At 46.4% G+C, this 56,534-nt stretch overlaps 4 protein-coding genes across 4 annotated transcripts; 3 read left to right on the forward strand and 1 right to left on the reverse strand.

The window, feature by feature from the left end:
• Positions 1-277: 277 nt before the first annotated feature.
• On the forward strand, positions 278-2,775 carry LOC142185214 (heat shock 70 kDa protein-like). Its single transcript, XM_075260498.1, has one exon. It carries the CDS (start codon positions 634-636, stop codon positions 2,563-2,565), a length of 1,932 nt encoding a protein of 643 aa, XP_075116599.1. The 5' UTR covers positions 278-633; the 3' UTR covers positions 2,566-2,775.
• A 15,695-nt stretch (positions 2,776-18,470) lies between these two features.
• Positions 18,471-21,551, forward strand: LSM2 (LSM2 homolog, U6 small nuclear RNA and mRNA degradation associated). Its single transcript, XM_075260781.1, has 5 exons — positions 18,471-18,587; positions 18,943-19,010; positions 19,689-19,719; positions 20,471-20,530; positions 20,679-21,551. The coding sequence occupies exons 1-5, from the start codon at positions 18,585-18,587 to the stop codon at positions 20,802-20,804; spliced, it is 288 nt and encodes a 95-aa protein (XP_075116882.1). The 5' UTR covers positions 18,471-18,584; the 3' UTR covers positions 20,805-21,551.
• A 580-nt stretch (positions 21,552-22,131) lies between these two features.
• LOC142185557 (fucolectin-like) lies at positions 22,132-26,974 on the reverse strand. The gene is made up of 7 exons (XM_075260986.1): positions 26,932-26,974; positions 25,949-25,981; positions 24,425-24,719; positions 24,186-24,334; positions 23,121-23,203; positions 22,976-23,042; positions 22,132-22,200 (listed from the first exon to the last, which is right to left on the reverse strand). Exons 1-7 carry the CDS (start codon positions 26,972-26,974, stop codon positions 22,172-22,174), a joined length of 699 nt encoding a protein of 232 aa, XP_075117087.1. The 3' UTR covers positions 22,132-22,171.
• A 9,918-nt stretch (positions 26,975-36,892) lies between these two features.
• VARS1 (valyl-tRNA synthetase 1) lies at positions 36,893-53,984 on the forward strand. The gene is made up of 30 exons (XM_075260228.1): positions 36,893-37,002; positions 38,142-38,478; positions 38,567-38,710; positions 38,851-38,965; positions 39,890-40,050; positions 40,141-40,326; positions 40,889-41,016; positions 41,173-41,337; positions 41,427-41,508; positions 41,591-41,710; positions 42,564-42,672; positions 42,761-42,849; positions 42,930-43,020; positions 43,107-43,231; positions 43,346-43,449; positions 43,650-43,808; positions 43,989-44,079; positions 44,491-44,596; positions 44,747-44,817; positions 45,273-45,398; positions 45,972-46,076; positions 46,179-46,247; positions 46,350-46,428; positions 47,034-47,161; positions 47,858-48,013; positions 48,106-48,312; positions 49,489-49,600; positions 50,550-50,725; positions 50,869-51,018; positions 53,779-53,984. The coding sequence occupies exons 2-30, from the start codon at positions 38,164-38,166 to the stop codon at positions 53,845-53,847; spliced, it is 3,738 nt and encodes a 1,245-aa protein (XP_075116329.1). The 5' UTR covers positions 36,893-37,002; positions 38,142-38,163; the 3' UTR covers positions 53,848-53,984.
• Positions 53,985-56,534: the final 2,550 nt, after the last annotated feature.

Consider the following 56,534-nt stretch of genomic DNA (forward strand, 5'->3'; position numbering starts at 1 on the left):
CAGTCAGGACGGAATTACCGGAGCCGTCCTCCCCGTACACATCACGTGACACCGCAGCCAGAACCTTCCAGATCACATCCCTGACTGATTCCTGTCACACAAGCTCCGGAGCCGCCACTTTCTAGACTCTTCCTGAGGTCTCTCGCACGCCCCGCCCCCTCCTCCTCGCGCTGATGGGCGGGGCAGTTCTCTGACTGACAGCTCTGACTAGAACTCTCGGGAATGTTCCCGCGGAGCTGTGACGTCACCGACAGCCGCCGCCGCTGATTGGAGCAGTGTCAGCCCGGCTAGAAGGCTCGCGAATCTTCCCGCCGTGTAGCAGTGACGCTGCGCTGTGATTGGCCGGCTCTGCAGGGAACACTCGGGAAACTTCGGGAGAGTTGCTAAGCGATGCGGGGAGCGTGGTGAGGAGCGCGCTGTGATTGGTTAGGAGGCAGGTGACGTCACTAGAGTGTAGCCAGATATATAGCCGCCGTGCAGCCCGGAGGAGCAGTGACTGAGAACACTCGCTGATACCAGAGCTGTAAAGCACAAGCTCAGGAGAAGATCTTCCCGGCTGAGCCCTCACCAAGAAGCTGCTCCGTGACCTGCACTCATTCCTCTGACTCTTCACCACACTCGTCCTGACACAAGATGGCACCTACTGGAGTGGCCATTGGCATTGACCTGGGCACCACCTACTCCTGTGTGGGGGTCTTCCAGCATGGCAAGGTGGAGATCATCGCCAACGACCAGGGCAACCGCACCACCCCCAGCTACGTGGCCTTCACCGACACCGAGAGACTGATCGGAGACGCTGCCAAGAACCAGGTGGCCCTCAACCCCCAGAACACGGTGTTTGATGCCAAGAGACTGATCGGTAGAAGGTTTGATGATGCCGTGGTGCAGTCTGACATGAAGCACTGGCCCTTCCAGGTGGTAAGCGATGGAGGAAAGCCCAAGGTGAAGGTGGAGTATAAAGGCGAGCAGAAGACCTTCTCCCCTGAGGAGATCTCCTCTATGGTGCTGCTGAAGATGAAAGAGACGGCAGAGGCTTATCTGGGTCATCAAATCACCAATGCCGTCATCACCGTGCCAGCCTACTTCAACGACTCCCAGCGCCAGGCCACCAAAGATGCCGGTGTCATTGCCGGACTCAATGTGCTGAGAATCATCAATGAGCCAACAGCAGCCGCCATCGCATACGGCCTGGACAAGGGATCTCGTGGGGAGCGCAACGTCCTCATCTTTGACCTGGGAGGTGGCACCTTTGACGTCTCCATCCTCACCATTGATGAGGGCATTTTTGAGGTAAAGGCCACAGCGGGTGACACTCATCTGGGTGGCGAGGACTTTGATAACAGAATGGTTAACCACTTTGTGGAGGAATTCAAGAGGAAACATAAAAAGGACATTACCCAAAACAAGAGGGCCCTGAGGAGACTGAGGACAGCCTGTGAGAGAGCCAAGCGTACCCTGTCCTCCAGCACCCAGGCAAGCATCGAGATCGACTCCCTGTATGAGGGCATTGACTTCTACACCTCCATCACTAGAGCCCGCTTTGAGGAACTGTGTTCTGACCTCTTCCGTGGTACCCTGGAGCCTGTGGAGAAAGCCCTGCGAGATGCCAAGCTAGACAAATCACAGATCCATGAAATTGTCCTAGTGGGAGGCTCCACCCGTATCCCCAAGGTGCAGAAGCTGCTGCAGGACTTCTTCAATGGACGAGAGCTGAACAAGAGCATCAATCCAGATGAAGCTGTGGCTTATGGGGCAGCGGTCCAGGCTGCCATCCTCATGGGAGACAAGTCTGAGAATGTGCAGGACCTTCTCCTACTAGATGTGGCTCCTCTCTCTATGGGTCTGGAGACAGCTGGAGGCGTTATGACCGTCCTCATCAAACGCAACACGACCATCCCCACCAAGCAGACCCAAGTGTTCTCTACCTACTCTGACAACCAGCCGGGTGTCCTCATTCAGGTGTATGAGGGGGAGAGAGCCATGACCAAGGACAACAACCTGCTGGGTAAATTTGAACTGGCTGGAATCCCCCCAGCTCCTCGTGGTGTACCCCAAATTGAGGTGACCTTTGATATAGATGCCAATGGTATCCTGAATGTGTCTGCTGTGGACAAGAGCTCCGGCAAACAGAACAAGATCACAATTACAAACGACAAAGGCCGACTGAGCAAAGAGGAGATCGAGAAGATGGTGCAAGAGGCCGAGAAATACAAAGCGGACGATGATGTGCAGAGAGAGAAAATTGCTGCCAAAAACTCCCTGGAGTCCTATGCCTTCAACATAAAGAGCATGGTGGAAGACGAGAACGTGAAGGGGAAGATCAGTGATGAAGATAAAAGGATCATCTCAGACAAGTGTAAGGAGACCATCTCCTGGCTGGAGAACAACCAACTGGCTGAGAAAGAGGAGTATACCCATAAGCAGAAGGAGCTGGAGAAGGTGTGCCAACCTGTCATCACCAAGATGTACCAGGGAGGTATGCCAGGAGGTATGCCCGACTCCAGCTGTGGTCAGCAGGCCAGACAAGGTAGCGGCTCTGGGCCCACCATTGAGGAGGTGGATTAAGGACTGTTATATGAGATTCCACCTATACACAGAATGGACATGGACTTGCTCCTGAGCTGTTGTCCAGACTGACTGTAGACTGATTTTTGCCTCCTGTTCTTCCTCACCCTGGATCTGATATTTGTGTTATTACTAAGAGACTGCAGAGAGAGTCATATTCTGTAATCCACACTCTGAGATTCATGGCTACAAAAACTTTTCATTTTTTTTTTCTACATTTCTTATGTTGGATTTTTTTTTTTTGTTATTTAATAAAGGTTTATTTTCCTAAATCTGTTTGTAGTTTATTCTCTGTAGGGATATTAGATGTCTACTGATTATATGAGCAAACAAGGAACCACCTCTCCATAGTGTCTGAGAAATGTTACAGACATGAAGGGTTAAAGGGGATATTGCAGCTTCTCACTGTATTGTGATGATAGATTCGCTATTGATGACCTGTTCTATAGATAAATCATCAATATCAGATCGATGCGGGTCCAACAAAGGTGTTTTTCAGCCCCTAATACAGAAAATGGAGCTGGCAGCAGACAGCGCTGTTCTGTATAGTGGTCAGAGAGCTGATTTGCAGTACCTGGTCTGACCACTACATAGAAAGAGGCGCTGTCTACTTCCTGCACCAGTCCCTGAGTATCAGCTGCTGATCAGTGGGGGTGCTTGGTGTTGGACCCTTATTAATCTGAGATTGCTGACCTATCCATAGTCAATCCAGAAAACACCTTAATGATGAGACACACAGAGGACAGAACACACAATAGGCTGTAAGTCTTTATAGTATATTCATCTGGTTTTGAAATACGGAATAAAATACTTATCTACATGGTCTTGGGGCCCCTTCACACGGAGGATACGCTGGCTGATTTTGAACGTGTAAACGTTCCGAATCAGCAGTGTTTAAAACAGGTCCCATTGCTTTCTATGGGAGCCGGCATACGTGCGCTCCCCATAGAAATGAATGGGCTGCTTTTTCCCATTCATTTGGGGATTTGTGCCCCAGGTGAAGAGCTATCGGTGCGGTACCGTAGCTTTTCACCGTCAGAAGGGCGTTCCTGACAGTCTGTCAGGAACATCCTTCTTCACAGCAGCGCCTATAGCGCTGCACAGTGTGAGCGGGGAGGAACGTCCCCTCCCTCTGCTCACAGTACTTGTCCATAGATGAATATTATCAGGAGGGGAGGGGGTGTTCCTTCCCGCTCACACAGCACAGCACTATAGGCGCTGCTGTGGAGAAGGACATTCCTGACTGACTGTCACTAACACCCTTCTGACTGTAAAGAGCTACGGTACCGGCACCGATAGCTCTTTACCCGGAACATAGATCGGGAAAGTTGACAGTGCACAAAATTCAGTGCACTTTCGGCTTTCCAGTGGTATATAAAACCGCCTATGCCCCAAACCATGAAAGGTCCTCTTTAAGATGACATAATGTCATTATAAAAAAATAACATGATGTCATGATCATGTGAGACTTTGTTATAATTTCAGATTATGGGATAATGAGTTATGATGATGTCATGAAGTGACATCACAATAATAACTAATTATGTTAATGATTTGAGATATCATCTTACCTTTATAACTTCATAATATTTCAAATCGTTGTCATAATCGTATCATTATTGTGATCTCAGTTCCCATTGTCATGACATCATCATTTAACATTATGACATGGTCTACACCTTTATGACACCATCTCATATCTTAATATTGTGACATCATTCAAAACCATAGTCATGATGACATCATCTTAGGCCTGGTTCACATCTGTGTTCGGTATTCCGTTCGGGGAGTCTGCTTGGGGGATCCCCACCCCGAATGGAATATCAAATGCATTAAAAAGCGGTTAGTTAAGAACCCACACGGACCCCATAGAATGTAATGGGTCCTTATTAGAGATGAGCGAGTACTATTCGAAACTCCAGTTTCAAATAGCACGCACCCATAGGAATGAAAGGATACAGCCGGCAAAGTCTGCGTGCCGACCGCTTCCATTCATTTCTATGAGTGCATGCTATTTGAAATGGCCATTTCGAATAGTACTTGCTCATCTCTAGTCCTTATGTTTTCCGTGCAGTGTCCGCACGAATCATGCAGAGATAAAAGCAGCACTTTTCTCGCCGCATGCCTCGTGCGGAAATAAGATGATCTGAGAGGATGTTACAATGACACAACACAATAATAATGTGAGATTGTCATAATGAAGTGATGTGTGATGTCATAATAATGCCAAAAAAAATGTTTAAGGTTTTTCCCCCGGACACACTGATGGCATTTCCTTACGATATGTCAATATGTGATTTACAACTGGGAACCCAGATAATCAGGCTTTTGATGCGGCATTTGTGTCTGGGATCGGAGACCCCCTCTGATCACCGGTACTTAACCCTAAAATGTATATAAAAATAAACACATAAGGTATCTCGACATCTATAAATTCATGAAAATATGTATCCCATACATTGAACACAGTTCCTGTAAAAAAAACAAAAGAAGCCAAAATTCACTCTACTAAACAAATAAATCAATAATATTGAATATTAACAATGGATATTGCCCCCGATCACTGGGGTCTTCCAATGATCAGTAGGATGGGGAACCCAAAGTCCCCCTAAACCCTCCTTGTCAATGGAGTTCTAGGTCGCTTGCGTGACCAGTGCTCCATTCACTTCTATGGAAGTGAATGAAGTGCCTGCGCACTGGTGCTCTATTCACAAGGAGGTTTTAGGGGGACTTTTGGTTCTTCTGATCACTGAGAGCCTTGACATTTGGGTACCCAATGATCAGACACTGATCCCTTATCCCGTGGATAGGGAACAAATGTCCACAATAGCATTGACATATAGGAACATTTAGGAAACTTGCCACACGGCAACTTTGGCTACGACTCCTGTCACCTCACCAAAGATCATCGTGTTGTCCTGTGATTTTACTCATGAGAAAGGAGTCTCATTGTGACTCCCAGAGGGTGCCATGACTGCTCCAAAAAGTCAATTAGTGTTCAACTATGATCCGTGGTTGCAGCATCTTTGGGGTCACACTGCACTAACGTGAGTGAAGGAGTCGCAGGTTGATACGGTGATCTTTAGTCGCAATCAAAGTCACTGTGTGGCCGTAGCCTTAATGTTTATTGGATAGTAAAGTTGGTTAAAAAAAAAAAAAAAAAAGAAGGTTGGGTTCACACCTGCGCCCAACCTCCGCTTTGCAGGTTTCTGTCTTCTGCCTGAGAAACTGGACAGGAGACGGAAACCTGGCAGGCAGTTTTCAAAACCGTTCATTTGAATGGATTTACAAAGTGTCCACCCGTGAGCGTCTTCTTCCTCTCCACGGTGAAACATTTTTTTTTAACCGGACACAAAGTCGGACATGCAGGACTTTGTGTCTGGTTAAAAAAAAAAGGTTTTGCCGAGACCAGAAGACGCTCACGGGCACCAGGTTTCCATCTCCTGTCCAGTTTCTCGAGCAGAAGACGGAAACCCACAAAGCGGAGACCGGGCGCAGGTGTGAACCCACCCTAAGAAAAAGGCGCAAATGCAGTTGGCAATTTTACTTTGTTCCAATTTTTCTTCCAGCTTCCCAGTACGTTGTATGTAGCATAGTAAATGGTACCATTGAGGCCTAGTTCATACGGAGTTTTTTGGTCAGGGTTTTGAGGCCGTAAACGCCTCAAAACCCGGACCAAAAAGACGGCTCCCATTGAAATCAATGGGAGCTGCGCAGGAGCTTTTTCCGGGAGCCGTTTCTTCCGCCTCCCGGAAAAAAGAAGCGAGGTGTTCATTCTTCAGCCGAGTAGCCTCGCGAGTCAGCCTGAAGACACACCCTCTTCCGGACTCAGCCCATTCATTGAGCCTGATCCGGAGGCGGGTGCGCAGCTAGAAGCTGGTGCCGTGCACCGGCTTTCCGTTCCGCAACACGTTTTATGGATCGGAACCTGAGGCAGCCTCCGCCTCAGGTTCCGATCCAAAAAACTCAGTGTGAACTAGGCCTCAGAAGTAAAATTTGCCCGGCAAAAATAAAGCCCCACCTGAATGCAAAAAAGAAAACTGTAATGGATTCTGGACGGCAGGGAATAAAAAATGAGAATGCAGAAATGAAAGCTGTGGTAGGAAGGGGTTAATGGCATATTTTTAGGGCTGCCCAGGTGGATGACAGCACCCACCACTTTAGCTGGGCATCTTCTTCTACATGAACTCCAGAATTGCGGGCTCTATCTAGAAAGAAGCCTGGTGGTCCGTATCCTGTGCGCTACACGGAGCTCACTGACTGACTGACTGACTCCTGAGCGCTCACCTGCCTCTATTCCCGCGCACGCTAAGCCAGCCAATCACAGCACAGTCACTAAGCGCCTTCACGTCCCATAGCAACCAACCCAAGAGTTTCAGCCAATCGCCGGGCAGCTTTTTTCGGAGCCGTTGGGAGAGGATTCGCGCGGTTTGGAGCTTGCGGCAGATCTGCTCCATTAGCGGGCTGGGCACTAGGGGGCGCCACTCACAGAATAAACTCAGCAATGAGCGGCTGAGCCGGAGGGAGCCGTCCTAGACCAGTCAGACAGTGCGGAGCTGCGATAGTCGCATGTGTGTACTGACCAGACAAGATGGTGACTGACTGAAGGAGCCCCGTGCACGGACCTGAAGTGATGATTGTCCTTTCTCTGTATAGTATTGCATGGTAATATCATACACACGATGATTGCTATGGTGACTAATATGTTATAATGGTGCTGGTGAAGGGGTTGCCCCATGTTCACATTACCCATGCATAGGACAGTCTGGTCACGAGAACACGAGCGTTGTGACCACAGTTATAATGGCGCAATGGCCACGTGTGCCCACAATTATCATAGCTACCCGCGAGCGTGCTAGTCTACGGGACTGACTGACACGACTAAGTACAGCGCTCCGCCATCGTTCCCATATACTTAGTCCCACAGGACTGCTGCCTATCAGTCCATTCACATGGGTATTTCATGGTCAGTTGGGGTCCCAGTTGTGGGACAAAATCTTTAAGGCCGGGGCCACACTTTGTGAGGTTGCAGTACGTTAGTGTAAATTAGTAAGGGCGGGTTCACACCTGCGCCCGGTCTCCGCTTTGTGGGGTTCCAACTTCTGCCAACAGGAGACGGATACCCGGCAGTCCGTGAGCGTCCTCTGGTCTCTGCAGCAAAAGTTTTTTGTTTTTTTTTTAACCGGACACAGAGTCCTGCATGTTAAAAAAAAACAAAAAAAAAACGGTTCCGCTGCAGAGACCAGAAGACACTCACGAACGGACACTTTGCAAACACATTCAAATGAAAAATGACAGCCGGGTTTCCATCTCCTGTCCAGTTTCTCAGGCAGAAGGCGGAGATCGGGCGCAGGTGTGAACCCGCCCTCAATTGGTGTTCACACGTAAGAGGCCCAAAAATCCACCTGGAATCTGCCTCTCATTCATTTCTACAGGAAGCAGTATCTGATTTGTACCTGTTAGGGCTCGTTCACATCTGCGTTGTGCTCTCCGTTCTGCAGGTTTCCGTTTCCTGCACAAAACAGAGGCAGGAGACGGACAGAGAAGGACTCTTTCATACCCATTCATTTGAATGGGTTTGAAAGATGTGCGGCGGTGAGCGTTTTATGCCCTCCGCCGCGAAACCGTTTTTTTAAAATCGGACACAGTGTCGGACATGCAGTACTCTGTGTCTGATTTTAAAAAAAACGGTTTCGCAGCGGAGAGCATAAAACGCTCACCACCGCTCACGGCCGGACCCGATCTGACAGGTTTCCGTCTTCTGCATTCAGAAGATGGAAACCACAAAATGGAGACCCGAACGCTAGTGTGAACCTAGCTCAGCAGAATAAAATAAGCGTTCTGCTAGTTTTTCAGGTGGATTCCCTCAGAAAATGGGAGGAGCAAAATACACCTTTTCAGTTTCAAAATCCGCTCACACAATTTGGAATTTAGCCATGACCAATAAGGACACTTTGCTTCAAATTCAGCATCAAAATCTGGTTCGATTTTATGATGAAAAATTTCTTGAAGCAGAAATTTTTATGCTTGACCAAATCAGTGCAAATAGTCCTACATGTGAACACCGTGTTAGGGTTAGTTCACACGTAAATAACGTGTGGCTTATTTTGGCGCCGGAAAAAAAAGTTTCCTAATTAGGAAGCTTTTTTTGAACCTTGCCAAGCTTTTTTTGGAGCTTTTTTTTTTTTTTTTTGTAAAAACAGCTTTAAAAAAAAGCCAGGCTGTTTTCCCCTCCTGTAAAGTGAATGGGCTGAAATAACCATGTCACGTTTTTTTGCGCGTTTTTTTTTTTTTTAAAGCGTCACTTATTTTTGCAAAAAAACGCGAGGTTTTTGACTCCCATTTACTTCTATTGCATTCTTCAGGCGGAAAACGCCTGAAGAAAGGTCATGTCGCTTCTTTTCTGCTAGCAGGGAAAAAAAAGCTAGCAGTCTACATAGACTAACATTGTATAGAGGAGGATTATGACGTGGGTTCCGCTGTCAAAATCCTCCTCCATGTCCCTGTGTGAACTAACCCTTAGGAAAGTAGTTCATGAAGTACTTTTCTCTCCAAATGTTCGTGTGGACACTGCATGGAAAACACATGGACCCCATTATAGTCTATGGGGTCCGTGTGTTTTGTAAGCTCTCCGCTTGTCAATGCGTTCGGTATTCCGTTTGGATTCCCCAAACGGAAGACCAAACGCAGATGTGAACCAGGCCTTAGGCTAAAGCCCCATATTGCAGAAATGCAGCTTTTTTATGCAGATTTTGTTGTAGTTTTTTCAGCCAAAACCAGGAGTGGATGGAGCAAAAGGTAGAATATGAGAACTTTCTCTTTGAGCTTTGCCTCATAAAAATTGCAACAAAAAAAAGCTGCGTTTCCTCAACGTGGGACCTTACTTTAGCCTAAAGGTAAGTTGTGTTTTGGGGGGTTTTTTAACATAGAGGGGAAAAAAAGAAACTTCATGACATATATTCAGTCAGATCAAAATGATGGCTGAGCTGGAAGTGAAGCAGTTCAGTTGACAAATGTGGCCAGTCACTGACCTTGAACTTTAGTTGGCAGATGCTTTACTCCAGGTCTGGGAGGAGATCCCTCAGGAGACCATCCACAACCTCATCAGGAGCATGCCCAGACGTAGTAGGGAGGTCATACAGGCATGTGGAGGCCACACACACTACTCAGCCTCATTGTGACATGTTTTAAGGACATTACATCAAAGTTGGATCAGCCTGTAGTGGGTTTTTCCTCTTTAATTTGATCCAGTCTAATCAAATCAAATTTGATTTTGATTGATGATTTTTGTGTGATTTTGTTGTCATCGCATTCTACTTTGTACAGAACAAAGTATTCAATGAGAAGATTTCATTCAGATCTAGGAGGTGTTATTGGAGGGGTCCCTTTATTTTTTTGAGCAGTATATATATACCATATATACTCGAGTATAATCCGAATTTTTCAGCACAGTTTTTGTGCTGAAAAAGCCCCCCTCGGCTTATACTCGAGTCAAGCAAAAAAAAAAAAATTATTATTTTTTATTTTTTTTTTTTTGGGGGGGGGGGGTGTCTATGACCAGCTGCAATAGTAATGTATAGAATCTCCCATAAAATAGTGAAAAAAAAGAAGCTTTAAAAAAAATAAAGTAAATAAAAGTTGTAATTCCCTCCTTTCCCTAGAATACATATAAAAGTAGAAAATGACTGTGAGACAGAAACACATTAGGTATCCCTGTGTCTGAAAGTGCCCGGTCTACTGAATATAGGGGATCTGCAGTGTTCCTGTTCCGTCGGGAAGGGGTTAATAGGAGCTCTGCAGATACCCTATATTCAGCCAGGCAATAAGTTTTCCCAGTTTTTTGTGGTAAAATTAGAGGCCTCGGCTTATATTCGGGTCGGCTTATACTCGAGTATATACGGTATATATAGAGAGAGATACAGTGGTGCGTTCTCGCCTTTTTGCTGTAGACTGAGTTCATAATTTATATGTTATCATTTTTGTTAGTCATGTAAACAGATGTCACTTGTGTTTTACAGAAGCCAATACAACCAACATCTGGTTATTTGGGAAGGAGTGTTGCAGTAATGTCACTAAACCAGAAAGCAAGGGAATTAAAGAAAAGAGAGAGACCTGGAGAAATTAAGCACGGCCAATGTGAAATTCAACCTGTTCCTCAAGCAAACATGTGCAGTTTACAAGACATTGAGTTATCCAGCATTTATTCCCTGTGTAATAATAACAAACACAGTAATTCATCTGCAGTAGCAGTATATCATGGGAGTGAACAGGTCCCACTGGTGAAAAAACCTACAGATCCAAATGACTATAAGCCACTAAATGAATTAGACCTGGAATGTATCTCTATAGAAGATGATGTTGTGTCTATATCCTCAAATGAGTCTTCTGATATTATGGAAGTGGGTGCATGGATCCCCAAAAATGTTCAATCAACGAAAAACAGCAAAGGCAAAAATCACTATAATCCTTCTAGCGCCTTGACCGATAAATGTGGTGTATCTGACAAACCAAAGCTATATGTCTCTCAAACAGTATCCTCTCCACTGTCCAAATTAGAAACGCCAACAATTTGTGTTAAAACCACTGCAAAAGTAGATTGTGTGAACACTCATCCCCTTTGTACAGCAGAAGCTGCATTGTCACCACCTAATAAGACAAGAAGAGTATTAGATGTGACACAGACACTCAGTACCTCGAGCAGTCGTCGGAACAATGGTGTGGAAACCATCATTCATTTTCAACAGGACAAGTTACCAAAGGCCAAGACAAGCTCTATTGATGATCCCAAAAAGACAAGGATAGAAATATCCTCCAGAAATGCTGATTTACAGACAAAGTCTAGTTCTTCAGTTGGTGACAGTGAGGTACCATCAGATATCCAAACAGAGCAAAAACCTTTAGAAAATGTAGGAAGTAAGTCTTCCCCGAAAAAATTCTGTTGTGCACCCAGTTGGTTAGCCTCAATGTATGGTGAACAGTTTAAGTGCTCATGCACATTTGCAGCAGGGCCATCTTCTTCAGTAAGTCAGCCTGGTCTAGAAGGGGAATCCTACAAAGATGATGTCACTTTACTAAAAAATCTTGATAATGTTGAAAAAGCGACCACTTCAACAAGTGGAGCAAAGCCAGCTGATAAAATAGAAAAGGCACCAAATGTAGAACAAAGCCATAGGACCTTAAACTGTCTTAAGAATGATAGGCAGAAAAATTCTATTCCGTCTGAACAAAACAAATTGACGATGAACAAGGAAAAAGATCCTTTTGAACATCCAAAACAGCTCGGTACACTTACCACAGAATCCACTGTGCATGCAAAATGCAGTTCTTCTGTCTGTTACCAAGATACAGGACCAGAACCTTCCAAAATAAGTTTCTTATACATAGATAAGATCAGGGATAGCATACGTACGGACTGCCTATTTGCCACATCCGGTGATGAAGTAATACAAGATAACGAAATAGAATATAATACGCAACATCCTGAAAACAAGTTTGGTTCAAATGATAATGAATGTCTAACAAAGTCAGAAGATGGAGGTCTACAAGGTTTCAATGACATTATTCCAGAGGTTAGGGAAGAACATTCATTCACCTCAGTTATTGAGGTCGGCAACACTGAACAACGAAGCCAGATTCAACCCCCCTGTGACCAAGAATATCATTGTAGTTGGACAGATCAGTTGTCAGAAATAATAACGCATTTTCCATCAGGCATGCTTGATAAAAATACAATTAGGGCTTCCAAAGCAAGGGAGAGTGCGGAAGTAAACCAGGAACACTATAGTAAGAAAGTTATTGACAAATGTCTTGACAATTTTGAAGATCTGGTCAAACAGTTTGAGGAATACGACAGTGTGCTCTCCAACGACCGTCACAATCCTGTTCTTCACAGTGTAATGCCGTCGGGTAATCCGTCAAGTGACAAGATTCCAGAAAAGATAGACAATAATACATCCAGCAAAGAATTCTGTTGTTTGTTAAATTGGTCAGCCAGTATTTGTGGAGAACAATGTAAATGTTCATGTACATTTGGGCCAAATACTACAAAACCTGGAGGGGATGAAATAATGTGCTCTTATATAAGTCAGCAGTCTGGCAATAAGTTCCCTGTGACTAAAGGTACAAAGAGAAGTACTGTCAAAAAAGGTATAAGGTCAGATGATCGGCCATCGAGGCCACAGATGAAAACCCAAGGCCAACCTATGCAGAAAGTAAGTATTAATTCAGGAGAAAAATGTGAGTCGGCTTCAGGATTAAATAATTCACCAAATAAAGGCAGCAGAAAGAGGAAAACCCAACCAACAGATAGGCTACAGTTTCAAGAAGGAATAGTAAAATCGTCATCATTGGAAATGGGGGATAACACTCAGGGACTGGTGCGCTGCAATGGTAGTTTGCTCTATGAAAGTAACACTGCTGCTGGAAATAAACAGGAGACAAAAAAGAAAAAGGGCTCAGATATATTTACAAAAAAGGCAACGACGACATTGACAAAAGAAGCTCGTCTAGATCTGCAAACAAGGTTTTTACCAACGGATAACCAGATGGGTAGAGCCACGGGACAATGCCATTGGGCTAGTCGGCATAACTCAAAGAGCAAACAAGACCGCAATAACCAGCTGTCGAGAAAGAGTAAACCAAATGAGACTCACCAGTCAAAAAGTCAATCAGCTGCTAAGCCACAATCTTCAAAAAACGCAGGTGACAGAGCAATGGATGATGACAAGGTGTCTACTGTAAAAAAGTCAGGAAAGAAACCACTAAAAGATTGTGAGCAACATAAAAGCAAAAATACTCAGAATAAAATACAACATGTGCGGCCAGACAGACCCAAGCTGGAGTCTTCCAAAGAGGCAACACAAACCTTTGCATCCCCAAATTTAGATGTGAATAGAAGGCAAATTGGTAGAAATACAAGAACAAGAAAAAACAGTTTAACATACAAGGACATTGAACAATTACACCCCAAAAAGGTAGAACAAAGCCCTGAAATACAACGGAGCAGGAACATAATTGTGAAGAAGGGTGGAAAGGATAAAGATGTCTCTCAAAAGAAGAAACTTTCATTCACACTTACAACAGATTCGGGCCTGGCTATACAGTCAAAGATGGCACTTTATAAGAGTGGCAGCTCTTCACTTAAAAATGATAATTTCGGAAGCTCTTTATCTAAACCAGACAATAAAGCTGCTGGTCAGATGTCAAAAAAAGTCTCACGCTTGCACCCCGAAAATCAACATGTTATAGCTAATTACGTGACAAGGCCCAAAAGGTCGAAGGAATCATTTGTTCCTGGGCACAAAGCCACAAGACTAGTTGAAGCCAAATCTAACCGTGCCCTTGTAGAGAACATTTCGGAACAGACTATTTCATCTAAAAAGGCATTAGAAAAATGTTCATCTCCATTAGCAAAAGTGAAAGATCTATCAACGTGTAACATAAATAAATCAGACCGCGAGATACGTCCTCAGGATATTCAGCACTTAGACATTCACAGCAACGAAGTACAAAAAAATCAAGCCATGAATGATACCCAAAATACACAGGTGACCCCCAAGAAGTCAGTCAGCTTTGACACCTTAGAAAATAAGGTTAATAAAAAGACAACCAGCATTATTAAACGGAATAGTAAAGATTTTAATTTACTACCAAAAGTCCGGAAATCAGCTCAAGAAACCTATCAAGAGATCATCCCCAAGGATCTTGATTCAAAGTCAAAGAAACACACACAAAACAAAAACCAGCGGATTCCAACTGAAGGTATAAAGACATGTTCTGTGTCCAAGACGAAGCCACATAGTCCTGTAGTAGGTACACAGAATATTTCCTCTGTCGAAACTACAGAAGCACCGCAGCCCTCAGTGCACAAGCTGAAGAGCTCGATAATGTGTGATAGAATAAAGGTGAGATCTGAACAGGACAAGAAAAACAAAGATCATTTTAAAAAAGACCAAGTGGTAAAAACTTTCCAAAATGCATTTGTGCAGGAGGGAAGTTTCTGTATTCTTCCTGAAAAGATACCTTCTAGAGGAACTCCTCTAGATCTAGAAAAAGAGAGTGTTTCTCCCGTTGTTCAGACCAGCGCTCAGCAATCAAAACAGAAATGCGGTGCTGAGATCACTACTGTTGTGCAAGAGACTGAATACTGCCAGAAGCTTGAGAATAAACACAGCTCATATCATGAAGGTAAAAACCAGACACCAGGACAAAGGAAGAGAAAAGCAAATAATCCCGGGTCAGAAAGAGGTTCAAGAAGAAGGAAATATAGACGGCTCAATCAAAACACCTCATGTGCGGAAATGGAATCAACCAGCACCAAGGAATCTAACCAGGATCTAGAACAAACCTCGGGATGTCAACTTGGTCACGTAGTTGGTGTTGATGTGTCCCCGAAAAGTGGCAGTTCAGTAGTTAGGGAGAAAGCAAGCTCTTCACATCTAGAAAGCCAGAAATCCTCATACCTTAACAATAAACCTAACTTACACTCGACGAAGCAAAGAACAGAAACAAATGTTACGAGGGACAAATCAACATGTTCAGACAGAAATCAAAGCTTCTTGATTCCATCAGACAAAATGAAAGAATCTTCATCCAAAAAAGTAGGCATTGAAGAGAGTCTAAAATCTGTTGATAATTCACAGGAATATCTAGAAAAAATGGCTTCACCAACATTGGATACAGGGATAAAGAGTCTGGAGACTTCGTATTCTGGAAGACCAATAGGTCAGTCACATCCTAAAGAGAAGACCATCGCCAGAGAGTGCGTTCTTAAACTTTTCAGGTTGCCTCTTCCATTAGAACGGTTTCTGGTGGATAATGCTAAATCACCAAGAAAAGTAGACGGGAAAGCTGAGGCTGAGCAAAGAGAAAAATAACCTACAAGGAACTGCACATGAAGAAGGAAGAATAGACAGAAGTTTTACAAGTAGTGTTGGACCAAAAATCTAGAAAATGTCACTGTTTTTATATACAATTGACAGGAAAACATCTGAATGTATTTAAGGCTTAGGGCTACACAGCAGTTTTATCTGAGCACTGCTCCGTATTCACTAATGGACTCCCCTTGCGACCCTCAAGGATATTGCGACTAGTTGGAAAATATTTGAGCAGTGTGACACGTTTGGTCTTAAGACAGAAGTCCCAGCCAAAAGTGCTGTGTAGTCCGTGCCTTAGTATAGGTCCTGGAAAGCAGGAGTGGTGGTCAAGGGTAAGTCCGGCTGCTTGACTAGGAACTCCTGCACTTGATACACCAGTCCTACATTGAAGAAGAATTCGCCATCGTTACTTAAAGGGAGACTTCTCTTCTATGACAACTTGTTTTCTACGTTCTTGATATTCTGTTGGCCAGTGGTTGCCCTGCCCCCTCCTACTGAAATTCACTTGTCTTGTCAAAAGAAGAATGAGCTGTAAAAAGTTTTATATTTTAGCACCAAAAATAGTGAATTTTATACATTGAAAACTTATTTTAGTAAATTCCCCTCCAGGTTCTTTCATTTCTAAAGTCTGTGGCCAGAGATCCTTGGGTTGTAATATGGGCAGATTTTGAGGTTTGTATTACAGTCACTAAGCCAGGCTAAGGCCAGTGTCAGACAGGGATCGGGAACCATATATTGTTGTTGTGCGCCCAATGGAGAAGTTCAGGTTTTAAGTCCTTTTTTTATCGAAGAGATTGCCATTGTTTATGCATTGTTCGGAACTGATTGGTAAGGTTACCAGGTGTCAGACCTCACTGATTTGACATTGGTGAATTATCCAGAGAATAGGCATGAATGTCATAACTAGTGTTGAGCGAATAGTATTCGAAACTATTCGTTGAATACCTTGCTCCCATAGGAATGCGTGGAAGCGGCCGAACACCAAGGGGTTAAGCGCAGTGATTATTTGACGGCTGCTAACATGCATTCCTATGGGAGCGAGTTATTCGATGAATATTATTTGCTCAACACTAGTCATAGCCTTAGAAAACCCCTTTAACAAGGACTGGGTGGAACAGCTAGTGCCGCGGGGGATTTATCAGGTGATTAATAGTTATTTTATTCCATTCCATTACTTAAGGCCTTTTTTTTAAATTTGTTGATGACCCCTTTCAAAGGCTGGCTCTATGAAGGCGCTTATTCCCTATCTACAAGACTGCTGGGAGTTGGACCCCCAAGACCTAAAGGCCCCCTCCTTATCTCACTGCTATGCCAGGACTATGTGTTTAGGGGATGTGTCCCTAATGGTACAATCCCTTTAATGGAATCCTATCATTCAGATGACATTTTTTCTAAGTGCCACGTCGGAATAGCCTTAAGAAAGGCTATTTGTCTCCTACCTTTCGTCTTCTTCTCCCCGCCACCGTTTGCCTACAATCCCGGTTTCTCTCTGTATGCAAATTAGCTCTCTCACAGCACTAGGGGCGGGCCCCAGCGCTCAGACAGCACTGGGGGTGGCCCCAATGCTGCGAGAGAACTCTCTCCAGCGCCGCCTCCATCTTCATCAGGAACGGCCTCTTCATTCTCTTCTTCCGGCGATTTCTTCTTACTTCTAGGCCTCGGGCAGAGCAGACTGCGTATGCCCACAGGCCCCGAGAAAATGGCTGCTTACAATACTATTCAAGCGGCCATTTTCTCATGGCCTATGGGCATGCGCAGTCTGTTCTGCCCAAGGCCGGAGGCCTTAGAACTTACAAGCCACCGCCGGAAGAAGAAACTGAAGATTCTGCTGAAGAAAAGGAGGCGGCGCTGGAGAGTTCTCTCGCAGCATTGGGGACGCGCCCAGTGCTGTCTGAGCGCTGGGACCCGCTCCCAGTGCTGCGAGAGAGGTAATTTACATACCGACAAGAACTAGGATTGTAGGCGAATGGCGGCGCGGAGAAGACGACGAAAGGTAGGAGATGAATAGCTTTTCTTAAGGCTATTCTGAAGTGGTTCTTAGAAAAAATGTCGTCTGAATGATAGGATCCCTTTAAGTTTCCTCTTTCACATTATTTGTTGCGTTCAGTTCTTTTACTTTCTCCTGTTTATTGGGATTTATTTGGTTACTACTCACATTATTAATTGTTAGTTTGTAATTAATTGAATACAAAGATTAAATTTTGGGTTTAACCTTTGGATCGTCTCTGGAATCTTTTATATAATTTGCGCTGCAGCGTATGATAGCGATATACAAGTGCGGCTAGTTTGACACCTTGCACCGTGGTTTCCGTTACTTGTATCCACCGTGGGACTGGAACGACGGGGAGCCTGTGATTACTCGCGGACCCCATAAACTATAATAGGGTCGGCCGGGCGGAGAGATATATCCTCCTCCGTGTAGGACTTTTCGCTCCGCCGATTTTCAGCGGAATCCACGACAGAGTCTCTTGATGTAGGTGTGAATGAAACCGAAGAGAACTAATCATGGTGGTGACACAGGCCATCACCCAGCTTTCCACAGGCCAATGTATCAGATAAGCGGCTGAAGAGAATATTCTAGCAGTCTGACAAGTGACGGATGACTCCGGGACATTCTGGGTTTTGAATGCAGTTGTGGATTATAAATGGCAGGAGGGAATACTCAGCTTACTGGTTCTGGCTTCAAAACTGAGCGTGTGAATGACATCCTACAAACAGAGTGACAAAAAAAAAAAACCTCGTCAGAATGACCCGGCAGAGCCCTGTGCACACTCTATAACATGGCTTGGAAGTCTGTCTTGAAGTCCTATTGGATCATTCACACTAAGTTTTTTGGCGCTGATTTTGACGCTGAATCCGCCTCACGCGTCAAAATCAGCGCCAAAAACCTCCTTGAGCATGGTTAGTGCTGGTCTTCAGTAACATGGCCGCCACTTCCATGGTGACTTACCTCACGTTTGCGCTCTATCATTTCTCCTTGCCGTGAAGCCGACGATCTGATTGGCCGCCGTGTTCTCGCGAGATCTCGTGCCCGGCATTAAACAAACGTGAGGCGCTCGTCGGGCTCAGCTTTCCGGTTCTCCGCGGTGGATCGTCTTTCAGATTCAGCCCCGGAACATCGTGTCGTGAGTGCCTGGTGACAACATGGTGAGAGCCGAGTGACCCTAGAGCGCGCTGTCTGCCCCCGGGCAGGTTCTACTATAGGCCAATGACTTCATAGAGACTGCTGGGACTTGTAGTTCCACAACCTCAATGTACATGGTACAGACTTGGCTGGAATCCTCTGCAGGCCTGAGAGCTGTGGATTGACTTCCTGCCCTGATGTTTTGCTGCAATGTGTCAGTGCCGGCAGTTCTGTCTCATCCCTTTAGCTGGCAGAGACTTGATGCAATTGTAGCAAACCCTCAGCTGTCTGTGGTGTTGGGTTTGTAGTCTCTGATAGTGGAGATCCTGGACATGTTGGTGGTTTCGCTCACGTGTGTTCTTGTTTTGCTCTTCGCAGCTCTTCTATTCCTTCTTCAAGTCTCTGGTGGGGAAGGATGTGGTGGTGGAGCTGAAGAACGACCTAAGGTAAGTGACGTACTGCTCCTAGGCTCACATGAGTGTCATGGCCTCTGTCCTTAAAGGGGTTCTCTGGCTCCCAATAAAATTTTCATACTGATGACCGATCCAAAGGAGAGGACACCATTGTGTGATCTGTGGGTTCTGACACCCGTCCCTGCACAGATCAGCTGTTCTAGCAGCCTCAGGGTCGCGGTTGTCACTAGAGGACGAGCGGTGACTGCAGGCCAGTCCTATACAAGTGATCTGAGCAATGCTGCAATTCACTGGAACCACCGCCATACAGTGCGCCGCTCCTATTACTTGTTACAGGCTGCTAGAAGAAGCTGATCTGCGCAGGCTCCGGGTGCCAGACCCCCACAGATCACATACTGGTGACCTATTCTGTGTCCTGTGGATAGGCCATCAGAACAAAACTTTGACTTGGGGCCGGAAAGCATCTTATAAAGATGATGCATATTGATGACTTCTCCTTGGGATAGATCATCATGATTGGAGTGGTCCCGAGACCCCCACTGATCAGCTGTTAGGAGATGACACGACACTCGCATGGTGCAGCAGCCGCTCAGCCCCAGTCAAGTGAATGGGACTAAGCTGCAGTGCACTTTAGTATTCAGTGAAGAATGTGCGGCTGCACGTACTCGCCATCTTGTTGCTGTACTGATGACGGTTATTTTTCTCTTGCAGCATTTGCGGGACTCTGCATTCTGTAGATCAGGTAAGAGCCACAATGTGCAGGGAGAAGCGACAGAAAATAGTGTGAACGTGCCCGAAGGCTTTTGCTACTGATTTTGAGGGGTTTTACGTGACAAATGGGATCAAAGTGTCCTGCTCTGACTTTGAAAACCGACATTGGAGCCCAAAATCAGTCAGTAATCCACCACTGTGTGACAGCACCATAGACAGACCTAAGATAGAGAATCTGGGCCGGGCTCCACCCCTGATCCATACACAGTCCTCTTCCGGTCCCCTGTATACAGCGTGCAAAATCTAGTACGTGCATCAACCCGAGTGAAGGGGCCCAGACTCCAAACAGCAAGGTGTATATGCTGGTATATAGTACAGGGCGCATGGACTCCTGATATCCTAGATCACTGTGATGCTTGGAGTTTGGGCTGATGTACCGGAGACCTCACTGTGGTTGTGCAGGATGGATGGGGGGGTCTGGGACCCATGTTATACTTTATTCTGCCTCCCTACCCCAGTGTCATGGGGCACATAGTGATCAGACAATGTCCATTGTGGGAAAAGCCCTATAAGGTTACAATATGACGGCAGCGCCATCACAAACACAAGTAATACTGGAGGAATATTCTATGTACCAGGACAGTGGTGACGCCAACCCTCAGTATCCATTTACTTATTGATTGCTGAGTTATCAGCACCGGGATCCGAGATTTCAGGCAGGACTTTTATAGGCCTTGAATAAATTTGCACCAACGTTAACGTTACGTTTTTTTTGTTTCCAGTACCTGAATATCAAACTAACAGACATCAGTGTGACTGACCCTGAGAAATATCCGCACATGGTGAGTCCTCGTGTTTGCGCTGTGGTTCGGCGGTGCAGGTTTTGGGGTGGAATTTGCAATGTGTACATATTGGGAGTTGTCTCATTGGCTGTAGATCCTTGAACTGAATGTGTCCGGCTGTAATACTGATGGCTTTCTCTTTGGGCAGCTCTCTGTGAAGAACTGCTTCATCCGCGGCTCCGTGGTGCGATACGTCCAGCTCCCTGCCGATGAGGTGGACACACAGCTGCTGCAAGATGCTGCAAGGAAGGAGGCCGTGCAACAGAAACAGTGAGGAGTCCAGCGGCTTACGTCTGTGCCATCTCTCCTACCTGGTGGCTGCACATCACACTTGGACTGTTAAAATGTAAAGGAAAAATTACGCAGCTCTCCTGCCGAGGAGTTTTTGGTTTTTTTGTCTTTACCCTCAGGATGTAATACTTTGTTTTTCCTACAGGTGTCAGTGTTGACCTCAGTTTTTGTAACGCCCACCTCCCTGAGCTGGACAGGAGGGCAGTATATAGGCAGAGTTGCATATTTTTGGAGATATTCATAGTCAGACCTACCACAGGATTCCCTGGCTTGGCAAACTTGGAGGCAGGAAGACGTGATGGAGCTCCCTAAACTTAGTACTGATCCCCCTACACAATCCTATGCCTGGACAGGATCCTACTAGGGTGCACCCTTCATATGATTTCTAACCTGATAAGGCTTGATTTGGGAATATAAAATATAAAGGGGTACATGACATTTGTGTTCCTCACCCCTGAAACAGCGCCACTCTTGTGCACAGGCTGTACCTGGAATTGCAGACTTCTCTGCAGTACTAGACGTGGCCTGTGGACAAGAGTGAAGCTGTTTTGGAAAAGCAACCAGCAGATTGTGGGATTCCTAAAAGGAACCCCATTATTTAGATCAGTAGACCCAGTGTAATGTACATGGTAGGGAGGTTTTGTTTGTTTGGTTTTTTTTTTTGGCCCTGTTTTTGCCTCCATTTATGGAGTAAAGGGATTTGGTTGTATTTTTATGTTTATAAATAAAGTTCTCTGGGTCATGTGAGACCCCAAATGTAACCGCTGACTGGATTGTGTTTGTATAGTCACTACTAACCATTTAAAGGGACACAAAGTAACCGAAAGGCAATGTATACAAAGACCCGTCCTGATGACGCCGTGGTTGATTCATCCGTGGCAAGATGGGGCAGCTCGCTTCTTTTTTCTACTACTAATTAGGGGAAAAAAAGAAGCGAACGGCTGCCGTTGAAGTCAATGGAATCCGTTTTTGGCAGCAGATTTGATTGTGTCAAAATCCGCTGCCAAAAAACTGTGTGAACACCGCCTTAGTGTTCCCACAAAGTACAGCTACATGATCTATCCTTAAAATAGGTCATCAATATGTGATTGCCTGCAGTCAGAATCCCAGGAAACCCCTTCCCCCCCCCCCCCCCCATAGATCTGGCAGAAGCAGCCTCTTCACTGAATACAAAGGACAGTGCTGTACGTCATATAGTGGCTGTGCTCGGTATTGCAGCTCAGCCCTAGTCACCTGAATACATCTGAGCCTCTTTTGTGCCGGGTGACTAATGAACATTTTATTGCCTTATTATTGAAGGGTAATACTCCGCATGTAAGTAGATGGTACAGGAGGTGGCGGAGGACAGCGTCACTTCATGGGGATACAGGTGTGGTTATCTGCAGAGAAAAGGGTAGGTGTCAGTTCACATTGTGATGTGTACAGCAATCGGTGTGAGCAGTCAAGAGGCCATGTAAGTAAATGCTGACAGGGAGATGACCCTTCTATGCCCAACTCTCCCAATTCCCTTCTAGGGGGTCCTAGTGCTGCTAGTCACCCGGGGTCCTGTGTATAGATGCATTGTTCGGCCGGGACCTGAACGCAGGGGTGAACCTGCCCCTTTCGCCGCCCGAGGCGAACTACAGAAAGCCGCCCCCCCCCCCCCAGGAGGGGGCGGAGCAAATTGCAGGGGGCGGGGCTTAGCGCCGTTCGCCGGCAGAGAGCAGGCACGGAGAGGACCTGCTCTCTGCCTGAGCGTGGGGGGAGGCTGCTGGAGCAGCGCTGCTCCAGTGGCCTCCCCAATCCACCGCTCGGTGCTAAGCTAGTCCAGAACAGCTTGTCCTGGACTGACTTAGGTAACCAAAAATGCCGCCCTCCCTGAGGTCCTGGCATAGCGCCGCCTGAAGCGCTCGCTTCAGGTCGCCTCATGGGAGGTGTGGCGCTGCCTGAACCCCAAATCCATCAGCTGATGTGGATGCCATAAACCAAGTGGTACCCAAAATCTTCAGGCCTGGGCAGCCCACATAAGGCTGTGGTCACATTTGTATATAGTGGCTTTAGTTTATAACCGAGCCAATCCTGCAGGGCCTGACTTATAACGTGTCATGTGAATACAACCCAATATGGAGACACCAATTGTAATCTTAACAGCAGGTAAGTTATTATGTGCCGCACCTCGCTGTAGGACGTTGTCTATCCCCCACGTCAGGATCCCGATGTCCATCTTCACCTTCGGCCTGAGCTGATAAGGATATAAAGGAGATTATAGGTCGCCAGATATACATGAGGGGCAGCTCAGTGTGGGGGAGGGGACACTCACCAGTTTGATGATGGTTTTGGTGTTCTGTTGGAGGTTTGCTGCAGACGTGGACTCTCCTCTTACAGCTAATCTGATCTTCTGGTCTGTACAGAGATCGATAGCGCTGGTTAGTCCAGTACAAGGGGAATTGACCACAAAAAAAAACCATGATGTGCGATTTGTAGAAAGATCTGATCTAACGTCTGACCTCTAACGGGCCTAGACTCATTCTCTAATATATAAGCCTTAAAGGGGTTGTCCCATCACAAGGATCCTATCTATACTGCTTGTTAATGTGGATGTAAGACTTTTCCTAAATACACTGCTGCAGTAAAACTGCTTTGTTTCTCCACTATCTTACTTTATTCACTTCATTGTTGACACAGCCCTTGACTTATCTGCTCAAAAGTCAAGTGATGTATCTGCTGCTCTGAGGGGGGAGGGAGGAGGGGCTAAGGGGAGCGAGCCTGTGTATCTAGCTATTCCTGTGTCTACACCACGTGACCGAACTTCCTGCTTTCAGATAGAGGAGAGGAGCTGCTTTCATTTCTTCTGTTCTCCCAGTTATCAGGCTAGCTAATACAATTGTGTCCATTATGGCAGAGACAGGCAGTCTCTGTATGTAACACAGAATGGAGTTGCTGCTGCCTGTACTTCATAGTCCAAAGTGGCGGGTTACATGTGAAACCCCGCCCACCAAATGATGCAAGAAACAAGGAAGAAAGAAGATTTTACAGCAGTGAAGACTGGTGAGTATGCGACGTGGGAATACTTCTTTTTAATGGGATTTTCAAGCCACAAATTCAGTTTTTAGACTGATGACCTGTCAACAAGATAAGTGACCTGTGGGGGTCTGACGTCTGGAGCCTGCACATATGAGCGGCTGCAGCCACCTCTGAGGGGTCGGGAGATTCTCGTGGACAGAGAGTGTTGCTTGTATTCAAGTAGTAGGATCAGTGTCCACTGTATAGAAACTGATATGACTGGTAACTTGACTGCAGAAAATAACGTCCTAAGGTGCGCAGTGCTACAGGGTGCCACTATAGTGTCTCCTACAGATGTAGGACTTGCCATGGACATGATTACCTGGTATATCAAGGGCCGCCACTTGAACCTCACACAGGGTCAGACTATCGATGCGGTTTGGTATGACCACCGTGACGTAGCGTCCAATAATGCCGCCACATGGAAAGGTAACTGTTGTCCCAGGTTTCATGGAGGAGATGACCGAGCAGCTGGAAGAAGATGCAAGTTAGTAATCCGCATATACCTCTCCAATATCGTATGATCGGTATGGCAATACGTGTCAGTCTTTGTCTGCTCACCTTGGGTTAGATACTCCATAGTTTTCAAGACTTTCACCCACGTGGATCTCAGCCCAAGGTATCTGATTGCTCAGACTACTGGTAGTGACCAGCTGACTGGTAATGGTGACATTGGCTACGACATAACCGCGTCTCAGGTCCACCGTCCACCATGGCTGGTACTCGCTGGTTGTCTGACTGCAGGAACCTTTCAGGAAGTCGGTATTGGTGTTACCGTCTATTGCCAGGTGAGCTTCTCCCTGCCCTGGGATGGAGCTGGACTGAAAGGCGAGACACTGCAGGGGCAGATTCACTGCTGGAAGAGAGGACCAATGTGTTACCTGTAAAGACTGGACGCGAGACCCCCGCTATTATCGGCGTCCTATCTATCACTAGCTATGTCTGGGTCATGATGGACCTATAACAGGCCAACGCACCGCCATTACATCCTATAAACCTGCCCTGACCATGCAAGTCTATGGGAGGACGGACTATAAATGAAGTTAAGGTGGTAGTATTAAAATTCCCACAGCTGCCTCTAGGTGGCGCTTACTGGATACACATTGTTATGACTCCCGTTGCATCTTTGATACTCAGTAGTGATCTGATGGAATCCAACACCCAGAGCCTGCGCAGACCAGCCAGTGCAAGAAGCTACAGCAGTAAATGGGGCGGATGTGCAGCCCCTTACCTTGTGCAGCGGTGGTGCCAGGTATTGCAGTGCCGCTCTTATTACTTGAATAGGGGCAGAGCCACTTCCCCTCTCCATCTATTGCTATAGCTTCTGGCCGTATCAGCTGATCTGTGTGGGGCCTAGGTGTCAGATATCCACAGATAAGATACTGATGGCTTAGCCTATGGATTGGTCATCAGTGTATAAAACCACCCTGGGGAGGAACCCTGGTCCTAATTTTGCTCCTAACTCATGGCCTCATAGACAAGGCCTTGAAGATACAAAAAACACTTATACTTACATGGATCCTGTGCAGTTCTTTAGTGAAGCCAGAGGAGTATACTGCAGCTTCAGGGCGCATGCGCAGAGGAGTATACTGCAGCTTCAGGGCGCATGCGCAGAGGAGTATACTGCAGCTTCAGGGCGCATGCGCAGAGGAATTTACTGCAGCTTCAGGGCGCATGCGCAGAGTAATTTACTGCAGCTTCAGGGCGCATGCGCAGAGGAGCATACTGCAGCTTCAGGGCACATGCGCAGAGGAGTATACTGCAGCTTCAGGGCACATGCGCAGAGGAGTATACTGTAGCTTCAGGGCGCATGCGCAGGATTACGGGCGCATGCGCGGTGAAGTCGAGGTGCAGGTCCCTGACTTCACATCAGGTGTATGCACTGTGAGGTGAGGTGTACATGCCAAATAACTAAACTGGACCCCCAGAATCATCTGACAGTGAGGGGGAACCATTCCGGTGTTGGGATCCTAATCTGTATACATGACCTATTGGTGGTTTAGGGGCCCCATGTAAGTCAAGTATGAAAATGATATACAGAGATGACAATATCCACATTGTTTAATAATCTAGCACTTCACTTACCCAAAGATTCCACATATACGTCATACTTCAAGCCTGTAAAGACACAACATGATATATGTCCCATATGGATACATTGTATACAGTACATTCTATAGACTATTATCAAATTAACCCAAAAAAAGTGCCGTAACCACGAGCGGACAAAAAGGAGAAAATCCTTAATGGACTTGATCCACACATACACAGCATAGGCCGTGAGCTGGTAAACCGGTGCACAGGGGGACGCTATGGGGGTCAAAGGGTTCCCTAAAAGTAGTAGTATAGTAATAGTGTCTCCATTTACTTTATCTTGAATTTATGGACTTCATTTACTCACATGACAAATTCAATACAGTATCACAACATACAATACAATACATTAAAACCATGACAGGCTGCAATTCACATTACTACCACTGGGCGGCCACAAGTAGACATCTCAGGACAGAGTATCACAAAATCACGAATATTCTCAAAGCTGGTCGTCTTATACCACACATCGCAGGATGTGAATAGACAAGAGGTAAAGAAGGAAATCTACATATCTGATAGCTATCACCTGTATCTTCACCTAAAGTTTGCATGCTCAATCTGGTTGGTACATATTGCTTGTGCTCTTCAGGATTGAAGATGTGAATTCACCCCCTTTAAGAAGCCACAGACCCCTAAGTTCACTTTCCCCCTCTTGTGGTTGCGGTCATCCATTGCAGCGCTCCTCAGGCCTACCTACATTGCAATATTGGGTGGGGAATGAAGCTGAGGAAGCGCCAGACCAACCGATTGGGGTACAGATGGGGTAATGTGAACCCTTCTTGTGCCCCATAAGCTGATCACAAATTGTTCCATTGCAGGGAATCCCAACAATGAGTTGCAATGTGTCTGGGAGCAAAGCTCAGCAGCGCCACCACAGGAGAAGTGAAGGATTACATGGCTTTCATTGAAGCCAATGCACTAGTGATATGCTTTGTAGATTTCGCAGAAAGGAGGTAAAGTCCATCACTCACCTCCAAGCACAAGCAGTCTGAGTATTCCCAGATAAGTCCTCATGTCTCCCCAATGTCCGGATAAGAACCTTCCTTACTTTCTGTGTCTCTCCGTCAGGCTGTTATTTTGCATGGCAAATCAGGACTGTGTCAGTAAATGGAGATCATGGCGGGCCCGACCACAAAGCCTAAAGCAAACAGTATATACATAGAGAGGCGGCAAACACTCACACCTATGTATGTAAATGTATCTGAGCACTGGGGGTACCAAGTGACGGGCAAGGAGATTTCTGGACTTCTGGTCAGTCACCCCATTGAAGAACAGTATAGTCAACCTGTCACCCTGAAACTGCATCATGCATCTTAGCAGTAGCTGAGCTATGAGGTTCTGCAGCAGCTGAGGTGTGTATTATGATGTTCTGAAGCAGCTGAACCTGATAGATGATCTCCAAGGAAGATACAATCAGAAATACTGAATTTCAAAGCCAGATCCTTTTAGGGGAAGTTCGCACTAAAGTTATAAATGTCCATTGCTCTTATCTGTCATTATAGGATTCCAGACAGAGGGGGTTCTTTCTGCAGTGGGCATTCTGGGGCTGTTAGACCGAGTGAGCAGTCCAAGGGTGTTCGCGTTACATTTAGATCAGACCCTATAAGGAACGTCAGAAGTCCCTTGGACTGTACCCTCGGTCGTGTGCATGATCTGTTGCTCTCATCCTATGATGGATATGATCAATGGACATTAACCTTGGCCTTGGTAATGTGAACCTACCCTTATCTTCAAGGGATTAGCCACCACCATAGATATCCAGCATCAGATTACTCCCTTCACCTATTCAGAACACATGCATGCTCGTCCTCATAGGAATTATGAAAAGTTACGAAGCCACCAAGAAGTGATCTGCATGTGCTCAGCCTGCCGCTGGTATATAAAGGTGATTTATCTCAGCATGAACACAGTAAAATGAGTCAGGACAATGAGAATTGTATTCAAAGTATATATATATATCTAGGCATTCCCCATTGCTTCCTGGTATATAGGATCCTCCAGTAACACCGTGTAGTCACCCGTCCACTCATCTGAAGGGCTTGAGGATGATGATGGGTGCGTGAGAGCGTATTAGTGACCTCACTCTATAATGTCAAATCACTATGGAAAGACGCAGTAAAATGTGTATTTATAGTATTACAGGGATCACTAAGGTCAAGGGGGAAATAGTAATGATGCGCTGAACAGGAAGACAAAGAGTTAATAGACGATAACCACCAATTATGGGTATTTATAGGGAGCCCAAATGACCTGTAAACCACTTACATATCTCGGCATTGCCCCACTGGGGTACTGCTAAATCCCCCAGTGGTCACCGCACCTTAAGGGAGTTTGGCCCCCTTCCTGCTGCTATTTTAATAGGGGTTGTTCACCCCCAAATATAATTTTTATAGTGCTGACTAGAGTTGATTCGAATAGTATTCGAAACATAGTTTCAAATACCTTGCTCCCATAGGAATGAATGGGAGCGGGAGAACAGCAAGGGGTTAAGCGCCGACAGCCAGCCGCTTCCATTCATTCCTATGGAGCAAGGTATTCGAAACTGTAGTTTCGAATACTATTCGCTCATCTCCAGTGCTGACTTATCCACAGGGCCTATCCAATCACTTGATGCTGCCCGCTCATGCACTAGCAGCTCACGGGACCCCAAGTCGCAGTGTCTGGGTGTCGTCCACAAACCGATGGCCTATCCTGTGCAGTATGAATATTCAATTCAGGGCTAGAACCCCTTTAACTGCTGGATTGCTCCAACCATTAACAGCTGCTTTTCATGCACCGATCCCTGCCCACTGCCTCCTCAATTTCCATCCTTTAGCCTCCAGGGGGCCCTGTGTAGCACAAATCAGGTCACAGCACTTAGCAGCATCATGATGTGCGTCGTACAGGGCCCTCTGGAGGCTTAAGGGGATGCAGAGGAGGCCACGGGAAGAAGTGGGGATAGATAAGTGACTAGCGGCCATTACATGTTGGAATAATCCAGAAGGGAGCAGCCTAAAGTCATTGTATGGGGGGCACTTACTGAATGGGAGCCACACTGCATGGGGGGCTAGTAAAGGGGGCTTTATACTGTGTAGGGGCCAGGAAAGGGTTTGATACCGTGTGGGGCCAGTAAAGGTCTGATCAGCAGGTGAAGCTTTGCTTTGGCTTTCCACCGTGGGGAGATTCAGAGAAGAGGAATCGGAGGCAGAAGTCCAGCTCAATTCCTCTTCATTTTCTGCCATCTAAACAAGTCCATACACTTCCCTTACCCCCTGAGAACTACAACTCCCAGCAGCCCCAGATCCTCAGAAGAGTTGTAGCTCTATTCTTGGCACCCACCGTACCATTATGCTGCAGTGATGGCGCCTGCTCTGTCGGGTCTTCTATATGGCTCCTGCTCTGTCGGGTCTTCTATATGGCGCCTGCTCAGAAGCAGACCGCCACCATAACCTTCACATCTCTGATCATGGGTGTTATCTCTTTCGGAGGTCTCCATACGCCTCTACATTTAGGACTTCTGACGCCGTTTTAGGTCACAGTTTATACTTTTAAGCCCCCCTGTAGATAGACTTAGCTAGGCATGTAGTTAGCGTGAGATATATTATACAATGTGTATAGGGTGGATTTACATAAACCTTGGCAGTTTTATGACATGACGTAATGGTTACTGACAGATTTTATTGGGGAGGTGGGTGACGGATTTAAAGGAAGGATCTTGGCTTACAACACTTCTTAGGAGAGTCTGTGACTTGAAGGACGCATCATGTGAGAAGCATGGTGGACCTGGACATCTGATTCATTCTTTCTGTTTATGTTTGTCTTCATCCTATATGGAGCAGTCGCCTTATACAGACGGGAAAATGAAATACCTCAAGACTTGGGAAAGGTACGTGGAGATAATTAGACGCGGGGCAGGATTACTCGGGTGATGAAAAGTAGACGGAGAGCCTTGGTGTTAATATGTTGTAATTAGACATGATGGCTTCCTTCTCGGCTCATGTAGGTGGCGGGGCATTACCCAACATATCATTAATAGAGATGAGCAAATAGTATTCGAAACTGCAGTTTCGAATACCTCACTCCCATAGGAATGAATGGGAGCCGGCGAACAGCAAGGAGTTAAGCGCCGGCTGCTCCCATTCATTCCTATGGAGCGAGGTATTCGAAAGGTCCTGTTCATTGACCTAGACTTGTGTGTAAATACCCCAGGCCAAGGCGAAGTGGCTTGTTGACACCCCTCTTGCACCTAGCACACATGACCCCTCAGCGTCATCCGTGGCACAAGGGACCAATGGGGAAACCCAATGCATAATGCAAAATTTTGTTGGTCCATGTCACCCAACATTTCATGTACTCTGGAATGGAAGCATGGGTGGGGTATGGCCTTCAGTTTAGTACTTGTTGTATTGTAAAGGCCTATACAGTTTCCTAGTGTCTATAGGGATAGGTGTTCATCTTTAAAGGCCCCATATTGACATTTCTTAAAGTTCCTGGGCTCCAATGCAAAATCAGGGCCCCTAAATTATTCCAAAGGGGTAAAATACCCCAATATAATCGATCCTTGCCCTAAAACTTGCCCAGATATAGTACTGTGAAAAACATAAGTCCACCACAAAAAGTCCACCCTCATTGAAGTCTCTGGCTTTACGTATCAGAGCATAATACAAAAATATCTGGTCCTTAGTAGGTCTTAAAGGGAACCTGTCGGTTCGGTGTGGGACACTAAACCATAAACCTGGGGGTTCAGTGTCCCAGCAGCATTGGTTTCTCTAAATTCATTGCTGATGTCTTTCCTCCTCAGTATGATAGCTGAATGGTCCAGACCAGCAGACTGCCTAAACTTCTGCTTTTGTAGAGGTTGACTGGTCACGCTTGCTGATTATTAATTAATCAAGGGCATTTGATTAGCAGAAGCTGTCAGATCTTAATTAGTCATTGGTTACTTTGGGCAACTGCTCTATGATTTTATATAGATAGATATTCCCAACTTAGAGTCCTTTATGGCATATGCAAAGGATAGTTGAGACTCCCAACACGCCTGACTCCTGAATAGGTTTTTCCTAAGAGAAATGGGCCCGTGTACATCTATCGATTCTCCTCCTGAACGCGGCGACCTCTTTAGGCAGGATTGGGATTGGTGGACCCCTGTTCTGGAGATAGGAACTCCATCTATCAGATCTATCAGACATTTATGGTATATCCGGTGGTTGTAGATACATTTCTAACCTTGGAATACCTCTTTAATATCCTTCTATTGGCGAGGCTCCTCTAATTCTGGGGCTCCAAAATTTACGTAAATCATGGTTGTACGCAGAGGATTTCTTTTAGGCTTTGCGAGAAGACGATAGCCGTGATAGACGCGTCATCTGAGCAATGCTCGTAAATATATGGGAGGATTCATAGGTGGTCTTTATGATCTGTCTTATGGCGGTGCAGAACATTAATAACCATCTTGTTAAGCGTTAGGAAGCAGTCGGCTCCTCTTGTATAACGATGACGGGTTTATGACTACGTCTGGTGTCTTCTAAGACTCAATGACAAATCCACTCAGGAATGTTTCAAGATGGCCGCCCCGGAGACCGATCGCTCCTGTCTGCCGTGTCGTCACTTATCGTTCCTACCTGCCAGCTCGAGAGATCATACAGGTTTATTGGGATTAGTACATGGATATGTTACGGATTTTCTCGAGTGTATTATGAACCTCCTAGTACAATCATTTGGGGATTATGTGGCGTTTCGCTGTGGCAGGCAGTGGTTACGTGGCGAGTATAACTGTCTGCGCAGATAATGTCCTCTCCATAGTAGACACAGAAGGTGCAATGAATCGCTATATGCCAGGTCACGAATGAGTAAGTCTGAATTTTTTACCCCTATATTTGTATCGCTTTTTGCTTAAATGGCGACAACATATTCAATAGCATTGTACACGTAGTATCATCAGGGCACGGCGTGGTGGACGCATGTGAATGACCAGCATTATACCGTAAAGGGGTTTTCATACTGATGACCTATCTACTATACAGTGCACGGAGCAGCCGTCCTGTCCACTGTATAGCGGTCACTGCTGGTCACAGTGGTCGGAGCTGGGACTGGACCAAGAGGTCGGGGGCCCCACAGGTCACTCTCAAATTCATTGAGCTCCTTTCTGATTTCATAAATGTATTCCCCCTGCCCTCTGGTGAATTGGAGTGAGACAATTTCTGATACACAGCCTTCCACTGTCAGAAAGGAGTGAGATGATTTATGATACACAGCCTTCCACTGTCAGAAAGGAGAAAATTAACCCATTAATGGCAAAAAAAAAAAAGAGTAGTTGGTCGGAAGCAAATAATCAAATAGGGATTCTGTTGGCGAGGCTGCGGCACAAAAGGATGGCTGCAGAGGGCTACCCCAATCTCCAAATGGGCTACCAGGAAACTCAATGACCCAATGAAAGGGGACGTCCAATCAGATGTCACGGTCATGAAATGCAACAATACAAGGGTTTATCCTGATGGAAATGTCAGGGAACAATCAGCCATGACGCACTGATATTGGACTGTTGGATGATCCTATTGAAATCCACTAGCAAAAAAAAACAAACAAATTTCGACATCAAGGTTAAAGCAACAAGTAAAGGTGTGAACATCGTTATGACGAAAGTGCTATTATAGATAATTACTGAGGACTTTTATCCTCCATCCTTTCATTGATTCTGGCTCAGTTGGATTTTTTGTCTCTAGCCCCCTCCATCCCTGAGCAATCTATGGTGTTAGTATTCTTTCCTGATATGATTACTAGATCCCCTACAGTCAAGTGGATGGTCGAGAGCAGACAAGGGGGCGTGACTCAGAGCTCTTACACTGTAACCCTCTGATTAGAGCTCCCTCCCCTACTCCCCCTTGACACCACCCACTTGACAGTTAGCATAACAGATACCAAAACTAACAACACTGATTGCTCAGGAATGGTGAGGGCTAGAGAAAAAAATCCAACTGCTCCAGAATCGATGAAACGCCTATTAACAGGTGAAAGGAGTCAGTGGTGGTGGTGAAATTTCCATTTTAACATAAAAAAAAACTTAGCAAAATCTGAAGCAAAAACAACCTGCAGCTTTTCCACAATGTGTGGCTTAGTTAACTATGCAGGGCAATAAGTCATTGGATGATCACGACTAACATAGATGTTTTTGCCCATCCACAATATCCAGCACAGATTATTTCTGACAGACTCAGGGTCGGTTCACATCTGCGTATGTATTCCATCCGGTTAGAGTCCGCATGGAGACCCCCCCACACCCAAACAGAATACAAACGCAATTGCAAGCGCCGTGCAGTCAAAGCGCATGGACCCCATAGACTATAATGGGGACGGGGGCTTGCCGCACACTGCCTGCACTAATCATTTGTGCGCAGCAAGCACACGGACCCCATTATAGTCTATGGGTCCGTACGCTTTGACTGAACAGCGCTTGCCGTTGCATTGGTATCCTGTTCGGGGGGTCCTCATACAGACTTCCCTGGATGGAATCCAAACCCTAATGCGAACCAGGGGTAAAGCAAATAAAGTCGCAAATCGATGTTCACGTTATATTTATGGCTTTGGTTGAAATGGGTCATGAAAATTGAATGTCTACGACTAGCTTAAAGGGAACCTGTGAGTCAATTTGGGACGCTAACTCTGAGATCCTTCTGGACTGGAGGCATGGAGTCCCACATAGTCTTGTAGAAAATTCATCCATGCCCACATTAAAAAACAAATCTTTATACTTATCCGGAGACATAAATCTCGGCCTCACTGCGCATGGACCCAAGGTGTGGCGCATGCGCATTAAGGCCAAGGTGTACTGCTCTGGGTTCAGTGAAGACCTGCGCAGTATGGGCACACATTGCATTATAAGAGGGCTATTTGGGACACAAAACCCTCAGGTCATCAGGACTTGTGGGTGGTTTAGTGTCCCAAATCACCCTGACAGGTTCCCTTTAAGGCTAGGCCACTGGAGTCTTGCCACCTTATTAAGCAGCATCTTATTAGGACTACGTGATCTCTTACAGCTACAAGTTACTTAAAGGGGATGTCCAGGCCTTGGGTATTCATGACCTATCATTAGGATAAGTCCTCGGTATCATATTGGTGGGGGGTCCGACACCATTCACCCCGGCCAATCAGCTCTTCCAGGAAAGCTGTGTGTGAAACCAGCCTAATAGGTATGATTACACCCAGGAGTAGGACAGGCTCCCGTAATATGGGACTTTATGAGTAACCGCTGCGACGTGTACCAACAGCCGCTTCACTCGTCGCCTTTGATGTTCATCTCTGACATTGCAGAAAAGCACAGTCTGAACTCTCACTGCTATTCACACTGCTTTGGATTCCTGTACGGGGCCAGTGGAAGGGCGACAGGTAGGCGCTTTCTTATTATGGGGTGTCCTGTGGTCACTTATGGAGCTGATCGCAGGTGACTTGTACAATGTGATGTGCTCTAGTCAATGTTGGACTAGCCGTCTACAGTACCAATGGATCCTCTAGTGAGCCCAGGTGCTAACTCAATAGAGGTCCAGCTGACGACTCCCAAATTTGAAGGGTACTATGGTCTATTTCCTAGGGGGTTGTTGGAGGGGGGCCTCAGAATAATTTCATCTGGTGGGCCCAGGGAACCCCATTCCAACACTGGTCATGTAACCTCAGGACACGGGATATTTTACCTTCTTCTGGATCGACACAGTATCAAGAAACAAGAGCTTGGAGTTGTGGCCATTACATTAGGAATAATCACCCTCAGGGCTGGCGAGGTGTTGGGTGGAGGACCAAGAAGAAGTCCTGAAGTAGAAGGTTAGGAAACAGAGCTGGGATTTTCTGATCCATTCATGTATTCGAGATATGAATCCTTTTAGCTGTAATCCAGTTGGTGCTCACTAGACTGAGGGGCCGAGTCTATACCTCGGGTTTTATCCTTATCCCATACACTGGGGCAGAATTGGTATTTTTGGGATCCGAGGCAAAGTTATATCTTGGGAGCCCCTTTATGGTAGAATGCCCCATTAGCGGCCCCACACAGTATAACGCCCCATAGGACCACTCCAAAGTGACAATTGGCCTCTAGCCATTGGATTATTCAGTTTCGGCATAGGGCCGGGGCTATAGCGTTAGAGTTGGGACCAGTTTTGGGTGCAGACGGAAAGAAGTTACTGACTCCGGCTGCAAAATGATTCATTATTTTTAATTAGATTATACAATTGTTATATTATATAATTAATTAGACGTATAGTTTGTTACTTTCATAGGCATCAGTTACCAGATTTCTCCTAATTTGGCGGATCTTTACTGCTTCTGACTGACCACGGCTGTCGGCCATTTATGAAGGAGTCTGAGTCAGAGGTTTGGCCTAACAATTCCACAGCTGCAGCTATTTAGGGGGAGGACATTGCTGCAGGAAGATCACCAGGTTGTCAGAGGTCCCTGGAGTAGTCACGTGTAGTAGTGCTGTAGGGTAGTCAGGAACAGATCCAGAGATCATGGCCACGTGACGGGTCAGTAATGCAACAGGTCAATAACAGAAGCGCAGTCAAGAATGGAGCCAAGGGCAGGAACGATGAGAAGAACAAAAGGTACCGGAGAGACCATCCGAAGGACAAGGCAGGAGAGTATCCAGGTACAAGGATCAGGATTGATTTACAGTGCCATATGTAATTGCAGACACGTGACATCACTGGCAGGCACTAGTTATCTGGCAACGCAATGGTACCCCGGGAAGAGAAGGGAAGCCATGGCCGGATGTGGGGAGTCTGTGCTTAAGATCGTGGCCGATCACCAAGGCCCAAACTGTGGAGTCTGAAGCCGCTCTCCAGGGCCAGATTTGGGGAGTCTGTGGTCAAGATTGTGGCTGCTCACGGGGTCGGATTTAGGGAGCCTGTGGCTATGATTGAGGCCGCTCTCCAGGGCCAGATCTGAGGAGTCAGTGGTCAAAATTGTGGCTGCTCACGGGGTCGGATCTAAGGAGCCTGTGGCTATGATTGAGGCCGCTATCCAGGGCCAGATCTGAGGAGTCAGTGGTCAAGATTGTGGTAGCCACCATTGAGGCCGCTCTCCAAGGCCAGATCTGGGGAGTCTGTGGTCAAGATTGTGGCTGCTCACGAGGTCGGATCTAAGGAGCCTGTTGCCACCATTGAGGCAGCTCTCTAGGGCCAGATCTGGGGAGTCCGTGACCACAATTGAGAATGCTCCCTAGGACTGGGCACTTGTATAGTCTCCCCCCCAAACCTATTAAGCTATGCTGATGGCTTTTAATAGCAGAATCGTGAGTGCTGCTCTGGAGCCCAATGATATATCCAAGCGTGTACCCCACCAGCACATGTCCAGGAATCCAGGAACAAACCTCGAACTATGAAATGGCATTTGTCTGATCGCTATTGACCATCAATGACTGATTTGTGGTTGTTTTTTGGCCACAGCCGGGTGTTTCTCTCCAGTTTTTATCTGCCTTTGCTATGGCTGATGCAAATCTCCCTTTCAGGGTGCAATGTGATGACTGCCTGCAGCAACTCTCTGTCAGAGAAGTCATCAATGCAGATTTGCGCTGCACACCATGAGTCAGTCCCATGTAAATCTCTTCCTGACACCTTCATATTAAACAGCCCCCAGTCTAAGCTTTGAAGTGTAATAAATATCATTAGTAGCAGTCAGACAGGAACAACTGCTGGGGAGTCCCTGTTATTGCATCAGGCTGTCCCTCCCAGGCTCCACCACTAGATGTCGCGTTGTGGCCACAGCTTCCCAGCTGTCCGCGGTATTGCCTGAATACTATGACAATAAGCCGTCCCATCAGAGAACATTCCAGTGTCATTCCTTCAGAGATAACATAGCAGTGACTAATGTACGTTTATGGAAAGATATAAAGCGCAGGGAAACGGAGAAAAACAATTAGAAGTCGGCATTACACGCAGGCGGATGTTCGGACAGCTAAGTACGGGCAGGTCGGGGGCCTTTGACGCCGCGCGCTAAGGGCGGAAGTGGGAAGTGGAAGGGAAAAGAAAATACACGTGGGGGGAATGTGCGTGACGTCACCGGCAAAGAGCTGAGGAGAAGTGAGTGCGAAAAGTGACGGGTCCGGGGTCATGGGGTGGCAATGAATGGGGTGAGGGGTATATGGGGTGACTATGTGCTGGGTTACAGGGAGATCACGTGTGTCTCTCCTAATCCACGTCCAGGTGGACTACAAGTCCCAGGAGGGCATCCCATTGTCTCCTGTCACTCGGATCCTGTTTGGTACCAAATATTATGACGTCAGGGGGTGGCAGCAGCTGTTTGGGGTCATTCATAGCCCAAAATCCAGTGCAAAGACTTCTCACTGCTGAGGGTTTGTTACAGTTGTGTCCTGGCAACAGATGTGACAAGTGTTACACATATATACTGGATGTAATTGTAGCGAAGCCTCAGCTGTGACAAGTATTACATATATATACTGGATGTAATTGTAGCGAAGCCTCAGCTGTGACGAGTATTACATATATATACCGTATATACTGGATGTAATTGTAGCGAAGCCTCAGCTGTGACAAGTATTACATATATATATATATATATATTAGATGTAATTGTAGCGAAGCCTCAGCTGTGACAAGTCTTAGGCTCAGGATGTAGATAAGACTGTTCTTATTCACTGACAGGGAGCTGAGATCTTGTAAATGGTGAAGATTTGACAAATTGACAAAGCGTCTTAGGAAGTTCTTTCACTTTCCATGATAAGCCGGTATTTATGTATCCATGGTACAGGGCAGGGTCTCTTTATTCGGCCATGTTCACACTGTAACGTTTCACGTGTATTTTATTGCATAGAACGTTCTTATTTTGCAGTGACATTCACATCGTATAACTGGAAACTGCCTCACATTCATTTCAATGGGAAATCTGCCTTGTTGCTCATATGATGCCCTGAAGACACTTGCATGCTTGGCTGAGCTGAGTGTGCAGGTGTAGGGGGGTGTGATAGAATATACAGGACCCTATAGTGATCTGTAGGTGACACTGCAGGGTATAGGTGATAGGTGTCTGACCACTGGGACCCCCCACCATCCATATAAACCTGGGGCGAGGGTCCTGTGATCAGACCCCTAATGGGGGATCTCTGTTTGCTGTTCTTAGATGGGGGGTCGGAGGTCTGCTGCTATGTCTGATACTGTACCCGCCCCCCCACTTTATAACATGTTCTCTCCTTCTTCTCCAGGTATTGGCTTCCCCCTTCCACCATGTCTACGCTCTACCTTCCTCTGTCTTCTACCTCAGACCCCCGATGCATCTGGGTGCGCGTTTCCGGACAGTACGCCCCCCACCCTCGGCCTACAGTGCAGGAGGTTGAGAGCGGGCCCCGTGGTCTTCCCCTTCCATGCCTTCTGTCTCCTTCCACCGGTTCAGTATGGGGAGCCTGGGCGGTGTCTTACATGCTGGCCCCTGAAGCCCTCTCGGGGGGAGGGGACCCCCGAGTCTTCTCCCTCATTAAGCAGTGGGTGAACTATGCAGAGTCTGACGTGCTGCCGGCCGCCTATGGCGTGGACCATAAACAGGTGAGACACGGCACGGTGACACGTCCTCCTTGGCGTTGTAATTTCGGTCTTGAGGAATGACCTATTATATTCCGCCTCCTTGTCACAGGTGAAGGAGCGCTCTCGCACGGAGCTTCAGAAGATCCTGGACGTATTAGAAGGTCACCTTCGAGTCCGCACGTACCTAGTAGGAGAGCGCCTGAGCCTCGCTGACATCGCCGTGTCCTGTTGTCTCATCCATCCGTTCAACACGGTGAGAATCCTTGTTTGTCTATTGGATGTTCCCTGCCTGGTGTGTGGCAGTACGGAGTGCCCCCTAGTGCGGCCTCAGTGGTACTACAGCGCAGTGATTAGACACGTTAGTAATGTCCGCCCTTTCTCTCTCCATTCTAGGTCATCTCTCCTTCCCTCAGACAGTCCATTCCTAATGTCACCCGCTGGTTCCTGACGTGTGTGAACCAGCCGCAGTTCAAGGAGATCTTAGGAGAGGTGACGCCAGTAAGTGGAGGTAATGACCCTGTGCGACTCCTCCAACACTCACTGTAATTGCTGTCTAATGTAAAGTTGTCAGGTGACTTCTGCTGCCCTATCGGAGTGCAGGATATTGTGTGGTATGGATTTCATACACAGCCTCTGACCATATAGAAAGAGGGACTCCGAACCCTCTCTGGTGTCGCAGCTCAGTCCCATTCACTTGACGTTCTTCATGCAATAGCTATTCTTTCTGCCTACTGCTTACACATGCATACTCGGCTATACCCAGCATGTATGTGTTTTGCAGGGGTACCTGGCTTGGACAACTTTTCTGTTATGTGTGGATGTTTTTAGGGTGGGATCCTATTGACTGATGTGGGGAAAAGCTGTGGCCCTCCCTCTCCACCCTAGTCTATCGGCGTTCTGGAAACTGCTGGGTACCTGGACTGCCTCCTGTTCTACCAATAGCCGGGACTCCATATTTTGGAGGATTGTCCAGTTTATAAAACACATTTTCATATCCTGTAACCTCTTAGTGACTAGCGTATCCAGCTCTGCTTCTAACAGGTAATGGGTGCGGAGCTGCAGCCATCTTTTCCCTCTCGTGGTGATGCCGGTGCACTGCAGCCCTGATCTATTACTTCAATAGGTGCACTTACTTGTCTGGTGAGGGTTCCGGGTGTCAAACCCCCATCACATCCTGCTATGAGGATCGAGGTTGGGGCCTGTTCATGTCTTGCCAAAGTTGTGAGTGTCTTCTTTAATCTGCCTCACTTTTTATAGGTGATCCATTGATTTGATAACATTGTGTAAGGCTTCTTCTTCCTTGTGATAATGCTGCAGTGACGTTGTCCTTTGCAGTGACCCCCTTGGCTGCCATCCCTCTATACTTTGTGGGGGGATCCAATATTGTGGAGCTGATCATGAACGTCATCCTATAACATGTCCTTCTCTTCAGGACCCAAGAGTGACCCGAACCCTCCGGCCGTCACGTCAGACACACCGCAACTTAATGGACCCCCCAAGACGGCTGCCCAGCTGAAGAAAGAGTCCAAGAAAAAAGAGAAGCTGGAACGGTTCCAGCAGAAGCAGGAGAAGATGAAGGGACAGCAGACGGAGGTAAGGAGGCCGCCCTTCTGGCCACTAGCCTATATTACATCCCCGTCTCCATGTGTTTCTCACGTCTCTTCTCACACTGCTCAACCACAGAAGAAACCAAAGGTTGAAAAGAAGGACAAGAAGGAGCTTGGTGTCATCGTCTACGATATCCCCACCCCCGCAGGGGAGAAGAAGGACATCTCAGGACCTATGCCAGATTCCTATAGCCCTCAGTACGTGGAGGCGGCTTGGTATGCTTGGTGGGAGAAGGAAGGATTTTTCAAACCAGAGTATGGGGTGAGTCCTTGTTCCTCTAGTTCTTTGCATAAAAGTGATGTCCTCTTCCTGGTTTATTACAAGGTTTCCTCCATCGCGACTGACTGGGGATGCAAGTAGCAAATTGTAATCTGGTTGGGAACCTGGTAAGCCAGTGTTGAGTTTCCCTGCAGTGCCACCAACAGGAAGGATGAAGCATTGCACAGTTTCCATTAAAATCAAATGGCTGTCAATGTAATGTGTGGACATGTCAGGTCCTCCAAAGCTAGAGAAGACTCTAAAGGGCTGCTAGAATATGGGTAGGATCACAGACTAGGGTTACTGAGTGCCCGTTAAACCTTACCCGCCCGGGGTGGCCATTGTTTACAAAGTCATGCACCTATTGGTCGCCATAGGTTGGTGTGGTTTTGGGTTGTGTTTCAGCCGGAGCAGCTGTTTTCACTCCACATCTATAAGACGATCCTCCAGGCACCATAATCTATCCCACAAGGACTGAGAGATGTTTGTGTTATCATAGACCAAGGCCAGTATTCAGATATAAGATGGTGGATCTTCCTAAAAGTCTTTCATTCTTCTGCTATAGAGAAAAAGTATCTCCGAGCCCAACCCAAAGGGCACGTTTATGATGTGTATCCCTCCCCCGAACGTGACTGGGTCCCTGCATCTTGGACATGCCCTCACCAATGCCATACAGGACAGCCTGACCCGCTGGTGAGTACCCGCCATGATGAGAGCAAGGACATTGGGATGGTTCGGGAACATGTATAACTAATAATATTGAAGACATACATGTTAGATGGGTGGGCATTTCTGCTGACATTGCTCTGATGTGTATGGCCACTTTAACACCCTCTATTTTACGTTAAGGCATCGCATGCGCGGTGAGCTGACCTTGTGGAACCCGGGATGTGACCACGCTGGGATTGCTACGCAGGTAGTGGTGGAGAAAAAGCTCTGGAGAGAACAGAAGAAGACCCGACATGACCTAGGCAGGGAGAAGTTCATAGAGGAGGTCTGGAAATGGAAGGGCGAGTAAGTGACGTCCTGGTTACACCTCATCGCCTCCACTGGCTTTAGGTTATAGCCGTCATGTCATCGTCTCCTTCTTCTCTTCCTTCCAGAAAGGGAGACCGGATCTATCACCAGCTGAGGATTCTTGGCAGTTCACTAGACTGGGACCGGGCGTGTTTCACGATGGAACCAGTAAGAGGCCGCCATGTTTCTCCAGTTCTTTGCCCCTGAGACTATTTTTCTCTCCCACTCACTAATTTTCTCTTCTCCTCAGAAACTATCTCAGGCCGTCCAGGAAGCGTTCATCCGTCTGCATGAAAGTGGGATCATCTATCGCAGCAAGCGACTTGTCAACTGGTCGTGCACCCTCAATTCTGCCATATCAGACATAGAGGTGAGGAGAGATAATGGGGACACTCGAGGGGGTTCATGCAATTGACAAGCCTTAGGCTTTGTAAAGGAAGGGGTTGTCCAGCCATGTCAATAGAAACCACTGAGACTGCAAGAAAGTAACACTAGTAATACCCACCGATCCTGCGCTGATTCCCATGGCTCCTCTATTTCATAGATTTTAGCAATGACGCGCCATCATGGACTTGTCACCACTGCAGCTCGTCACTGGTCACTGCGGTGTTGATAGGTCACCCCTGCGGCCATTGATCGGCTGCAGTAGACACATGGTTACGTGGACACCTCATTGCTGGAGGCCGGTATATAGAGACTGATGGGAGACCTGGGCCCGGTTGGAGCTGGAGCGGTTGCAGACCAGTAAGGGATCACTTTTTGCTTCCATATAGAGACTGAAAACCTGCGTGTATTCAGCTGAAAGTAAGCTGCGTGAGCCGAGACGTCTTCAGGACAGGTTTTCAGTATTTTAGATGTAAACAAAAACTGTTCCCTCTCATTGCAGTCTCATGTGCAGTACTGTTGACATCATAGCAGTGACATCATCCGTCTTGCACATGTGACCCAGGATGTCATTGAGTAGCCACAGAGGTCACAGGAACGTCAGGGCCAGCGGTGCAGGGAATGGTAACTGGATGTTTCTTTTTATTGTCCTATATAATTAAAAAAAAATCTTTGCAATGTTCTAGGTGAAAAATTTGCCACCGACTAGGAGGTGATACCTAAAACACTAGGACATTTTTAAACAAGACCATTTGCAGTATTGTGAATGGGCCCCAATTTTGCGTAATTTCTTGTAATATATTGGACTACAGTTGTCATCCAAGGACGCTCTATTGTAGGTGGACAAGAAGGAGCTGACGGGTCGCACGGTGCTGCCAGTGCCTGGATACAAGGAGGGCGTGGAGTTTGGGGTATTGGTCTCCTTTGCTTATAAAGTACAAGGCTCAGGTAAGGTTCTCACAACCTCTCATCCTTTTTCTTGTCTTCTTGACTTTTTTTTGTTTGCTCATCATTTCTGCTATGGCTGTCCTTGTAGATGAGGAGGTCGTGGTGGCCACCACCCGTGTGGAGACCATGTTGGGAGACACGGCCGTGGCTGTCCATCCTCAGGATCAGCGCTACCAGGTACGTCCTCAGCAGTCCTGCATTATTTTGGCTCTGTCTTCAGTAGATACTTTCTTCATTTACTGTCTTTGTGATTGCAGCACTTGAGGGGGAAGTCAGTGGTGCACCCGTTCGCCTCCCGACTCCTTCCCATCGTCTTTGATGAGTTTGTGGATATGAGCTTCGGGACAGGTAAGTGCAGGGACCTACCTTAGACATTGCCATACAAAAAGCATCTCTTGTGTCCTCATCGTCTTCTGTCTCTTGTTCCTTCTTAGGGGCGGTGAAGATCACCCCGGCTCACGACCAGACCGATTACGAGGTTGGGATGAGACACTCCCTGGACTTTATAAACATCATGGACGACAACGGGCTGCTGGTTAATGTTGCGCCGCCGTTCCTGGTGAGGAGGGGGGTGGATGGGGGCGGCTTCTAGTGATGTTTCAGATTTTTGGGGTTTCCTCGTGATGTTTTTTTTTCTGCTTTCATCACTTTGAAACATTGTTTCCTATTTTAGGGAATGAAACGTTTCGAGGCCAGGAAGGCCGTCCTGCAAGCTTTGAAAGATAAGGGGTTATTCAAGGAGATCAAGGACAATCCTATGGTGGTCCCAGTCTGCAGGTAACAATACCAAGGGTATGCCCACGTCTGAGGTGGTTTTCTAGCCAAATTCTGCTTCCAATAGGAGACCATGACGGGCGCTTCTTTTTTCAGCTTGCTTGCATCCCATGTAAATCCACAGATAATGATCCCATGATATGTTGTACAAGAGACAAACCCAGCTCTGCTACATCCATCTTACTGTGTTTGTCTCTCTTTAGTCGGTCTAAGGACATTGTGGAGCCATTACTAAAGCCCCAGTGGTACGTGCGCTGCGATGAGATGGGCAAGGAGGCGGCTGATGCCGTCCGTGACGGACACTTGTCAATCAAACCCGACTTTCACAATAAAACCTGGTTCAATTGGATGGATAATATCAGGTGGGTATTACATGGTATATATTGGCACTGGTTATTTTTAGGTTTTTGTATAAAATCCCTGCTGCCCTATTGTTATGTGTTTGAGGGTAATATCTAAACCAGTCTGAAGGGGGCGCTCTATACCTGTGGTGACACTTCTCCAGTTCTGTCCCTGGTTTGATGGTATATTCCTTTTTGCAGGGATTGGTGCATTTCCCGGCAGCTCTGGTGGGGTCACCGCATCCCGGCCTACTTTGTGACCATTAATGACCCGTCTGTGCCACCGGGAGAGGTAAGATGGCTGCAATGGCTTCATTATGGAACCTCACGCAGAATCTATAATATTGATATATTTAGTAGTTTATCCCCTATTCACTTGGTAGTGGGTAAGTTTCAGATCACTGGGATCCTCATCGATCATGAGAATGGGGGCTTCTTGCACCCCGGTCCTAAGTGAACGGTGGTCTCGCAGTGGTGCCGTCACTCCAATTCTATGGGACTGCCGGACATAGCCATTCACTGTACTTCAGCTATCCCTGGCAGTCCTGTAGACGTGAATGAAGCAAAAGCTCATCAGCGGGACCAATGGTCTATTGAAATGGGGGTGCGGACCCCCCAATAGTCTGCAACGTCCTATGCATAGGGGATGCATCCATGGATAAATCTGTTGATCATATTGACCAAGCAGCTTGTCTATATACAGGATACAGATGGCAAGTACTGGATCAGCGGCCGGTCAGAAGAGGAGGTGAGGGCCAAGGCCGCGAAACAATTCAATGTTACCCCTGAAAAGGTGTCGCTTAGGCAGGGTAAGTGTTTTGGAAACCAGTCCCTGTGACGTTGTGTGGGGTGGCGGCCATAGCTTGTCACCTGTATAACCCTTAGGACCTCGATGTCTAGTATAAGCGTTGTATATGGACGCCTCCTATATTGTCCTCACTCGTCTGTTTGTGCTGCAGATGAAGACGTTCTTGACACCTGGTTTTCCTCTGGACTTTTCCCATTCTCCATCTTTGGCTGGCCCAATGAGGTAAGAACCTGTGAAGATATTGTCGTCATGATATATCGGCCTCCTATGCCATAGTGTTCTAGGTTATGGCCTCTGTTCATGTAGGTAAGGAAGGAGCTGAGGCTTCTATGGGTTTCCTCCTGCATTGTGGAGCTCCTAGACACCTTTCATGTGAACGGGGCCATGTTGCATCTTCCTGCTTGGCAGGTGATCGGCGGTGTCATTGTGATAAACCAAAATGTTTTACCCCATCTGTAAAGGACTGGGGTCTGTCCCAGCAGTAGGACCGATCAGTAAGTCATTACATAATCTTAGGTGATGCATTTACTTACTACCGCTGGAAAGCCCCTTAAAAGTTGATTTTTTTTTCAGGATACTACCGGCCTGTAGGTGGCAGCACACACGTGGCATCTGCTTATTGTAGTTGTTTCTTTATTGTATCGCATAGTAAGATGTAACTTTTTCATTTCCCTTAGAATGAAGACTTAAAGGTTTTCTACCCCGGCACTCTCCTGGAGACTGGACATGACATCTTGTTCTTCTGGGTGGCCCGTATGGTCATGTTAGGTCTTACCCTAACTGGAAAGCTGCCCTTTAAAGAGGTGGGATACTTATTTAATTTCCTTTTACACGGCACTGCTGTCACCTTTACTGTGTCTTATAAAACACTTACATAAAATAAGACATCAAATTTAGTTTGGTGGTGACTTGTGTCCTGGGACCCCTGCGGATCAGCTGTTTCCCCATGCCAGTGAACACTCGCTGTATGTTTAATAGCAGCAGTTGTGAGTAATGGTCGTCCCACAGAGTTGAATGGGGTACCCCAATGGCTGGTATTGAACTGTGGCGAGCACTGCAGCTCTTGCTGGAACAGGAACAGCTGATCTGCAGGGGTCCCTGCGCTCAGTCCCTGGCAATCTAAAATTGATATTGTGTATTTTGGATAGAACATCAGTTTATAAGTAACCTGTTTTATAGATGTAAGGTTCCAAGAGTTCAGCTCTGAAGCCTGCAGCATTAAGAGTGCAGCTCTAGCTACAATACAGACAATACCGTGACTCAGCTTAGAATATAGATTTATAAAGTCGGACATCCCCTTTAAGTGCTTTGGCCTCTGGTTTCTGCCCTCTCTGCTTTATACTTCACGTTCTCTCCGTCCTCTTGTCCCCTCTCAGGTTTACCTCCATGCTATAGTGCGTGACGCTCACGGCCGTAAGATGAGCAAATCCTTGGGCAATGTCATTGACCCTCTGGATGTGATTAAAGGCATTACCCTGCAGGTAAGGAGATCACATGGAAGGGAAAGTGTTAAATTGAGATAGAAAATCCACATTGGTGACCACTATACAAGCGCTGTTAACCCCTTCTGTCTCCGTCCTCAGGGTCTCCATGCTCAGCTGCTTGACAGTAATCTGGATCCTGCTGAATTGGAAAGGGCCAAGGAGGGGCAGGTGAGTCCGAGGCCGTAACCCCTCCGCTGCTGCAGCGTGCACAATAGTGTATGAGCGATAGACCAAATATTCTAAGAAAAATGTCTCCCCTTTACCTCTTAGAAAGCTGACTATCCCGTTGGGATCCCTGAATGCGGAACCGATGCCTTGAGGTTTGCCCTGTGCGCGTATACCAGTCAGGGTAAGTGTCTAGGCTGTTAATATGTAAAGGGAATCTCCAACTTTTCATTTTTGGCACAAAATGCCGATCTGACCAATGTTAAAAGATTGGCAACCTTTAGCCACCACTAGGGGGAGCTTACTGCCTGCTTCAGTGTACAATTGTACGCTATAGGTGCCCCCTAGTGGTAGTAGGTGACCTGCACGTTCTCTTTTCCAGACTTATACGATCTTTTTGGATGGGTCAGTTGTGGTCTAACTCCCAGAGCCCCCACCAGTCAGCTGTTGGATGAGGCTGCAGTGCTTTGGCCTTTTGTACATGGTCTAGTGGCTGTGCTTGGTATTGCAGCTCGGCCTCATTCGTTTGAATGGCACTGAGCTGCGATATAGCCATGTGACAGGTGAATGGGCGCTTACCCAAGCACTGCTGCTCCTTATCCGCGGGGTTCCTAAGTGTCGGATCTTTGTCCATCACCATTTGCTGATTCATCCTTTGGATGGGCCATCAACTGTATAAGCCTGGAAAAGCCCAATAATTTATTAAGAAATTATGTTTTAAAAAACAAAATGATCCTGAGGAGGTTTTTTTTTTTAATTTTTTCTGATTTGACATGACTTTACTTTCAGGGCGAGACATTAACCTGGATGTGAACAGGATCCTGGGTTACCGTCACTTCTGCAACAAGCTCTGGAATGCGACTAAGTTTGCCATGCGAGGCCTGGGCGACCATTATACCCCTCCTCCATCTTCACTGGTACGGGGGAGGGTTACGGGGTCACACTGGTGTTAGCAATGTCACTTTTATGCCGTATAGTAACACAATGGGCCGATGGGTAAACAATAGCGCACAGCTCAACTGAGGGCAGGATCAGACTTCAGCTAGGCCGCAGGGCTCAGTGTCGTCTATAGGGGGCAGAAGTCCTGCTGATGAGAATTGTTAAAGGAAACTTTGTCCGTTTCTCTGGCTGTCTGCTTACAGAATAAATCTCTGCGAAGTTTCCTAGGGATAAGGAACAAGATGGAGCTTAGTGTGATGGCGGAACGTCTCCTCGGCCGGCCTTCAACTGGGGCAGGGCTAATAAGGGGGCTATAAGCAGAGTGACTGGTAGCACGTCCTTGTACCTGTCATGTCCCCCATGCCCCATCACATGGTTTTCTCCCCTCCCCCAGCTTTCTGAGAGGATTAATCTTGCAGGAATGTAACTTACGTCATCAGCATAGGGGCAAATAAGAATGTATAGCCAAGGTGTGAAATCTGCTAATGTTACAGCTATCATCGTCTCTATTACAGTTCTTTTTTTTAGTAGTTAGGTGACCCCTTTAAGAAAGCAGTGTAGGCGGCCATTTTGATTTATGAACCTGTATAGAGACTGGTGTCACCACTGGGGTTTATATTCATGGGCCGGGCTAATTCCCCCGTCCTATACTGACCTGCGCCGTGTTGTTTCAGCCCTCTGGACAGGAGAGTCTTGCAGACCTCTGGATTCTCAGTCGTCTCAGTTTAGCAGTGGATCTTTGCAGCAGCGGCTTCCAGAGTTACGACTTCCCAGGGATCACCACGGCCGTGTACAACTTCTGGCTCTATGACCTGTGTGACGTCTACCTGGTAAGGACATTCAGTGCACGGCAGTGGAGCATTTCCACCATCGTTGGCTTTCTCCGACATCTTCTCACCGTCCGTCTTCTTTCCTTCTTCAGGAGTGTCTGAAGCCCGTGTTCTTTGGCACAGACGAGATCGCCATCGCCGTAGCCAGGAACACTCTGTACACGTGTCTGGACGCCGGCCTCCGACTCCTCTCGCCCTTCATGCCGTTCCTTACAGAAGAGCTTTATCAGAGACTCCCCCGACGTTCTTCTGAGACCTTCCCCAGTATATCGGTCACTCCTTATCCTGAAGCTACTGAGGTGACCGCCATTAATCTTTACATGTAGATTGTGTCTGTATGACCACGGCTATAGAGAAGGGTGTAGGGGGGCGTATACATATCATCTGTAGGAAGATGTATGGCAGTTCTGGAAGGAAGAAAATTTTCTTTCTAGTGTTGTCCATAAGTAACTACCCTGTAAGTCAATGCCCGACACATTAAAAAGCCCTTTCAGGCCCTTTAATGGTTCGGACATTGATTTAGAGCAGGGGTAGAGAACGTTCGGCTCTCCAGCTGTTGCAAAACTACAACTCCCAGCATGCACACTCACTCTGCTGTTCTTAGAACTCCCATGGAAGTGAATGGAGCATGCTGGGAGTTGTAGTTTCACAGCAGTTGGAGAGCTGAAGGTTCCCTACCCCTGACTTAGTGGATCATTACCTATAAATGGCACTACACAGAACTCTGCATACTTAGTTCCCAGAGATCCCTTCTGCACCCTGATAAGAAGAATCTGTATAGGCCAAGAGCTGTAGGAATATAATTCTAGGTGGACAGTGTATTGTGGCCAGAGGTGAGAGAGCCCAGGGCAAAGTGATCAGGGACCGAGGAAGGAAAATCTCTGGATTATTGGTTGCAAATGTAGCAGAGCTGAGTTTATCATCTGGCACGAGGGTCTAAGGGTCTATTAGATGATCTAAGTTGAGCCTATATATGTTTGATGAACTGTATATATACTCAAAGGATGCAATAGTCTCCTGGGATGACCTGTAACTACCATATATTATTTAAGGGGATTTTTGGGAGTATAATACTTAGGACCTATCCTCATCATCATATTGTTGAGGGTCTATATCCCAGAACTTTGAGTGATCAACGCCTGTGGTCCCCTTCAGCTCTGTACATTATAGTAGGGGTTATTCTTTACAGCCTCATTCATATAAATGGGACTGAGCTGCAATACCCTGCACAGCCATTAATGAAGGTGTGGCGCTGTGCCTGGTATACGGTGAAGGACACGCACCACTCACTGGTTTGCCACAGCTCTCCAGCCAGTGATAGGTAGTCGGGACCCCCAGCAATGTAATAGGATAGACCATCGGTATTGTAGTAACGTCAACCCCTCTACTTGTAAGTCAGCTCTGCTACATGTGTGTAATGATTATAGTCTGTCCTTTGGATGACGCTGATCATCATTTAATTCCTGTCTCCACAGTTCCATTGGCGGGATGAAGAAATAGAAAGAAATATGGATCTTGCTCTGCTCATTGTGAAATCGATCCGGTCTTTACGAGCTGATTACAATCTGACCAAGACCAAGGCTGACTGTGAGTAGCCCCGGTGGTCCGCTGACCGCTCCTGCTATAGGTAGTGATTCAGCTGCTCACAACTAGTCTCACGTTTTCATGAAAAGTTGAAACCATAATAATAATCACATTATGGCTGCAGCACATTTTACATTTTGTCTCTGGGGCTGTGGGCATGTACAGTATGGAGCAGTCTATCCGCACCACTATCCATCACTACTATTACTGGTTTCTTTATATGTAATTACTATACTATGTAATATACCAAACAAATGGCTGATAAACTGGCCTGTAAATACAGGGCATAGACATAGGTAAGCAGCTAAAACACTGGATAAAAATGTCTGAGCAGAGTCGGTAAAGCTGCGTATTGTCTGTGAGTAATGACCACACAAGCAGTCAGAAGCAGATACAAGTACAGAGAAGACTTTTCTAACATTGTAAACTGTGAGATGTGCAGAATGTTCAGTCCTTTGCACAAATGAAATGGGCTGTGAGGAGTATCAACCCCTCCCCTCTTTATTCATTGTGTCAAAACAGAACAGAACCCCTCCCCCTTTTGACTTGCTGGATCCCTTCTTGCTTATCTAATGTATCTATGGACAGGCGGAAATAAAATTGACATTGCCTTTAAACGTATAACAAGGCGGGTTCTTTGCACAGAGCCTGGACTTTGCTCCAGCCCGCACAGAGTCTTCGTGTATAGGGCTGTTATCGCCATAAAGGTTGGTTGTATATTTACCCTTTACAGCCATGGAAAGATAAGAGTCTATATGCCATATGTGGCATTGATGGGGTATATAATACTATGGAGGTCAGCGGGGGCTCGGTTTCGTCTCCCACGTCATTGGCAGTAGGCGATGTGGCCATTGCAGCAGCCCGACCCATTCTATTGGTATTGCAGGATGGGACCACAGCAAGCTCAGCCGCCATATGTACCCAGCCTTCCCATGTTTTTGTGTTTTTATAGGTTACGTGAAATGCCAAGATGCGGAAACCAAATCTGTGGTCGTCGCTTACACCTCATACATCACCGTCCTCTCCTCCTCGAGCTCCCTGGTAATCCTTCAGCCTGAGGACCCAGCCCCAGAGGCCAGCGCCGTCAACACCGCGTCCGATAAGGCCACCGTGTTCATGAATCTCAAGGTAAGAAGAATTTGGAATTGCTTTTTTTTTTAGGCAGCCATAGCGGGAGTGTAAATGTATCCAATGGTGCCTTAGATTGATTCTATAAACCTCAGGGCCAGCCGGTCTCCTGTAAGCTCATGGATTTATGTATTCGCCCGCAGGGACTCATTGATGTGGAGAAGGAGCTGGCCAAGCTGCAGGTGAAAAAGACTGAGCTGAGCCGACAGCTGGCAAAACTGCGTGAGCGCGTGGGGGGTGCGGATTACCACGCCAAGGTCCCTCTAACAGTGCAACAACAGGACTCTGAAAAGGTGAGTCAAGAACAACCCTGCCCCCTGGAGGAGGAGTCACCAATAAATTCCAGTTTTTGCCTACAGGGGGCACGGTGTTCACCTACTTAGTTTAATCTATGGTATACAAATGGTGGCTCTCTAGTGTCGTCTGTCAGATTTTGCATTTAACTGGGGTATGACTTTGTCATTATGTCTGAATAGTGACCTCATCATATATACTGTGACATCACTGTGTGTATTATCTCTGTACTGTGACATCACTGTGTGTATTATCCTGTACTGTGACATCACTGTGTGTATTATCCCTGTACTGTGACATCACTGTGTGTATTATCCCTGTACTGTGACATCACTGTGTGTATTATCCCTGTACTGTGACATCACTGTGTGTATTATCCTGTACTGTGACATCACTGTGTGTATTATCCCTGTACTGTGACATCACTGTGTGTATTATCCTGTACTGTGACATCACTGTGTGTATTATCCTGTACTGTGACATCACTGTGTGTATTATCCTGTACTGTGACATCACTGTGTGTATTATCCTGTACTGTGACATCACTGTGTGTATGATCTCTGTACTGTGACATCACTGTGTGTATTATCTCTGTACTGTGACATCACTGTGTGTATTATCCTGTACTGTGACATCACTGTGTGTATTATCCTGTACTGTGACATCACTGTGTGTATTATCTCTGTACTGTGACATCACTGTGTGTATTATCTCTGTACTGTGACATCACTGTGTGTATTATCTCTGTACTGTGACATCACTGTGTGTATTATCCTGTACTGTGACATCACTGTGTGTATTATCCTGTACTGTGACATCACTGTGTGTATTATCCCTGTACTGTGACATCACTGTGTGTATTATCCTGTACTGTGACATCACTGTGTGTATTATCCTGTACTGTGACATCACTGTGTGTATTATCCTGTACTGTGACATCACTGTGTGTATTATCCTGTACTGTGACATCACTGTGTGTATTATCTCTGTACTGTGACATCACTGTGCGTATTATCCCTGTACTGTGACATCACTGTGTGTATTATCCCTGTACTGTGACATCACTGTGTGTATTATCCTGTACTGTGACATCACTGTGTGTATTATCCTGTACTGTGACATCACTGTGTGTATTATCCTGTACTGTGACATCACTGTGCGTATTATCCTGTACTGTGACATCACTGTGTGTATTATCCCTGTACTGTGACATCACTGTGTCTATTATCCTGTACTGTGACATCACTGTGTGTATTATCTCTGTACTGTGACATCACTGTGTGTATTATCTCTATACTGTGACATCACTGTGTGTATTATCTCTGTACTGTGACATCACTGTGTGTATTATCCTGTACTGTGACATCACTGTGTGTATTATCTCTGTACTGTGACATCACTGTGTGTATTATCCTGTACTGTGACATCACTGTGTGTATTATCCTGTACTGTGACATCACTGTGTGTATTATCTCTGTACTGTGACATCACTGTGTGTATTATCTCTGTACTGTGACATCACTGTGTATTATCTCTGTACTGTGACATCACTGTGTGTATTATCCTGTACTGTGACATCACTGTGTGTATTATCCCTGTACTGTGACATCACTGTGTGTATTATCTCTGTACTGTGACATCACTGTGTGTATTATCTCTGTACTGTGACATCACTGTGTGTATTATCCCTGTACTGTGACATCACTGTGTGTATTATCCTGTACTGTGACATCACTGTGTGTATTATCCTGTACTGTGACATCACTGTGTGTATTATCCTGTACTGTGACATCACTGTGTGTATTATCCTGTACTGTGACATCACTGTGTGTATTATCTGTACTGTGACATCACTGTGTGTATTATCCTGTACTGTGACATCACTGTGTGTATTATCCTGTACTGTGACATCACTGTGTGTATTATCCTGTACTGTGACATCACTGTGTGTATTATCCTGTACTGTGACATCACTGTGTGTATTATCCTGTACTGTGACATCACTATGTGTATTATCCCTGTACTGTGACATCACTGTGTGTATTATCTCTGTACTGTGACATCACTGTGTGTATTATCTCTGTACTGTGACATCACTGTGTGTATTATCCCTGTACTGTGACATCACTGTGTGTATTATCCCTGTACTGTGACATCACTGTGTGTATTATCTCTGTACTGTGACATCACTGTGTGTATTATCCCTGTACTGTGACATCACTGTGTGTATTATCTCTGTACTGTGACATCACTGTGTGTATTATCCCTGTACTGTGACATCACTGTGTGTATTATCTCTGTACTGTGACATCACTGTGTGTATTATCCTGTACTGTGACATCACTGTGTGTATTATCTCTGTACTGTGACATCACTGTGTGCATTATCCCTGTACTGTGACATCACTGTGTGTATTATCCTGTACTGTGACATCACTGTGTGTATTATCTCTGTACTGTGACATCACTGTGTGTATTATCCCTGTACTGTGACATCACTGTGTGTATTATCTCTGTACTGTGACATCACTGTGTGTATTATCCCTGTACTGTGACATCACTGTGTGTATTATCTCTGTACTGTGACATCACTGTGTGTATTATCCTGTACTGTGACATCACTGTGTGTATTATCTCTGTACTGTGACATCACTGTGTGCATTATCCCTGTACTGTGACATCACTGTGTGTATTATCCTGTACTGTGACATCACTGTGTATTATTTTGCTCATTTCTCTCCACTTTCTTTGTTCCTTTAGATGAAACAGTTTGAAACCGAGTTCCAGAAGGTGGAGGAGGCCGTGAGCAGTTTCCAGCGGATGGTTTAGTAGTAAATTATTTCCCATTTCCCCGGATTTTCTCGCCGGCTTCGCTGCTGCTCCTGAACTTTATCTTTTTTAGTGAAGAAACCGATGTATTGGATGAGCGCTGACTCGCAGGGTGTGTTGTATGTAATAAATCCTGTAGAACCAAGGAAGGCTCAGCGTGTGGTTTCCTGCGGGTTTGGGTGGAATGTAAATGGGCTCCTTAAAGGGGTAAAATTTCAAGTTTCGAGATCATTTTTATCAGTTTGTTTTATGTTTTTGATTTATTTAAAGGGGCGGTGTAACTTGAGGAATTGGGCACCACAATATTGTGTAGTAACTAATGAGAGAAGTGTCCATTACCAGCAAAGGAAAGAGAGAAGACCATTACATGTGAGATGTTTTTGGGTTGCTGGGGGTTACACCTCCGCGTCTTTCATTGTCTTCCTCTCTGGATTATTTCTGCTTTTGTAAACCATGAGATGAATAAGCCGGGAGACTTCAGAGTCTTCAGCTGCAAATTTGTAGCTTCTTCTGCGCTGAGGGTTTGCCACAGTTACATCTCGTCTAGACCGTCCTCTGTATAGTCCAGACTCTTAACTCAGACTCGTATGTTTTTCCTGCACTGATACATTGTAACAACTACGAGGACAGGAGATTGCTCAAGTATTTGGCTCACAGAGGATTGTCCAGACTGGGAATAATTGTAGCAAACCCACAGCTGTGAGAAGATTTAGGTTTCGTCATGAATTTGGGGGTCCGTGCACCTTATGGCTCCGCCTCCACCAAGCCTCTTGCCACGCCCCCTTTGAAGAAAGTGACGTGGGGGTAGAATGTAAAAATTCACAATTTTTGGGCAAATAATTAAACTCACAATTTTTTCGTGACTTGTACACCATTTTGTTAGTGCACGAGCCTTTATGATTCAGCCCCAAAGTGTATTAGGATGTTTTTCGGATCCATTGGCTTTCGGGGGTCATGTCTTGGGTGTATTTGTTCGCACTATTCTTACCCCTTCACTACGACTAAAAGAATATCCCTTACTTATGGCAATCAGATATTACCGTATTCATTATGTAACTGGTCATGGCCGCCATGCGCAGCACAGGCAATGGCGGGGGACGCACCAACTAAAAATACCATCAATAACTAGGACGACTTCCTCTTCACAATAGGGAACTTGGATTGTGTCGGTCTGGCGGCCGAGGAAGTGAGACTATGACAGAGGAGAAAAGTCCGTCTCTATTTTGGTCGAGTTGTCCATAATGTTGTCGCGAATCGCCAAAATATCTGCCAGGTAGTCGGGTTCTTGCAACTTGTAGGAAAGACACCGGAGTCTCTTAATAGGGCTGAAAAGTGGCTGATTTATTAAGACCAACGCGCCATGTGCCAGTCTTAATTAATATTCCCCTGTGTGCTATAATCTGAAGACCCCCCCATTGGTCAGCTGTAGTATATCCGGCATCCTTATAGCGCCACCACAGGAGAAATGAAGCATAACACCTTCCCGATAGAAAGTATTGGGCCGTCTGTGTCCTCAGAGTCGTCCAGCGATCATTGTACTGTATACTGATATTCTGTCACAAGATGTCTATAGCATATGCGTCTCTCTGCTGCCTCCCGGTTGTCCTGAGGTAAACTGCAGCAATTGAAAAATTACGGACCTGAACACTCCGAATTCGAGCAAAGTTGAGGCTCTGCATACGGTATATATTGTAAGAAATGAGTATGTTATATGGGGTCTGCTAGCGCCTCCCTGTGACGGGGGGGACATGGGGAGGCCTTAGAGGAAATTGATGAAGTTGTCTAAAAAAGTTTCCTACAGTGCGTGTGAAATTTGCAGCATTTGGTTGCCATTACACAGTGACCCATTGACAATCCCTTTAAGTTTGTCCAAATATCTTCTATAACTGCAGTTGGTGACCCGTTACCATCCCCGCTTTTGCTGGCACCGATATCCGTTAATGATATACAGCCTAAATTTGCTGGGGGTTAGGTTGCGCCTATAGCGACACCCCAGGGACGCAACGTGTCGCCCCCTCTATAGGTGCAGATGTTTCATACTGTCTAAAAGCGAAACCATCCCTGTTCCCCATAACGACCAATCACAACACAGCTTTCATTTTTCTAAAACAAAATACAGAATAGAAGCTGCGCTGTGATTGGTCGCCGTGGGCTTTCACGCACGCCATACGTCTACTGTTCCTTTAATATATAAGTATCAGAGTTTATGGCGGCGGTGACAGAGGGCTCCGTATAATGGGAACATAAGGGGTCAATACGGGACCCGCTGACAGTTTGCCTTTAAATGAGAGGTTCTTAAGGAGTCTTGCAGGAGTTAATTGGTTGCTGCAGCTGCGAGCGGCCGTCCTCTCTGCGGGGCTCGGTCCCATGACGCCGCTTCTAAACCTAATCCCATTCACGGTGCTGCAAATAACAAGGGCGGAATTGTACCATAATATCAGCCCTATGGCTGATAGACGGGATGGCGGCATAAAATAATCCAAAAATTCTCAAAAACATTCAATAGAAATCATGCCGCCTAGTTGTATGGAGTGTCAGCTCTTGGGGCAATGTGCTATATATAGTCCCTGCCACCTCGGAGGTGCACACTCTGCTATTCCTGGGGGCGGGGGCGGCTTCAGCTCTTTCTTTCTCACGCTCCCCCCCGCCTCGTGTTTTTGTGGGAGCACAAAGGACTTGTGACCTGC

This window comes from Leptodactylus fuscus, chromosome 11 (genome assembly GCF_031893055.1).
Source record: "Leptodactylus fuscus isolate aLepFus1 chromosome 11, aLepFus1.hap2, whole genome shotgun sequence".
Lineage (NCBI taxonomy): Eukaryota > Metazoa > Chordata > Amphibia > Anura > Leptodactylidae > Leptodactylus > Leptodactylus fuscus.

Bases quoted from the DNA above. Each gene is read 5' to 3' on its own strand.
- LOC142185214 (XM_075260498.1), top strand. From the start codon at position 634: ATGGCACCTACTGGAGTGGCCATTGGCATTGACCTGGGCACCACCTAC.
- LSM2 (XM_075260781.1), top strand. The intron at 19,720-20,470 runs GTAAGAGCCACA...TTTTGTTTCCAG, and splicing joins CTCTGCATTCTGTAGATCAG to TACCTGAATATCAAACTAAC. The intron at 20,531-20,678 runs GTGAGTCCTCGT...CTCTTTGGGCAG, and splicing joins CTGAGAAATATCCGCACATG to CTCTCTGTGAAGAACTGCTT.
- LOC142185557 (XM_075260986.1), bottom strand. From the start codon at position 26,974: ATGAGGACTTATCTGGGAATACTCAGACTGCTTGTGCTTGGAG. The intron at 24,335-24,424 runs GTGAGCAGACAA...ATCTTCTTCCAG, and splicing joins TATGGAGTATCTAACCCAAG to CTGCTCGGTCATCTCCTCCA. The intron at 23,043-23,120 runs GTGAGTGTCCCC...TATCCTTATCAG, and splicing joins CCAAAACCATCATCAAACTG to CTCAGGCCGAAGGTGAAGAT.
- VARS1 (XM_075260228.1), top strand. From the start codon at position 38,164: ATGTCTACGCTCTACCTTCCTCTGTCTTCTACCTCAGACCCCCGATGC. The intron at 46,248-46,349 runs GTGAGTCCGAGG...TTTACCTCTTAG, and splicing joins AAAGGGCCAAGGAGGGGCAG to AAAGCTGACTATCCCGTTGG. The intron at 48,313-49,488 runs GTGACCGCCATT...CTGTCTCCACAG, and splicing joins CTTATCCTGAAGCTACTGAG to TTCCATTGGCGGGATGAAGA.